Source organism: Hordeum vulgare, chromosome 1H (genome assembly GCF_904849725.1).
Source record: "Hordeum vulgare subsp. vulgare chromosome 1H, MorexV3_pseudomolecules_assembly, whole genome shotgun sequence".
Lineage (NCBI taxonomy): Eukaryota > Viridiplantae > Streptophyta > Magnoliopsida > Poales > Poaceae > Hordeum > Hordeum vulgare.
Window position 1 is genome coordinate 512,987,113 of NC_058518.1, and position 68,112 is coordinate 513,055,224.

A 68,112-nucleotide genomic window follows, 5' to 3' on the forward strand; every position below is an offset into this window, starting at 1 on the left:
TGGCACCCCGGGCTTGCCCAGCGGCTGCTTCAGGCGGCGGCGAGGAAGGGAGGGGGAGGGGGAGGCGGCTAGGGTTGGGAGGGAGGGAGGGAGCGAGCGAGCTAAATATATAACCCTAAATCTCAACCTCGAACAAGAATGACATGGATGGGCGTTTTAGTTTGTCAACTTATATACATTTTTGGCGGAGTGTATTGCCCTAGAAGTGTATTCATTATTGAACCTGTTGGTTTAAAGCATCGATGAAGCAACTTAATATGCCGTATTGAAGATGCCGTTTTCAAGAATGCAACTCAAGGGTGCCATGTTGAGCCTAACACCATGACACCGTGTGTATAACTGTACACTATTGATGGATACAAAATATAGAAAGATAATAAAGGCAACTCCAACGGGCCGACCCAAACGGACGACGATTTTGTCCACTTTTCGTCCGTTTGGGTCATCCGCCGGCATGTCCGTGTTCGCTTTTTAAAATGAGTCAACACATGCACCCAACGGGAAGCAAGTGAGCAGCAACACTGTGTCAATATAATAATGGAAGAAATGTGGGTGGGGTGGGCCAGCGAATTAAATAAACAGGCAGAGGTGAGTGGGTGGGTGTGTGACAAGTCGGCCAGGCCGGCCACATGCGGACACAGAGAGGACGTGCGCGGGTCCGCTTCGTGTTCGCGCCAACGCATTTCAGTTCTAAATTTAAGCCAGAAATGGGTCGACGCGGACGCAAAGCGAACGCGTTTTGGAAATGGGTCCGCGTGTTGAGCCATCACTTTTGTTTGCGCGGACCCAAACGGACAGCGACGAACGAAATGGATCGCCTCATTGAAGTTGCTCTAAAGACTTAATATAGAGTTGACTAGGCACATTTTCACGAAGCCAAACTTGTCGTCGAAGCGGACAGGGCAAATCATAACACGCTAAAGTTAGAATGTGACGCAAATAAGCACGACACATTAATAAAAAGGTAGGTCCACAATGTCATATTTGTGGTGAAAACCATTTTTTTCTTCCAAAAAGGAGGTTGAACCCCCGGCCTGCATCATCATGATTCACACAACCATCTTATTAAAGTTGATGCAATGCAGAAAAAAGCATCTACAAACAGAATAAGATGGTGTAAATGGTTGTGATTAAAATATAAATTATACAACATGTTTCTACAAGTGAGCGTTTTGGCTCTTGGCCTCCACGAAGGCCTTTTTTAAAAAAAAATCAATTTTTTTAGCTTCAAAAAAATCTGAAAAAAGTTGTACAAGTAAAAAAGAATGTTATGCGTATGTGTGTAAAATTTCAAGATGAATACCTTGAAATGTGATCTGTAAAAAAATACAAATTCATAGTCTGAGAGGATGAATAGTATCACGTGTTACAAAGTCTCAGATTTTTCATTTTTACACAACCCTCATTTCAACGTATCTTGTCCTGAAAATTTATAGACTTGTGCATTATGCCTTCAAATATATCTATAATATTTTTTAGGATTTTTGAAATGTAAAAATTCAATTTTTGATGAATTTTGAATTTTTCAAAAAACGGCCTCATTGAAGTTTGGCCTCCAAAAGGGAATTTTGATGTTGCTACCTCTTTATAGATATTAACTCCAAACTCTGTTGTCTCTATGGACGTCTATTTACTTATAAAGAAACACCGATTACAACATATAGATGCACATATACCATGCACACAGTGTCTATGAAACCTTTAGTCACAGGGCTTCAAAATTGACAAAGTAACTAGATGTGCCCCACTATAAGTGGGTGCCTTGTCGACCATACATAGGAGTAATTAATATTGGCGAGACAATCCCCGCGCGCGCGAGGGTTGGGGGGCTGCGACGACGCCGACAAGCATCGCCATGTTTTGCACCCCCCTCGGCACCGTCACACATCATGGCCCGCATCCCCCTCGGCACCGGTGTTGTCGAGCTCGTCACCACCAAGGCCATTATCCACACCACCGATAGCTTGGGGGGATCCACTCGCTCTTCAACCTCATCAGTGGAGGAGAGGGTATGGATCCTGGCCGTGAGTTTCACCGCCGCATGAGGCGGAGGGGCGGCCTGCTGCCACGTGCCGGTGAGATAGCTCAACGCCATGAATCCCTCGGTCTTGATCTTGATGGAGGCAACGCTCGCCCGGACAAGCCACCGACGCTGGAGCTCACCAACCGCCACTGCCGCACCTTCTCAACACAGGGAACCACCTCGTCGCCGTTCAATTCGTCCAGATGTGATGGGGATCGAGGCACCCCCTCCTGATCCATGCTACCCGCCTTTATTGCATCACCGAAGACCGCGTCGACAAACCTCGTGCGCCCCGCAACACCTGCATGCCCGCGGTGTACTGCACGTGCTCGTTCCACGCCGTTTAATGGTTGTCAGGGCTGCTGGGAGTGCCCCGTAGGCAAAAAATGGGTCCCACCTGTCATAAACGCATTTAACAGAGCCAGATCCACCGATCAATGGTTTTTGCAAAACGATTACACAAGGCGTGACATTTTGTGGTAAAGAAATGGATTGTAGTGTTTTCTGCTAACCTAAGCCTTAAGAATGATGGTTTCCTGCAATTTGCTTATGGTTCACTTGTCCAACTTTCATCTTTCCAATGGTTCTTTTCTTGAACTTTAGCTCCCCTTGTGGACATGACTCGTCACGGATCGGGAGGAATCACGACTCGTGATGTAGCACCGCCGTCGGATCCCTCCTATGTCACCACCTCACCATGATACCCATGCCTTCCTCGTCACACCTTCCTCCCCTCGCCATCGCCTGACACACCCTCTGGCAAAAATCCACATGGCTCTAAGAAGGCGGCGACAAAGCCCTTCTCCGATTGCTCAACGCTGGTACCACAGCTTCGATCCATGGATCTGGGACGGCGGTCTCCTATGTCAGTCTTCCCCATCCGGTGGCACGACGGGGTTGTCAGACTACTGGAGGTCGTCTTGGGCAACCGACGGATCACCGGCATGTTTGGGCCGTGGCAGCAATGCTTCGACGACTGACGGTGCCATTTTGTCCGCTGCCTACTGTCCTGTCAAGGCGCACTCCAATCTTGCCACACTTGGCTGTGCTGGCTAGCTAGCTAGTCACCTGTTCGTGTGGGGGGGGGGGGGGGGGAGTGGGAAGTGGGAATCCCGATATGGATAATTCCCTAGTCGGTTCCAGGTGGCCACGTCGCCGCCCGCCTCCGCTGCCTGCGGGTGCCAACATCTTTCTTGAAGACGTCGTTTGGATCCGCCCTACCTCTTCCCATCTCACCGATTCTTGACTGAAAATCCTAACAACGGCGGGTGACAACGACACCCAAGGCATCGTGTCCTTGCTGAAGGCGTCACCGTGGGAGCTTTGTGATGGTGGGTACCATTTGGGTTTATTGGTGGGTGAAGAGAACGTGTCCCTCTTCCTCCAGGAGGTATCTATTCGAAGGAAAATTCTAGATCTGGATCTCCTGGATCGAATGATGACAAAGATTATGGTGCCGTTTTCCCTTTCGAGGGCTTTGTTTTGGAGGGGAGGATTACTAGAGGGGCCAACAGGTGAAGCGGTGTTGCATATACCACGTTTAATACAGTGGGTCACGACGGCTGGAGAAGTGGAGTCTTAGTGTTGGACGAGGTTGGATGGATGTGCGCAGGCTGGTGGCGTTGTCTGTCGTCGTGGTGACATCGACGACAGATGTACCTGGCAGGGTCTATGCAATGAACCCTCCTGAAGATGGGATACGAAAAATTTCGGTGATGAATCCTAAAGTGCGCATGCGATGCGTGTAGTGAGACGCCTAGACTGGTTGGTGCTCTCATCTTGCCAAATGGACGGCCTCTTGAGTCCACTAGATTAGGTGGTGTCCCACGGCATACCTTACACTTGTAGGTGTAGCGACTTGTTTCGTCTCAAAGGTGGCTTTGTGTTAATCTTTGCATTTATTATGTTAGACTCGTTTGAATAACTTCATAAAGATGGCAATATGCATCATTTTGGTAGGCTAGGGGTAATCCTCCTTTTTGAAAAAAAGCTTCCCGTTGTCTCCACATCTTTCTAGAAAACACAAATTAATGGTTAAACACAGTATGTGTCTGAAAATATTAACAATTAGTGGCACATCAGCCCAAGCCACTCTGACTTCGGAAAAATAGCTAATGGTTGTGCTAGTGAGATATCATCATTGCTATAGTTTGCCAATGATGCATATAGATCAGATCAGCTCCCTTAGAATAAGCCAAACAAAACAGAAGTATCAAAGACTAGTTCAGCTGACAGGCTGTAGCGCCGCGGTTGGTTAAATTGTAACCTTTGCCCCCTTTGTAAGTAGGTCCAAGAGACGATGACCTATCTCCTCTTTCAGTGTAGATACACGGTCAAAGTCTGAGGTATGATCAAATATTGGCTTGTTCTTCATGATGTTCATCCTAATGGGTGGTTGACCGTGCTAAGGAGTGGTGGAAGCACAACGTGCTAAACCTATTAGCGAAGGCCACTTGCTTCCTTGATGTTACTTATCTCCTGGGAGCTGTGGAAAAAGAGAAATGCACCGAATTTTTTTTGGATACTGTTGTTTCGGTTGGAGTCATCGTTGCTAGAATCAAAGAGGAGGCCTCACTTAGGAGCCTTGCGGGAGCAAAACACTTGAGTAACATTATGATGCGAGAGTGCTTGTTGTAACATTGGCTTTGGCCTAAACCTCTTTACATTCTCTCTTAATTAATGAAATGGCAAGTCTTTTGCCTCGTTTAAAAAAAAAGACTCAACAGGAATGGGCCAAATAAATCATGCTAGCACGATGCATACAACTGTTCATTACCGATCCATCATATAAAATGGAAGCATCAAAGACTTGGCATTTGGCATAGAGTTGACATATGCAACTGCCCTGGTGAGAGACATTAAGGTTGATCCACTTGTCTTGACACTTGTAAATATTCAATTTTGTTATCTTAATAATGAAAGAGATCACTCGCACGGTTTCTGTGCCTGTGCCTACAAATGTATACGACCCAACAATATTACAAAGCTATTACAAAAAAGCAGCAAACTGAATAGACGGAGCATGCCACATATAACATAAATCAACTACGGCATAACTTACCATCGCTTAGAGCATCTCTAGCAGACCCCCTATAATCCCGACCCGTAAAACACATTTACAACTCGCAAAAAAACGGCTTTACGGTCCGGCGGGGGCAAGGGCGGAGTCAGACTCCGCAAAATGAACATGTAAAAAAGGACATTCGTAGAATATGCTCTTTTATGGGCCGGCTCGAGCTGCGGCGGAACAGGCCCCTTAAACTTAAACTGTAAATCGAATTTTCCCTTACAATTTTTCCCCACATCTTCTTCTTCCTCCCGCCCGTGTCCATGATCAACTAAATTTGTTCCTAAATACGGAATCACCGATCTCTAAATCTTTCCAGGAGCTAGTTAGCTAGCTCATCCGTCCACGAATCCATCCTGAAGCGAGCTAGCTCCTTCGTCCACGAATCCATCCAGGAGCTAGCTAGAGCTCCCCCGTCCATGAATCCATCCAGAAGCTATCCGTCCACGAATTCATCCAGGACCAGGAGCCCGGAGCTAGCTAGCTAGCTTCCGCCCTCGACGCCGAATCAGGCCAAGACGAGCAGGACGGCCGCCAGGACGGGCGGCACAGTGTTCGGGGACGGGTGACCGGCGTTCGGTCTGAGGTGACGTCTGGTGGACATGGACGGCGGACGCGGAAGTTTTTATGGCAGTTGGGCTCCCGCCAACTGCTTTCTCTCGATACAGGGCACTGTAGAAGTGGACGCGAAAACTGTGTTTTTTGCAGATCGGGAGGAGCTTTTTACCGCGCTCCGCAAAAATATTTACGGGTACGACGCGTTTGTAGGATCTGATGGAGCAACTTTTTTTCGCGTGGACCTGTATTTTGACGGTTATTTTACGGGCCGAAACATTATACGGGATCTGCTAGAGATGCTTTTACATGGGGAATCGATTTTAATTGCCGGACCACCTCGTGGGTTTACCTACACTCTCTTCTCATGTGCAGTTCAATTATTCAATTTGCCAATAATAACTGTTTTTCCTGATTTTCATCACTTTAAATGTTTCTGTTCTTTTGATTATATTTTTTCCTAGCTGTCCAAAAGTCCCCTAATTATTCCTGTTTTTCTCTATTGCCCTGTTTTTCATTTAATTTTCCCCCAAGATTCATATTGTAGACATTATGAGTTGGGGTCGTTTCTTTCCTTCCATGTGGACATTATGCCGAAACGACCCCAACTCTGGTAAAAATAAAGGTAATGTAAATGGCCGTGGTAGCTTTTTAAACAGTGTCAGCGTGGAGGGCTGACCAATAAACTTGACGAATTCAAACGGCTAAATTTTAATGGAAAAGACTTTGGGGTCCTCCAGGGCCAACCGAGTGATGAAGGAGAGGACATCCAAGCTGTTTCATTCAGCTCATTGCGGCGTGTCCCTAGCTAATTCATTCATTCAGGTTGACAGGGACAAGGCTATTTCGTGTCAGTTGGTGGAGATAATTACCATTTGAAGCTTTGTACGCCCATAATTATTAGGGATGTCTGAGGAGACAGGAGGGGCGGTGCCCAGGGCGATCGGGGAGGCGATCAGGGGGGCAGGCGACGACACCTGCAACTCCGAAGGCCGGATCCGATCTACCCGTTGTGCTGCAGGTCCACAGCTGGTTGTGGCTAATGACGGCTCGTCAGTGCACCGGACTTGGGCCGCGGCGTTCGAAGACACCTCTTCTGCATCTCGCCAGCAGCGTTTTGAATCGATAGTTCTTCATTTTCCTTCTCGTTGGATCACGGTCCGTGATGAAGATGACGACATTTTGACAGGCACTTACTTGCAGGGGAATTCAGGTCCCTAAGATGGGGGACAATTTGGAGATTGATGGAGTTCAAGTGGTGGTTGGGAACACTTGGGAGGCGAGGCGCGAGGACAAGGGCACGCCTCAGGTTTGTGATCTTACGATTACTCCGGTGCGATGTGGTGGCGTTTCTGGGTTCTAGTAGACCAGGGAGACGAGGATGATGTCGTTGACGATGAAGAAGCCAATGGCGAAATCCATGTTCGTTCAGAAGGTCAGGTCGATAGGCCGGCGATAGGAGCATCGGCGGATCAGTGCTGCTCGTCTGGTCATCGACGCCATGTTCTTGACTTGCGCCCGTCGAGGAAAGCATCCAAGCCGAAGGAGGGGATTCGTCCATGGATTGGTCCTATTCCCAAGGTAATATCTCATCCAATTAATTTAGCGGATTATTTTGCTCCGGATTGGTAGATGGCCAAGACGAAGAACAGGAGGAAAAGCGGGTGGTTACTGCACGGGATAGGCAAGTGCCGGTGAAAGCGTCGTCATCCTCGGGACGACGTGCTAGTGTTGTTTTGAAATCTAAACTTGCTGGTTGTGGGCCGGAAGGTTTTGCGGGCGATCTGGGCCTGCCAGTGTTTGGGTATGAGGCCCAAACGACAGTCGCTCACGGTCTTTCTTCGGTGCAAGGTATCGTCGAGGAGCCCCAGATCGAGACGCAGGTCTGTGTCACGCCGCCGCCGAGTTCCAGGGGCACGTCGAAGCCAGGGTTCCCTCGGCTAGGTCCAGGAAGGGCTGCGAGAGTTCCTCCTCCTGCTGAGTCCTCGCTCGACATCATGGTGGGTAGGGGCCAGCCCTCTAAGCCTCTGCAGCAGACAGGCAAGCCCTTGGGGCAAAGTTCTCACATGGCGCAGCAGGACAAGACCGCGCCATTGGTTGGGGCTGATGTGCAACCGGCGGGCAAGACGGATACGCACAGAGTACAACCTCGAGGTCGATGGGGAGATGACGGGGTGGACGCATATGGAGATGGCCATCACCGGGGCTCCACATCGGCGGGTGGAGGTCGTGGTCAGCCTTGGCAAGGTAATGGAGGTGGTGGACGTGGATTCTCGGGACCTCCTGGCAACTTCGTCCAAGGGGTGTTGGGACCTAATCCTAAGAGGGGTTCGTATCGTCCCAATTGGGCTGGTAGAGGAGGAGGGAGGCGGCCGAAGCCACCTCTACCACCGGTTGTTTCGGCTCTGGAGATCACTACCTTGGAAGTAACCAAGGAGCAGGGGGTTGCTCATGTGATGACGGCTGATAAACCGATGGCGGATAAAGTTGAGCTAGTCGGTAAGACCGATGGGGGAGAGCGTCCGACAAAGTGGGTGCGTAAAAAGGAGAAGATGATTTGCTATCATTGTAGTGAGACGGGGCACTTTGTATCTGAGTGCAAGGCTGATTTATGTGATCTTCTTCTTAAGCCAAAACACGGGACAACTATATGCCCCCTCACTGTTGGACCAATACCGGTGGTTAGTATATACGGAGTGTGCTGTCCAGTACTCATGTTTTTTGAGTCTTTGACTGAAGCGTCTACGGCGCACATGGCAGACACGGCGTATGTTGGGACTGTTACTGTTGTGAGAGGGAATATGACAAGTGAAAAGATTATGCAACAGCTTCGGGAGCTTGTTTCAGTAACTTTTAGGTGGGAACCTGTGTTGATTGCAGACAATGTATTCAAAGTAGTCTTTGCTATCAAGGAGGACCTTGCACGCTTGCTCAAATTTGGTATGTGTAGAATTCCAAGCACAAGTTGTGTACTGGAGTTTGATGCATGGAAGACCGAGGAGCCGAAAGGAGTTCCTCTTCCTCAGATTTGGGTACGTTTTGCGGGAGTTCCATCGAAGGCACTTAATGATTATCTGATTACTTGGAGCCTCGGCTCGCTCATCGGTAAGACGGAGAAGGTGGACATGATTTACACTAGAGCTAAAGGCGTGGCGAGAATGCTAGTAAACGTCATTGATATTCAACTGGTTCCGGATGAGGTTATGTGGACCTTTGAGGGGGCGAGATACACTTTGCTATTGGAGATAGAGAGTCCGGATCTCTTTAAGGACTCGGTCACAAATGGAGATGTCGACATGACGGATAAAGATGATGATGCGGGAGCTAGGGAATCCGAGGAAAAGGATGACCTTTTTAACTCCTCTAAGCAGAAAGCGCCCGATAGTAAGGCGAGCAAGGGAGTTGGAGGGACGCCACTGTCACTGCCTCCGACGTCCCAACTAAAGTTCGGCTCGTTTGAGCCGGTGTCGGCTCCAGCGAAGATTGACGTGTCAAGGTCGTCGCCGATGTACAGGGCTGCGTTTTATCCTGCAAAAGATTTAGGGAAATTGCCAACGTCGGGAGCAGGGGCTGCAACAATTAACGGCGTGCTGCCGGCCGTCTCGTTGTCTTCCTACTTGGCTAGTACTAAGCACCAGGATGAAAGAAAAAAGCTAGGTCAGTTGGGAGCTGAGCAAGGCGAGGCTGATATGCATGCGGTAGGTACACAGATGCAGGCTAATGGGGTAGTGCAGCAAGTGGAGGGTGATGGACAGCTTGCTGGGGTAATGCATGTGCATGCAGGGCTCACATCCGGGTCGGTCTGGCCGGAGTTGGGAGGTTCAGTGGGATTAGCTGCAGCACCAGACACACTTGGACGAGAGGCGAGCTCGACGCTAGTGAAGGTGCCCGCTGCTGCTGGAGTCAATGAGCCGTAGGGAGCCGTGGAGCTGCTGGGCGTTCAGGCGCAGGTTGCACCAGCTCAGCGCAACTGCTCATCAGTGTTGCAGGGATCGGTTACTGTCGGATCTCAGGTGCCGGAGGGCGATATGATTCCACATGATGTGCAGGAGGGACTTGTTCGGACTGCAAATACACAAGGCAACATTGAAATATTTTCTGTGGACCAGGTCATAGCGTATGGAGGTATAGCTAATCCGATGACGTAGGGCACGAGGTCTAGTCAGAGGATTCAGGACCAACCTGACGTGGTTGACCTGTAGATGGGACGGGCTAAGCGCGTGGCAAAGATGAGAGATGTTGAAGCATCCACAGGTATGTCTATTGACAAAGTCCATTCTATTTTACATTTTACGCCTCAAGAGATTATCAATAATTCTACTTCGGTTGGGGTTTCTCTAGGAGCACGGGTAAAGAGGTTGCCAAATCGATTAATGATCTACTTGACTTAGAAGTAGATAGGGCCTTGGACATAGTCAGGAATCTGGCAGCGACTAAACCTTTGAATAATACAAAAATTTCTGCTTTGGGGAGTTGGATTCTCTATGTGAGGATCTTGCTCCAGGTGAGGGTACAGAGGAGGGTGACGATCACCTCTTTGATGAGTATAGTCACGATTTGTTACCTAAGAAAGATGAATACGGCCAGCCGGGTTATATGGACCTGGGGCTTGGCAGTGAAAAACCTAAACGCACTTGGAAGCGGAAGGTGTATCCGGTTTCGGCCGTGCGTAGGAGTGCAAGGTTTAAGACTGCTAATTTTTTATATGATGAAAGATGAGAGGGATCTTTTGGAATAGCAGAGGTCTAAAAGACTTGGCTAAAATTAGATTTCTCACGGAGGCTACTTTAGAGTATAAGTTGGATTTTATCGCGCTCATGGAGACTGGACGTGATAATTTTACATCACAGTTCCTGAATACCTTATCCGCAGGAGTGGACTTTGACTGGCACTATCTCCCCCCAAGAGGAAGATCTGGTGGGATCTTACTTGGGGTGCGGTGTGAGTCACTTCAGGTATGCGAAGTGGTGTTGGGGGAGTTTGCAGTTAAGTTTAGGCTGCGCTCAAAAAATGACGGTTTTCAATGGGCTCTAGTAGCGGTGTATGGTGCTGCCCAGGCAGAGCTGAAACCGGATTTCCTGGCAGATTTGGTTCGAATTTGTGATGAAAAGTTACCTCTATTGGTTGGGGGTGATTTTAACATTATTCGACATTCAGACAAAAAAAACAATGATAAGTTTGATGGCAGATGGCCATTTATGTTTAACACTATTATTGAAAGTCTGGATCGCAGGGAGATTGAACTTTCAGGAAGAAAGTATACCTGGGCTAATTCCCTACAAGAACAAACGTTCAAAAAGCTAGATAGGGTCCTCACGAGTATGGAGTGGGAACATAAGTTCCCGTTAGTCTCTGTTTGTCCACTTAATCGGGCCCTTTCTGATCATACACCATTACTTCTGGATTCCGGGGATGCAATCCATTCGGGTAATAAAAACAATTTTTCATTCGAATCCAGTTGGTTCCTGAGAGAGGGATTCATGGAGATGATTGCTAGGGAATGGAATGTCGGGTGTGGAGGGATGTCCAATGTTGAAAGATGGCAAAACAAGATTAGACATCTTCGACAGTTCCTCCGGGGTTGGGCAAAAAATCAATTTGGGATATACAAAGAGGAGCAGGATAGACTCTTAAAGTATATTGATGATCTTGATCGAAAAGCGGAGACTGGTGTGTTGGATGCAAATGAAAAGGCATCCAAGGATGAAGCCGAACAGAGAGTTCGGTTACTCATTCGAGAAGAGGAAATGAAATGGGCCCTTCGAGCTAAAGTACGTACGATTGTCCATGGGGATAATAATACGAAGTTTTTCCATTTGATAGCGAATGGCAAACATAGGAAAAAGAGGATTGTGCAGCTTGAACAGGATGAGGGTACAATAGTGGGTCACGAGAACTTAAAATTGTACATCACAACTTATTATAGACAGCTCTTTGGAGCGTCGGCTAACTCTTCTATCACTATGGATGAGCAAATGGTAGTGGATATTCCTCAACTCGGAGATGCCGACAATGAGATACTATCCGCTCCTTTCACGGAGAAAGAGGTGCTTGAAGCAATTGGACAAATTAAAAATAGCAAAGCTCCTGGTCCGGATGGCTTTCCGGCTGAGTTCTATAAGAAATGCTGGTTTATCATCAAGGATGACCTAATGCCACTGTTTCATGACCTATTTTGCGAACGACTAAAACTCTTTCATTTGAATTTTGGTACCATTACGTTGTTACCGAAGAAAGAGGGGGCGACACATATTGAACAATTTAGCCCTATTTGTTTGCTCAATGTTAGCTTCAAGATGTTCACAAATGTGGGTACTAATCGGTTAGCTCAGGTCGCTCACTCGGTGGTCCAGTCGACGCAGACGACGTTCATGCCTGGACGGAACATCCTGAAAGGGGTAGTTGTTTTGCATGAAACATTACATGAAATTCACTCGAAGAAGCTAGATGGGGTTATCTTCAAGGTAGATTTTGAAAAGGCGTACGATAAAGTTAAATGGTCTTTCTTGCAACAAACCCTACGTATGAAGGGGTTTGACCAGCTATGGCGGAAGCATGTAGACTGTTTCATTAAAAAAGTCGGTGTCGGTATCAAAGTTAATGATGACGTGGGTCATTTTTTCCACACACTTAAGGGTCTGCGACAAGGGGATCCTATGTCGCCAATTCTTTTCAACATTGTTGCAGACATGTTGGCCTTGATGATTAGGAGGGCTAGTGACAAAGATCTAATAGGAGGACTTGTACCGTATCTCGTGGATGGGGGTGTCTCAATCTTACAGTATGCCGATGATACTATTATCTTTATGGAGCATGATTTAGAGAAGGCCCGAAATATGAAACTCATCTTATGCTTGTTTGAACAGTTGTCTGGGTTAAAGATTATCTTCAACAAAAGTGAAATATTTTGTTTTGGAAGGGCAAAAGCGAAACAGCTCACTTATAACCAATTGTTTGGGTGTGAGTGTGGGACCTTTCCGTTTACTTATTTGGGTGTGCCTATCCACCACCGGAAACTAACAAACAAGGAGTGGAAATGTATCGAAGATGTAACTGCATCTAGTGCCCCTTAGTGATTTTGGTGGTTTGAAGACTTATAGGTTAAGTATCTAATGTGTTTGTGAGTGTACACAGGATCTATAAGTCATTGAGGAGTTTGAGATATTTGAAGAATATCGACCCCTAAAAATATATGTCTTCAGTTGAAGAAATTGGTCTGAAGCTAAAGAAATGAATCGCGAGGAATCTGCGATGAAATTGATATTCCTCATGAAGATACTGATATTGAGAAGTCCGGTGGCTCCTGAAGAAAATCATTCTGAAGAATTTGAAGCATGAAGATTTACACTTTCTGTTTTACTTTCTTCGCATTTGAGTAATAGGAACACCGTACTGTTAAAGGGGGTCGAAGTTACACTATGGAATGAATTTCCTCATGATGCTCAACCCAAGCCTAATCCTATCAAAAGCCTCAAGTGAGGAATATGAGTGACATGAGGACTCTCACAGTTGAGGGTTCCGACCGTTTTGATAACCACGCCAAGTCACTGGTCTTATCCACTCCAACGGTCATATTATTTAAGGGCATTAGTGTCAAATCATGTCGGGATGCTCCCAGGCTATAAATAGCCACCCCCACAACCACTAGCTGGTTGGCTGCTCCGTTAGAAACTGACACTTGTCATAAGAGCAACCCAAATTCCTCAGACTCTTCAAGAGTAATTCATCAGTGAGGAAATACACCACCCACCGAAACCACAAACCAAACCTAGTGATTGAGCATCACTGAAGAAGTTGTTCCTGTGTGGGACTGAAGCCTTTTACCTTTGAGGGCTGTGCATCCTCTAGACGGTTAGGCGTCATGGTCTAGAGCTTTCCAGCAGTCAATTGTGGATCGCCGGGTGACCTAGTTTGTGAGGGTTTGGAAGTCTGCCCTGAAGACTTACCATGAGTGTTGGGCGAGGACTGTGTGTCCTTAGCTCAAGGAGAGTACGGTAGGGACTGTGTGTCCCGGGACTGGGTGTCCTTTGGTTTTAATACCAAGCCGCTCCAAACCAGATGTACGACTGTCACAACAGTTGGAACTGGGTCATCAACGACTGTCTTCACTAAGAAACGGGTTCTAATTCCTCAACTCTTTACTTTCCCGTATTATGTGTTGATGACTTTCACTGTGTCTGTTTGAAGAATTTGCTGAAGACTTTCTCCGAATTTCCTCAACCCCAAATTCTTCACGTTAGTCATTTCTCATCTGTATTCTGCGTGCCTGCTCACTGTGCAATCTGTTTTCACATTCTTCACTCTAAAAAATTGTTGTTGTGAAACTTTGCACTTCTGATCCTTTACTGTTTCCGCTGTAAGTTAGTCATCAGTGAGGAATTTCCTCAAAAGGAATTTCCTCAGTGATGAAATTCTAAAAATATCCTATTCACCCCCCCTCTAGTCGATATAACGCACTTTCAATTGGTATCAGAGCAAGGTACTCCCTTGTTCTGTGTGATTTTGGTTTAACCACCTGGAGTTTTAGTTATGTCGATTGCAGGCATGTTTAAGGTGACTGCAGCATGTCCTACCTACGAGGGAAAGAACTTTCCCTTATGGAAGAACAAAATGCAAATGCATTTACAAGCTATTGATAATGATCTCTGGTATATTGTGGAAAATGGTGTCCCCATTATCTCTGCCAGTGTCACTACGACTGATGTGAAGAAATTCAAGCAACTCGATTCTCAAGCGAAGAACATCATCTGTGGCCATCTGAGCCCAGGCCAGTTTGGAAGAGTAAGTGCTTTGGGCTCTGCAACACTGATCTGGGAGAGACTGTGCAAGGTAAATGAAGGAGTATCAACCCAGCGTGACTCTCGTGTTGATATTCTTCGCAATCTCTTCAGTCGCTTCAAGAGACATGACAATGAAAGCTGCCAAGACACCTTTGATCACCTCACTGACATATCAAATGAACTGCAAGCACTGGGAGCTCGAGACATCACTGATCACGAAGTTGTGAAGAAACTGCTGAGATCTTTGGATTCTTCATTTGACACTTTAGTTCTGATGATTCAAGAAAGACCAGACTAAAAGATGCTGGATCCAGCTGATATACTTGAAAGGCTAAATACTCATGAATTCCAGCTAGAAGAAAAGAGAGATCTATAGGGACAAAGCTATTCCAGACCACGTGCACTGAAGGCTAGAGCAATTTCCTCATCTGAAGAAGAAGACACAGATGACAACATTTGTGACCCTGAAGAATTTGGACAGGAGCTTGCTATGCTCGTGAGGAAATTCTAGAGATTTACACGACGTGGCCAGTTCGGTAAATCTTCAAGAAGAGACATGAGGAAATCAGAATCTTCATCTGAGGACTACAAGAAACGAACCTGTCACAAGTGCAAGAAATCAGGTCATTATATTGCTGATTGTCCCCGATGGGGAAAGGAATCAAAGAAGAAGAAATACAAGGATGACAGTTCTGATGACTCAAAGAAGAAGAAGAAATCTTCAAAATTCTCATCTTCAAAGCCCTCATCACACAAGAAGACTAGTTTCACAAAGGCTCGGGCACTTATTGGCAAGGAAATGGACTCCGAGGCAGAATCAGAGGAAGGTGATGAAGAAGATGGTTCTGAAGAAGACTCAGAATCTGGACAGGCTAGTCTTGCACTAGCAACCACTTTCGTCAGCAAGTCAATCTTCAATATTGAAGAAAATGATTGCACCATCCATATTGATGACTATGCTGATGACTTCGCTCCAACCTATTTATTCATGGCAAAGGGTTCAAAGGTACCAAATAATGCCTCCTCCTCTGATTCAAGTGACTGTGAACCTGATAATTATAAGAAACCCAGTTACAGTAAACTTGCAATCATTGCCACTAAACAACAAACTGCTCTGGAAAAGCTTCAGAAACTGCTAGATAAAAGTGATGATTTGTTGAATGACGAAATGAACCTTACCCAAATCCTCACTGATGACATGAAAAGTCTTCAGTCTAGATTTGATAATCTTCAGGATCGTTATGATACACTCCTCACTGATCATGAGAAGCTTTCCTATGAATTTCTTCAAAGGAAGCTTGATCTTGAGAAGCTGAGGGTGTCTCATGATGATCTTCGTATGGAAAATGATTCATTACTAGCTCAACAGATCAGCGCTAGTCAAGTTGAATTTATTCCTCCATGTCTTAAATGCATTGAACGCGAAATTGCTAATTCCTCACCAAAATCATCAAATGCTACAATTGCTACAAATTCTTCAACTGCACCTGTTGTGTCTATTTCCTCACTTGAGGAAAACACAAATGTTACTGATGAAAATGCAGGGTTGAAGGAATTGTACGTGACATGCATGTACAAAAGCCTCAAAGGACATCAAACCCTTTGTGATGTGCTCAAAAAGCAGATCTTGAACAGGAACCCGAGGAAAGAAGGAATTGCCTTTGAGAGGAAATTAAATGCTGCTGGATCTTATTGGAAACCTGAGCAATATCCCAAAACCTCATGGGTTGCTGCTACTGGAAACTACAAGGAATATGAATATGAGCGTTACTCCTCAAATCACTATGTTCATAAATCCTCAAATCAATTCTCTGCATATTCATATGAGTACTTTAATCCCCCTACTGTTAAGAGAAGTGCATTGGCTTCAATGCCACCTTTCTCATATGGTGCTCGCAGGATGATGAATGCTTTGCCACCCCTTCAGATGTGGGTGGTGAAGAAATCTAACTAATCACTTCTGCAGGTCAGGTCTCCAGATGAAAATCATCATCTGAAGAATTTACTGGAGACCTGAGGAAATGCTTGATAGGACGCAAGCTAATGATTGATGAAATAGAGATATTTCACTCGTCCTTACATTTCTGTTATGATGAAATTACTGATCTGATGAAATTAGTATCATATTCTTCAAATCTGAAGCATATGAGATGGTAAGCTGTACTAATTCATCTGCAGGATGACAAACCCAAGAATACTGAGTGGGTTCTTGATAGTGGCTGCACACATCACATGACTGGTGATAAAAACTTACTGATGAATATGCCACTAACTCCATAACCTCTGAAGCAAATCACATATGCTGACAAAGGTAAAAGCAAGGTATTGGGACTTGGCAAATTGGCTATTTCCAAGGATAGGCATATGGACAAAGTGATGCTTGTTGAATCCCTTGGTTTTAACCTTATGTCAGTCTCAATGCTTTGTGATCTTGATATGATTGTTATCTTTGGTAGATATAGATGTGTAGTCATCATGGAATCTGACAAATCCAAAGTCTTCGAAGGTGTAAGAAGAGGGGATTTGTACATTGTTGATTTCTCTACAGGTCCTCAACCAGCCACTTGCTTACTAGCAAAAACCTCAGAAGGATGGTTGTGGCACCGAAGACTAGGTCATGCAGGCATGAGGAATTTGCACACGCTCGCGAAGAAGAAGCATGTCATCGGCATCGAATCAGTCAAATTCCTCAAGGATCATCTCTGCGGTGCTTGTGAATCTGGGAAAATGACCAGATCCAAGCATCCCTCTAAGACTATCATGACTACTACACGTCCATTAGAATTGCTTCATATGGATCTATTTGGACCTACTCACTATGCCACACTAACCAATGCAGCATCTTTATATGGCTTCGTCATAGTTGATGATTATTCCAGATATACTTGGGTGCATATCATAGTGTATAAAACTGAAGTGCAGGAAATCTTCAAACGATTTTCTTCAAGGGCCTCGACGAACTTTGGCATCAAGATCAAACATATCAGGAGTGATAATGGAACCGAGTTCAAAAACATTGGTCTTGATGATTATCTTGATGAACTTGGTATTACTCACGAATTGTCTGCTCCTTATACTCCTCAGCAGAATGGTGTCGTCGAAAGGAAGAACAAGACTCTGGTTGAAATGGCTAGAACTATGCTTGAAGAATATCACACTCCTCGTCGCTTTTGGCCTGAAGCAATCAACACTGCATGTCATATCATCAATAGGGTATATCTTCACAAATTCCTCAAGAAAACCTCATATGAACTCCTCACTGACAAGAAACCCAATGTAAGTTATTTAAAAGTCTTCGGTGCAAAATGCTGGATTAGAGATCCTCACCATAGCTCAAAATTTGCACCTAAGGTACATGAAGGTTTTATGCTCGGTTATGGAAAGGACTCGCACACTTACAGAGTCTTCAACAACTATCACAACAAAGTTGTTGAGACTGTAGATGTGCGGTTCGATGAAACTAATGGCTCGCAAAGAGAGCAATTGCCTTCTGATCCAGATAAGCTGTCTCCTGAGGAAGCAATAAAGCTCAAGCCTACTGAAGACATTGTCCCCACTGAGGAAATTGGTGAAGAAACGATTCCCATCGCTGATAAAAATCAAGAAGATGCTCCTGAGGAATTGCACCAGCACCAATTCCTTAGCCTAGACAAAATCGTCAACCAGCTCATCCGAGGATTGCGAACGAAGTAGAACTTGACAAAATCCTCAACGACATCAACGCGCCAGGTCCTCTCACTCGCTCAAAAGCTTCACACTTAGTTAACTTTTGTGGGCATTTCTCCTTTGTATCCATCACAGAACCCTCAAAAGTTCCCGAGGATTTTCTGGAACCGGAGTGGATTCAAGCTATGCAAGACGAACTTCTTCAATTCAAGCTGAATGACGTATGTGAGCTCGTCAAACGACCAGATCCTCGCAAGCACAACATCATTGGCACCAAGTGGATTTTCCGAAACAAGCAAGATGAGGACGGTCAAGTGGTGAGGAAAAAGGCACGACTTGTAGCCCAAGGCTACACCCAGGTTGAAGGAATAGATTTCGATGAAACTTTTGCACCTCTTGCTAGACTTGAAGCTATTCGAATATTACTTGCTTATGCTAATCATCATAACATCACCTTATATCAAAAATGGATGTGAAAAGTGCATTCCTCAATGGTAAGCTTGAGGAAGAAGTATATGTTGCTCAGCCTCCAGGTTTTGAGGATCCAAAGAATCCAGACAAAGTCTTCAGACTCAAAAAGGCTCTGTATGGCCTCAAGCAAGCCCCTCGGGCATGGTATGATACATTGAAGGAATTCCTCATGAAGAAAGGCTTCAAACTTGGTTCACTCGATCCAACTCTTTTCACAAAATCCTATGATAATGAGTTGTTTGTATGTCAAATATATGTCGATGATATCATATTTGGCTGTACTGACAAAAGATACAATGATGAATTTGCCTACATGATGAGTGAAGAATATCAGATGTCCATGATGGGGGAGCTGAAATTCTTCTTAGGACTACAAATTCGTCAACAAAGCAATGGAATCTTCATATCACAGGAGAAATACCTCAAGGATGTTCTGAGGAAATTCGACATGCACGAATGCAAAGGTGTCAAGACTCCGATGCCTACCAACGGCCACCTCGGCACTGATGAAAATGGTAAAGATTTCGATCAACAGGTATACCGTTCTATGATTGGCTCCTTATTGTATCTATGTGCATCTAGGCCAGATATAATGCTTAGTGTTTGCATGTGTGCACGTTTTCAAGCAAAATCAAAGGAATCACACCATAAGGCTGTGAAACATATTCTTCGATACTTAGCTCACACACCAAACTAGGATTATGGTATCCCAAGGGCTCCAATCTTCATCTGGTAGGGTATTCTGATTCAGACTATGCTGGTGACCGTGTGGATCGCAAGTCGACTTCAGGCACATGCCATTTCCTCGGAAGATCACTAGTTTGCTGGTCCTCAAAGAAGCAGAACTGCGTATCACTCTGCACTGCTGAAGATGAGTACATTGCTGCTGGTTCTTGCTGTGCTCAATTGCTATGGATGAAGCAAACCCTCAAGGACTACGGCATCAACATGAAGAATGTACCTCTCTACTGTGACAATGAGAGTGCTATCAAGATTGCATACAACCCAGTACAGCACCCGAAGACCAAGCACATCCAGATTCGTCATCATTTTCTTCGGGACCATGTCCTCAAGGGCAATCCTCATCGACCATGTGAAGACTGATGATCAACTGGCAGATATCTTCACTAAGCCCTTGGATGAGAAAAGGTTTTGCAAGTTGCGGTGTGAGCTAAATATCTTAGAATCTTCAAATGTTCTGTAAAAACATGCACACATCCTAACACTTATGCAAAGTTGATGACTTAGATGTGCCACACATGATGAATCGATTTTCATCAACTGATGAAGAATGTCACTCTGAATGTGAAGAAATTAACGAAGAAATTGATTCTCAGGGCCCTACGGCAATTGTACGCGGCGTCTGTAATCAACATTCTTATATGGTGGGTAACGCCATCGCCCAATGTGAAATTCCTCAAGTTGATTTTCTTCAAATGATCAAGTTCCTCACAATGCGTTTTTCTTCAAAACAGCTGTTCTTCGTTGTGATGATTTATTACAAAATCTTCAAAAACACCTGATGACTTTCATTTGACTAGATAGACTGTGATTTCTAGTCCTCAACAGCATTCACTTATTGCTATTTCTTCAAGTTGATGTTTGTGCTAAGTGAATGTGATCGGACCCTACTTTCCCTCTATGCTATACTTATCCAGTCTATTCAATTCTTCATATGCGTTCTACTTGAAACATTGTTCAAAATCCTCACTGCATCCTTGTCAGCTGATGATTTTGGAACGAAAATCCTCAAATCTTCAAAAATTGTTTCTTTAAAGACACAGTAACTGAACCCCCACTTCCCACGATCGGATAACCACGATCTCCACTATCTCCACCGCATCGTATGGGAGCTACACGTGTCCTGCGGAGACGTAGAGGCAGGGGCTATTTGGCCCGACATTCTCGCGCCAACAGTAACTTTTGGCTATAAATATGTCCTTATCCCCCTCGGCATCCTCTTCTTCGCCTGATCGCTCTCCTGCCATAGCACACTCCACCGAACCCTAGCGCCACCGCTGGTAGTCTCGTCGCCGGTGAGGAAGAGCTTCACTGCCTCGACTTCTCTGTCGCCAGAACCACGCCGGAGTCGGACCATCTTCGTCCTCCGCCGCCGTAGACGTCCTCTGTCGCCGAGTTAGGGTGCATTGGACACTCGAACGAAGAGCCTCTCCACACACAACTTTCTGTGTTCTTCGTGCGCACCTTCCAGGGTAAATATATCCCATTTTTACAGCAAGTTAGATCTAAAATTTTACATCTTCTATGTGAAATCTGTTTTTCCTCAAGATATGATGCGCACTTGATTCCTCAAACACTACCTATCACCACAATCATTGATGAACTATGCTAAGCATCTAAGATTATCACGAGATTCCTCAATTGTGCGAATTTTCGGATCTGTACAACTCTGGAACCCAAGAACAGTATGGTTAGGCAAATTCCTCAACCAATGGTTATATTCCTCAAACTGTCAAACTTTTCCATTTTCTTCAAATCTGAGAACGCATATGACCTCTCCAAATTCCTCGCAACCATACTCTGTTCACAGGTACACACATGTCAGCTGATGAATCTCTCGGTTCTCATCACATTAACTCATTTGCAGCGTTTCTGGAAGAAACTCTTCAAGGCTCATCAGAATCCTCAAGAGTTCAAAATCATCAGCAAAATCCTCAACTGAAGAAAATGGAGGAAGACAGAAAACAGAAGGGAGGAAAGAAACTTGAGCAAAAAACAGCTGCTGATATCCCTGAGGACATTTACTTGGACTATTGCACGCCTGATGAAAATGAGACAATGGCCAAGAGAAAGATACGACTGCAGAAGATTGAACGCCGATGGGCGAAGGAATGGAAGAATTACAGGTTTGTGACTCCCAAATATGCGAAGAAATTCGCTTTGAAGCCTCCTGGCACAAGGGCCCCACTTGAGGATCATCAAGTAGCACATCCCTCAAGTCTCAAGACCATTGATGACTATCCAGATGAAAAGGAAAAGCATCTGGCTAAGCTCAAGAAGCAGGCAGAAGTTGCAGTGAGGAAATTTAATGAATCCTCAGGTGCTGCTAATTCCTCAGCTGCAGAAACCTCAGGCTCAGAAATTCCTCAAAAGCAGTCTGTGCCATCAAAGCCAAGGGCTCCAAAGCCTCAAGAGAAGTCTGCTCAGGCTTCTGTCACAAAACCCTCATTACCAAAACCTTCAACATCAAAACCATCAGCGTCAAAATCCTCAGCTCCTCTTCCAAAGCCTCAAGAAAGACCAGTACAGAAGCAAGTCGTGAAGCCTACGACCGCCAGCTCCAGCTCCTCACTCCCAGCTGCAACCAGCTCAGAGACAAATTCTTCAACACCTCCTGCGAAGACTTTGGCAATTGCTGAACGTGCACCTCTGCCCAGCCCCAGCAAAATCATCACAGTCCCGTCTGCATCAGAGGGAAGTGATGAATATGATGATGAAACCCTGCAAGCCATCATCAGAAACAAGCAAGAAAGAGTAGCTCAAGCATCAGGCAGTGCTATTCCTATGGCCATGGACCCCAAAGTCCTCCTTGACTACATCAATATCTGGTATGAGGACCCAAACACTCCTATTGATGACTTGAAGCTTCCGCCTGGCATCAGTCACATGGTAACCACTTTCATCAATGAAGCCAAGTGGAAAGAACAGCAGGCCAGGCAGGCCAAAGTTGCAAAGATCAAAAAGGAGAAATTCCTCAGGCAGAATCTCCTCAAACTGACTCCTGATGCACTGGTGACAACACAGGCAGAGCTGTAAAAATTGACTGACAAGTACGCCAAGCTGTCAGATCGCAAAAACCTCAAGAGCAATTTCATCAAGCTGGCCACTAGTGCTGTTGATGACTACAACAAGAGAACCGCACCCCCAGCACCAACTCCTCAGCTCTTGATCGAGGAGCCAGCAGATGAATCTCCTCATGAGGAGAAAACTCCTCAAGCTGAAGAAGTACACCTAGAGCGCCGTGTTGATGAATCGGCCATTGAAGAAATCATCATGGAAACTCCAACTGATGAACTTGCTGCCACTGATGAGACTGCTCCTGTTCCAGCTGCTTCATCAAAGCAGGCTGATGACTCTGTTCCAGCTGGTTCCTCAATACCAGCTGAAGAAACTGTAGAGAGAACACCTTCACCCAAAGCTTCAAAGGTGAAGAAGATAATTCCTTCTGTATCAGACGTGAAGAAAACAAAGGCTGCTGAAAAGGAAGCCAAGAAGAGAAAAGCCTCCTCAGCAGTAGAAGAAACAGAGGCAAAGCGCCTCAAAGAAATTGAAGAAACTGCTCCTCTGGACCCGGTGCCTCTCAATGTCGCCCCTTCCTATGAAATGGTCGTCATTGATGACCCAGCTACAAAGGCAGATGAGGAAAAACAAGCTGAAAATCCTCAAGCTGACGAAATTCAACACTCTGAGCAGACTCCTCAAGATGAGGAACAGGCTGATCCAACTCCTTCAATGAGAAAGAAGCAGAAATTTCTTCAGCCTGAAGCACAGCCAGAGCAAGCATCATCTCCTCAGCCTGAAGTACCAGCTGCTGAAATTCCTCACCCTAGGGAAAATGCCGAAGAAAATGCACCCGCCCAAGACAATGCATTCGTTGTGCTCAACCCAGTGACTGCTATTGTTGTCTCCCCCCTACTCCTCAGCAAAATCTTCAGCCAGTTCAACGTCAGCCTTTCTCCAAGCGTCCAAAGTTTCAGAAAGAAAATTTCTTTGAAGAACGCATGTACTTCATCAGAGAGAACCCTTATGAAAAGCCTCAAATGAGACATATGAAGTTTTGGACAAGGACTCAGATGAACTATTATGCCTCTGTGCTCTGTGGACGAAACAAGATATTCCAGCACATGCATATTCCTCATGTTGAACTTGAAGCAATACCATGCCTGGAGCCAGTCCTCAGTGTACTCCACGATGCAGGTTTGCTCCCAATGTGCTCAGACATATCAGACTGGAACATCGAGCTTATTCTTCAGTTCTATGCCACTCTTCACATATCTGGCAACCCTGAAGACATCAACACTTGGGTGTTTGACTGGATGTCACAAAACACTCACTACAAGGCTCCTGCTTCTGAACTCCTCAGAGAACTGCCCGTACCAATTCCCTCAGATGGGGCTGTGAAACTTTATGGTGAGCGTGAGCTGCCAAATGGGATGATGGAAGTCCTCATGAAGCCTTTGGCTGAAGGCAAATCTTCAAGAACAACCTTCCTCGTCCACGAGCTCAAGTACACACCCCGGTCTGTCTACAGAATCCTCTGCAGTGTGCTCGCACCAATCAAAGGCCATGACAATGAAGAAGATGTTGTAGGCCTCATGAAAAATATACTCTTCAACATCATTCACGGTATTCCTATCAATATCCATGATTTCTTCTTGAGGACTTTGACCGACAATGCCATGTGCCCCTTTGATCACAAGATATATGCCCCGTGGATCATGAGATTCATCAGGACAAGGACATGCATCAACTTTCACGCTGATTGTCAAAACCATGTTGGTTATATGCCTCCTATCCGGGTCAACAAGAAGACTTTCGAGCTCATTGAAGGAAAAGGAAAATCTATGATTGAAGAAGGCAGCATGCCCCTTGATGGCCAGTTCAGAGAGCCAGAAGCTTATTCTTCATGGGACGATACTGAGACTCGTCCAGCAAGCCCCGTTCCTCCTCGCGTGCTGAATACCAGAGAGCTCCTCCTCAGTCTTCACCAGAAGGTGGATCGTAACCACAAATGGGTCAAACGCCAGTTTGGTGCCATTGTGAAAACCCTCACTGAAACACAGAACTATGTGAAGATTAACCATCACTATCTGCATGAGGTTTTTGACCACACTTGGGCTACACTTGCACATCTGAGGACTCAGACTGAGCTTGAATAAATGGACTTTGAGCGAGACTTTGACTGGTCGTGACCTCCCAAGAAGAAGTTCAGGCCCATTCCAGTGCCAGACCTTGAAGACAGTTCCTTTTCTTCATTCCGCACTGCTGAATCTGATGAAGAACAGCTGGACACTGCAACCGGCCCAAGGAAGAAGACTACTCCCAAGAAGCATCACGACTCTTCCTCAACCGCCAAGAAATGAAGTCTTCACGGGCGTTAGTCCTCAGTTTGTCCCTTTTTGTCACTTGATGACAAAGGGAGAGAAACTCGAGAGTTAGTTTCAAGCGGGATATTTTTTTGGGGCTTATAAACTATATTTAAGTTACAAACTCTTGGCTCTTCTGAAGTTTTTATGTAATGAGTTGTAACTTAAGCCCGATGGTACTCTGACGCTTTTGAACGTTTTTCTTCGCATGCTTATTCTTCAAGTTTTAATGCACGCATGCTGGAATTCGTCAGATACCATTTGCCATCATGCATCTTCATTTTCTTCAAATGATATGTTATATGTTTGCATTATTTACAAGACTCAGGGGGAGATCTCCATGATATAAATCATCAATGTGCATTTGCTGTGAAAAGCAAAATCCTCAAGATATGCACATCTTCAGGGGGAGTCTCTCTGAATCTTGTTTTCAAATTCCTTAAATGAGTATTTACACTTCATATTTTTAAATCCCTGTTGAAGACTTAACCTAATTGTCATCAACCACCAAAAAGGGGGAGATTGTAAGTGCATCTAGTGCCCCTTAGTGATTTTGGTGGTTTGAAGACTTATAGGTTAAGTATCTAATGTGTTTGTGAGTGTACACAGGATCTATAAGTCATTGAGGAGTTTGAGATATTTGAAGAATATCGACCCCTAAAAATATATGTCTTCAGTTGAAGAAATTGGTTTGAAGCTAAAGAAATGAATCGCGAGGAATCTGCGATGAAATTGATATTCCTCATGAAGATACTGATATTGAGAAGTCCGGTGGCTCCTGAAGAAAATCATTCTGAAGAATTTGAAGCATGAAGATTTACACTTTCTGTTTTACTTTCTTCGCATTTGAGTAATAGGAACACCGTACTGTTAAAGGGGGTCGAAGTTACACTATGGAATGAATTTCCTCATGATGCTCAACCCAAGCCTAATCCTATCAAAAGCCTCAAGTGAGGAATATGAGTGACATGAGGACTCTCACAGTTGAGGGTTCCGACCGTTTCGATAACCACACCAAGTCACTGGTCTTATCCACTCCAACGGTCATATTATCTAAGGGCATTAGTGTCAAATCATGTCGGGATGCTCCCAGGCTATAAATAGCCACCCCCACAACCACTAGCTGGTTGGCTGCTCCGTTAGGAACTGACACTTGTCATAAGAGCAACCCAAATTCCTCAGACTCTTCGAGAGTAATTCATCAGTGAGGAAATACACCACCCACCGAAACCACAAACCAAACCTAGTGATTGAGCATCACTGAAGAAGTTGTTCCTGTGTGGGACTGAAGCCTTTTACCTTTGAGGGCTGTGCATCCTCCAGACGGTTAGGCGTCATGGTCTAGAGCTTTCCAGCAGTGAATTGTGGATCGTCGGGTGACCTAGTTTGTGAGGGTTTTGGAAGTCTGCCCTGAAGACTTACCATGAGTGTTGGGCGAGGACTGTGTGTCCTTAGCTCAAGGAGAGTACGGTAGGGACTGTGTGTCCCGGGACTGGGTGTCCTTTGGTTTTAATACCAAGCCGCTCCAAACCAGATGTACGACTGTCACAACAGTTGGAACTGGGTCATCAACGACTGTCTTCACTAAGAAACGGGTTCTAATTCCTCAACTCTTTACTTTCCCGTATTATGTGTTGATGACTTTCACTGTGTCTGTTTGAAGAATTTGCTGAAGACTTTCTCCGAATTTCCTCAACCCCAAATTCTTCACGTTAGTCATTTCTCATCTGTATTCTGCGTGCCTGCTCACTGTGCAATATGTTTTCACATTCTTCACTCTGAAAAATTGCTGTTGTGAAACTTTGCATTTCTGATCCTTTACTGTTTCCGCTGTAAGTTAGTCATCAGTGAGGAATTTCCTCAAAAGGAATTTCCTCAGTGATGAAATTCTAAAAATCTCCTATTCATCCCCCCTCTAGTCGATATAACGCACTTTCAGAAGACCGATTTGAAAAGAAGCTCAGTTGCTGGAAAGGCAAGCTTTTATCTTATAGAGGACGTTTAGTACTTGTTAATTCAGTATTAACCAGTATGCCGATGTTCCTCCTGTCCTTTTTCGAGTTACCTGTGGGGGTAAGGAAGAGGTTAAATTTCTACCGGTCACGTTTTTTTTGGCAGAGTGATGAAGTGAAAACAAAGTATAGGCTTATTAAATGGGACATCATTTGCAGACCCAGAGATCAAGGGGGTTTAGGGGTGGAGAATTTAGAGGTTAAAAACAGATGCCTGCTAAGTAAATGGTTGTTTAGAATTTCGGTAGAAACCGAAGGCATGTGGGTGCAAATTCTAAGGAATAAATACTTGCAACATAAGACCTTAGCTCAGGTGACCGTTAAACCGAATGATTCTCCATTCTGAAAAGGATTGATGAGGTGTAAAAACGCGTTTTTTAACCAGACTAGGTTTGTCATTGCTAATGGTGAATCAACTTGATTCTGGGAGGATAGATGGTTAGGGGATGTGCCCCTAGCACTGGAATATCCGTAGTTATACAATATTGTCCAACGCAGACAAGCGTCGGTTGCGGCAATTTTGAGCCACACGCCTCTAAATATTCAGTTCCGTAGATCTTTGATCGGGGAAAGATGGACCAGCTGGCTACACTTAGTTAGAAGGTTAATGCAAATCCAATTGTCGGATAGGCCGGACACTATTCATTGGAAGCTAACTAAGAATGGAGCCTTTTCGGTAAAGTCTATGTACCTTCATCTTACAGATTCGGGGTACATTCCAAGATCCAAACATATCTAGGAGGTCAAAGTTTCGTTGAGAATAAAGATCTTTATGTGGTTCATCCATAAAGGTGTTATCTTAACGAAAGACAACTTGGCAAAACGTAACTGGAAAGGCAACCAGCGATGCAATTTTTGTGACAATAAGGAAACTATCAAGCACCTCTTTTTCAATGCCCGATGGCTAAAATTCTATGGCGTTCTATACACATTGCTTTCAATATCAACCCCCCACTAGTGTCAACACGTTGTTTGGGACGTGGGTAGAAGGAGTTGGTGGTCATTTGGCAAAGAGTGTCCGTGTGGGAGCTTGTGCATTACCGTGGGCAGTTTGGAACTGCAGGAATGATTTAGTGTTTAACAGATGCACATCTATCAATTTTTTGCAGGTTATCTTCAGGGCTACCGCACTGATCCGCACGTGGTCATTACTCACTCCTGCGGAAACCAGGGAGCTTATGGTTACTGGGTGTGTCCGCTGGGAGATGGTAGCACAGGGTATCTTTAACCGGTTTGAATGGCGGCAGGCTAATAGGATAGGTGGCTAGTCATCTTCTTATTATACCATCGCTGGTTGGGCGCATTGGGCGCTTTGTATCTCTTTTTTTTTTGTTCTTTGTTCTCAGATTGCTGTACTCGTTTCGGACTGGTTTCTTTTTTAATAAAGGGCTGCATGCATCTCTCGATGCAGAGGCCAGGGCATTGTCTCCTTTTCTAAAAAAAAGGTATCATCGTCATTTCTATAGCTTTGTCAACATGTAGAGGTTCATTAGCGTATGTGCTCAATATGCAAAACAAAACAAAAGTAACAAAGACCGGATCAAGTCTCAGGCTCTCTGGAGGAAGGGGCCGCACAAATCGTGCGCACGATGCGTACAATTGTTAATATTTGTGTACAGCAGTTCATATATGTACAAAATGGTATAAAATGCGTACAAGATGAAGACTCGGCATAGAGTTGACTATAGCTTGATGCACTATGCAATAAGATTACCAATCACACACTTCACAAACGTCTTACCCTACCATTCTTGCTCCCACAACCTAGCTTGAACCCCCCCGACGTGAGACCAGGCGCAAGCAGCAGCCATGGCGGAGCTTGGTGGCATGCTTGCCGCTGCCATCCTCAAGGTGGTGGGTGAGCAGATTTGTTCGGTGATTGGTGGTCAGATTGCCCTGAAGATGAACTTCGATGAGGACCTGAACAAGATGAACATGGTGCTGGAGGGTATCGATGCCCTCCTTGAGGACGCCGAGAGGCGGTCGATCACGGATAAATCGACACGTCTGTGGTTGAAGCGGCTCAAGGACTTCATGTATGAGATTTCCGACATGATTGATGAATTCGAAGCCGACACGCAAGCAATCATCCAGCCGTCTGCGCGGAAGGTACGTATGTGGAGAAAACAAAAGTTCATTAACTTGTTACTCCCTCCATTTCTAAATATAAGACCTTTTAGAGATTTTATTATGAACTACATACGGATGTATATAGACACATTTTAGAGTATAGATTCACTTATTTTGCTCCGTATGTTGTCCATAGTGAAATGTTTAAAAGGTCTTATATTTAGGAATGGAGGAAGTATTAGTGTATTTTTGTATCGAATGCTACTCTTCTCTTTTTGAGAAATAAAAAACTTGTAGTAGTTTTCCTTAGATTAATCACCTTGCATAGATACAAACTTACAACTATGCTAAAAACACGTGTCTCGGTACCCTCACCTCACATTTGCTGCATCCAGACACACACTGGGTGCTGAGCGAGCGGTAGCTTATTTGGCTTTACAATGAGCCGCCACATTGGAAAGAATTAAAACACCCACTAAGCTACTAAGCTCTTGAGTCTGCTGGAGGATAGGCTCCTGAATCTGAAACATTTTCTTACGATCTTGTTTTGAATCGTGCTATATATGATGACAATATTCCTATGTTTCCTGTACGACGATTCAAATCCAGCTGCACACCGTAGTATTGAAAGGGCAACGGCCGCTGGATTTCTTGGTCGTACAAAGATTGGACACTATTTTTCTTATGTGAAGCAGTTTCATTTTGTTTTACCCTGCATGAAACTAGTAGGCTCCTCTTACCAAAATGAAACTATATTACCAAAATCAACTCACTTCACATAAATCAACTCACTTCACATATTACCAAAATTGAAGCAGTTTCATTTTGTTTTACCCTGCATGAAACTAGTCGGTATCCAGTACGTAGCTCCATTTTGAATTCCAAATACAGTCATAAGTATTTCCAAATAGAAATTTAATGACATAAATTTTATGCCACGTAAACCATATTATAATACCGCGACTGTTGGCAGAATCCTAGCTAATTTAACAAATGAAAATACACCTTAAATTTTGAGACGAACCAGTAGACATTTTTTGCTCTCCAATAGGAATATAATAATGAATATAACCTATGATTAAATTAAACAAAAATCCTCCGACGCTTGGCATAGATATTGATGTAGTTATATAGTATGTACAAAATATACGAATCTTACCCATCAATTTTGGAACTCAACTGGAAACCGAACCTGAATATCCATATTAATATGTGAAGTGAGTTGATTTATGCATGATCACATCAAACACGTTTTTGATGCTATTTTGTATTTATATTCGTAAATATTGTCAATTTTAATTTCTAGATTTATATTTCTTATATTTTGTGTGTCAATGGCATATGTAATTTATCATTCAAAATAAGAATGAAATTTGATCCAATTAACATAAGAGGACATGACTCATAATGCTTTAACCAAATTACCTATTGGGTTGAATTAATACATTTGTAATACCATATACTATAGTACTTGCCAAGTTTCCATTTCACATTGTATTAACAACTCACCCTCTTGCAGTCCTCTTTCAAAAAATATTTCGCAACTATGATCTCTTGTCTCACAATTGGCCCTGAGATTATAATGGCCAATAAGATGGATAAGATGATGCAGGGTCTAGAAGTAATAACAGATCAACACAAGAAATTCAAATTAATGGAAGGTACTAATGCGAGTGAGCCAAAGGTTATAGATATACGGGAAACATCGTCAACCTTGGAGACACATATCATTGGGAGAAACAGGGAGAAAGATAAAATATTGGTATCTTTATCAAAGAGCATGAAAAAGGAGATCACAATCCTTCCCATTTATGGCATTGGCGGCCTTGGAAAAACAACCTTGGCAAAAATGGTTTACAATAGTTTCCAATTCAGAGAATACTCCCAAGTGTGGGTTTATGTGTCCCAGACATTTGATTTGAAGAAAATTGGCAATTCTATAATATCACAACTATCACAGAAAGAGAATGAGAGTGGCTACACTGGAAAGCAGATGATCCATAATTCCCTTCAGAAGCTCATTGCCAATAAGAATATACTGATTGTTTTAGATGACCTATGGGAAGATAACAATTCTCATTTGGAAGAGTTGATGGGTTGGTTAAAGGTGGAAGAGAGTGGCAAGGTGGTTGTTATAGTTACCACACGCTATGAGGGCATTGCAAAGAAAATTTGCACAATTCAACCTCACAAATTAGCACCACTAACAGATGACCAGTGTTGGAATATCATAAAGCAAAAGAGTGACTTTGAATTGAGAGGTGACAAAGAAGAGTTGCATCACATAGGCCAGGACATTGCAAGTAAGTGTCGAGGTGTGGCTTTAGCAGCCCAATCGCTGGGACACATGCTGCATTCTCTCTCCTTTGATGAATGGGAGTCTGTGAAAAACAGTGATTTCTGGAATTTATCTGATTCGGAAGATACAAGCTTGACACATGCGCTTGCATCTTTGAAGTTAAGCTATAGTGTTATGCCTTCATATTTGAAGATATGTTTTGCCTATTGTGCGATTTTCCCAAAAGGTTACAAGATAGTTAAAGATGACCTGATTCATCAGTGGATTTCTCTGGGTTTCATTAAGGCAACAGGCAGTTATCCACTTGGCAGCTTGGTGAGAAATGTGTTAGGCAGCTTTTGGGTCTATCCTTCCTTGAACATTCAAAGTCAATACTGGTGAGTTAGTTCATACCTTATACCATTGACAATTTTAATGAATTCTCTGAATTATTTAAAGCAATTACATGATTTGTATATGTACATTAAACACAATAAATGATATTGAAATGACCATGTATCCATTACGATATTTTTTGTGTAATCTCTTACGATGTATCCTATCATAATGTTTGCATCTCATTACGATATTACGATGTATTACTTTTCAAATAACTTCTTAAAAGATAGTTATTGTTCATACATAGGAAAAACACGCCCATGGGATATCCTTAGATATAGAATATTGATGTTATTCTCTATGATATACTTCATAATAGAAAATAAAGTGTAATCTTATGGAAGTATGCTAGCGTTAATTAATACTAGCGTCGGCGTAAATCTATGAATTTATTCAATTTATTTTTCTTACTATAGGAATAAACATTTGAATTCAACATTATTCCATGAGTCCTATTTCAAAGCCTATATTTTATTGGGGAAAATAAAAATAAAAGTAACCCATCTTTTCCCATTCTCTCTCTATGCAAGGGTGGAAGAACCAAAATAAAGGATTTTGGAAGAAAACAAATGAACTTTCGAAATCTAATTATTATGCGTAAAGGGAAGGAGTTGAGATTTCTACTTATTCCTACATACCATCTAGTAACAAGAATATGAAATTGTAAATAGCAAAAAAATATTGTCTTGCATGGCTAAGTCTAAAGAAATACAAATATCCATCTATACAAATTCATCTGCATCAAATTTATATCAGAATAGAGGATGGATGCATCATTCAAGGAGTTGGATTAACTTCCCTTATGCTTCTTTATCATAAGTTTGATAAGCACCCTTTTTGCTTTCTTGATAATTAATGGACAAAAATTGTATTTTATAACATGCTTGTTTTTACTATATTTATAGTAAACACACTGCATGATACTGAAATGACCATGTATCTGTTATGATTTTTACATAGTACGATGTATACTATCATAAAATTACATCTTCTTACGATATACTATTTTCGAAATAACTTTACAAACTATGAAGATGCCCATTGTTCATACGCAGGGAAAATGCACCCTAGCACATCCTTAGATATTAGAATATGTATGTTATTTTCTAAGGTATGCTTCGTAACAGAAAATACAATTCTAATCTTATGGAAGTATGCTAGCATCAACATTAATGTTTAGGTGCAGCAAGAATTTCAAATTTTTATGTGTAAATTTTAGTTAAGTTGCTTCTGCATGTAACACTACACAACCGTAGCTTCCCAAGCCTCACTTGAGCAATCCGCATTTTATGCTTCACTTTGACCAACTACCAGGATTAATTAGCATTAGAAATAACACAATTTGTTCACTAGCTAGTGACTACTGACCGTGGATGGTTGACCTACATAATTAAGTGCGTTTATCTTGACTATTTGGATGTCACATGCCATCATATTTTAGTATGCAATAAATGTGTTAATACAAAAAATGATTTGTGTATTAAAAACTTACATTGCTAAGTGTTCATTACAGACTACAGGAATGGATTATGAAAATGATAGATTGTTCACCATGCACGATTTGGTGCACGATCTAGCAAGATTGGTCATGGTCGACGAAGTACATGTTGCTACCAAACAAGGCAACACAGGGGAAGGTTGCTGCCACTTTGCATTGCTAAATGATTGTTGTAAGCCATTGGAGTCATCCAAGATAAGGGCACTTCGTTTTATGGAGTGTGACAAAAGTGAACTTCATGATGCTGCCTTTTCATCTGCCAAGTCCATGCGTGTCTTGGACTTAAGCGAGTGCTCCATGCATAAATTTTCAGATTCTATTCAAGTGTTGAAGCAATTGAGATATCTAAGTGCTCCAAGAATCCAAGATGGAAATATTCCGGATAGTATCACCAAGCTTTCAAAATTAATTTACCTGAACCTTCATGGATCTCCTAAACTCTTAGCACTACCAGAGTCAATTGGAGAAATTGAGGGTCTAATGTATCTTGATTTGTCGGGTTGTTCAAGAATTGAAGAACTTCCTGAATCTTTAAGGAGGCTAAAAGAATTGGTGCATCTGGATTTATCAAATTGCTTTTGTGTTCGAGGTATATCGGTATTCTTGGGGAGCCTCACACAACTTCAGTATTTGAACTTATCATACTGCCCAAATATCGGAGAGTTGCCTGAAGATCTAAGTGGTCTATCCAAATTGCAGTATTTGAACTTATCATTCAGCTCATATCTTCAATATTGCCAAGAAGCAGAATTTTTGAGGGCCTTTACAAAGCTCGAGTACTTAAACTTGTCTTCAGACCATTCTGTACTTCAAAAGCTCCCTGAAGCTTTGGGCAGATTCCTTCAACTCAAGTACTTAAACTTATCTGGTTGTCGAGATATGACAATATTGCCAATGTGTATTGGGAGTCTAAAATGTCTGGCGCATCTTGATTTATCACACTGTTATAGTATTTATCGTCTTCAAGAGGCTTTGGTGGGTCTTACCAATCTGAGATATTTGAATTTAAAAGATACATGTTTGAAACCACAACTAGAAGATGATGATACCAAATCTTATTGGAAGAGATCATGTTTACTTGGTTCACCATTGGAAAACAATCATTATGGGAATTACTTTCAAAGTCTCATCAACCATTTAGGCAATAATCTTTCCAATCTAGAGCATTTAGACTTGTCTTATAATCGCTCTCTTGAAAGCATACCTGAAAGTATTTGTCGCATGAGAAATCTGCATACATTGGACCTCTCGGAATGCATACTTCTTGCAAAGATACCAGAAAGTATACATACACTTGGTAGTTTGAAGTTTCTCTATTTAAAGGGATGTGACCTTCTTTCCAGAATACCACACCTTGGTGGCAGTACAGTATCGTTACCATACTTTGTGGTGCGTGCTGGTGATGAAGATTGTAGAAGCAACCTTGTCCTACTTCAATCCACAGATCCTGTTGAGCTGCAGATATCTGAACTTGAAAAAGTGAAGTCCCCAAGAGAGGCACATCGTATAAAATTAGTGGAAAAACATAGGCTCAAGGACTTGAAATTGGAGTGGACCAGAGGTGTTGAGAGATTTGTCTATGACAAAATGTTGTTGAAAAATCTAGTGCCGCCAAGCACATTGAAGAATTTGGAGATATGTGGTTACAATGGTGTGAGCTTTCCTGCGTGGCTAGTGGGACAACTACCAAACCTAGTCTCATTGGTTCTCAGAGATATGGAAAATGTGGAAGAGTGGAACATGTCATACTCCATTGATGAGGACCATGTGATTCAAACATTGGAAATACATGGTTGTCCCATGTTAAGGATGAAACGACCTCTTCCTAAAGCTAAATCATGGGTGATATCACACAGTGATAATGTATTATCATCATTGGATGAGTGCACTGTGTCACACACCAGTGCTTTCCCCTGCACTTCTCCGATAACTACCGTGTTGTTGTCGATTAAATACTGCAAGGGGCCTTATCGGTGGAGGTTACTTCAACACTTCACTGGACTCTCTTCTTTGTCAATTCACAACTGCGGTGATCTAACTGGATCACCAGCGATCACCCATCATCTATGGTCTCTCGAGGCACTATGCCTAGAAGACGAACATATGGAAGAACTGCCAAAATGGATGGGTGAGCTCAGATCTCTACACAGTCTGGAAATAAGGTGGAGCAATGTTGTAACAGAGTTAAATGAGACAATGAGGAAACTCACAATGCTGCAGTCACTAAACTTGTCCTATTGCAACAATTTATCACTGCCACATTGGTTAGGCGAACTTACCTCTCTCAAGGAACTTGTTGTGTGTTCCAGTGATGTCTTGAGGTCTTTACCGGAAAGCATACAACAACTCACCGACCTTCAGAAAATAAAAATAAGCAATTGCCCTAAATTAGAGCATGTTGTTGCTGAATCATTGGAGGGAATGATGAAGCGCACTCATAACCAAGAAAGGGTATGCGTCCTGCCCAACTCTCTCGAGGAACTTACTATCCTTACATGTCATGGTGTCAAGTCTTTGCCCGAGGGCATACATCAACTCACCAACCTCAAAAACCTAGAGATTGATGACTGCTACTACCTTTATCAGTGGTGTAAATTAGAGGAGAGCAGGAAGCTTGCTCACATACAAAACAAGGTACATATCTATCCTGCCATGCTTTCATCATACTAATCTTAATTTGCAATGCTTAATGTTACTTCTTTTTTCTTGATGTTACAATGGGATATATCATGTCGCATTTCTCCATGCATAAATGTGTAGATATCCATGTACTTTGTTAAAACACACCTAGATGTGCCAAATAGTATAGCCATAGCAAAAGGATGAATTCTCTAATTTCGAGAGTAAGTGATGGTGCGCCACTACCAATGTAAGACATATTAACTGAGATAGATATTTGTTTGAAGCACGGGTCAGAGGATTACACTTTTATTTTTGAAAGGAGAAATATCCCTGACTGCTGCATTATGTGAGCTCATGCAGACAACCATCTTTATTACTCCCTCCGTACCTAAATATAAGTCTTTTAAGATATTTCACTACGTGTCTACATATGGAGCAAAATGAGTGAATCTATACCCTAAAATATGTCTATATACATTCGTATGTAGTCCATTAGTGAAACTCTTAGAAAGACTTATATTTAGGAACAGAGGAAGTAAAACACAGTAGCAGAGTAGTAGTGCCTTACAGTCGGAACCAAATTTGCTTCATCTGAATGATAGTGTTTAAATAATGCTTTTGTTTTGTCATTATTCCGAATGAATAAAGGAATTGTCATTATTCTTGCAGTGTTTTGTCTGGTAGGCAGTGCATCCACCGCAGACACGCAGGTTTGCCAAATCAAGGTCCTGAATCACCCTGAAAGATTTTTGTTTGGGTTGACACTAAATTAATGGAGTTGCAGGAGGACCATCAGGAGCAAATATAATTATGAGCTATGGTTATGGGTATCTGGTTTGCAAGATTCAACTATATTATTCGGGCGTTCTACATAAATCTACTAAGGTAACCTTTTGCTCCATGCTCTTAAACATCATTGTGAACCCCTGGTTTGATGTGCCGACATGTCTACATTATCTCAGTCACCCGTCGTTATGTGCAGCATGGAACTGTGCTCAAAATTTCCCAGAGAACCTGGAGGCTGCAGCATCTACACTGTTCTACAGGACTACATGGTTTCAGACTTTCAGAGCGCACCCTGTTGACCTTGGCCCCCATCTTCTATACTGCAGACGCCGACATCTTCGATTTGTCCTTAGTGGCAACCATGTTATTGTTTCCTTCTTAAGATGCTGCCCAAGTGCAGGGTTTTGTTGTAACTTCGGTGTGTCTGCTTATCTCTGCTTAGATGCAAAAGGTGGGCAGCCCCACAACGTTTTATAGAACAAAAAGAGTGACAACTCCGGTGAGAAGAAATTGTACTTGTAATATTTGCTGCGAGTTGCATTTATACCGTCTGGGTGATTTTGGTACTTGCTTGTGTTGAGCATGATGTAGTACAATTCAACGCGATACTTTAACACTTGTAAAGCATGATACTTTCTTGGGATGATCTGGCGGCACATAATGGTCTGCTAGATTGTCAGATTAATTATGTGACAATGTACAGTTATTTTCTGAATGAAAGATGAGCAGGTCCAAATCAAACTACAAGGAGGTATGTTGGCACCAACTCCAATCCCAGGTTGTTCTATGCGTGTGTGTGTGCACGCGCGTTGTGTGGCAGACATCAGATCAATTCTACCTCATGGGTGCAATCTCAGTATCCCTACACTGCAGATACATGATACCGATACATATAGCCTGCAATTCTATTCTTGATTCCTTGATGTATATATGTATTGCTCCATCGTGCATAATTTACTAGTCTCAGGTTGCTTTGGGGCTGGCTGCTGCGATGAAGCGCCGGTGAGTGGAGAAGGTCCTCGAGATGCAATGAAGGAGAGGGCGAGGGTGAGGAAAAACAACATCACCATGCGCTTCCTCTGATTCAATGACAGAAAGCCTTGGAGAGACGTCAAATTTCACTTGAAATAGATTTTTCAACCCAAGCAAATATTTTGATATTTTGAGGAATAATTAGGCAACTATTTCAAGTTGTGTATACTACTGAACTGAATGTTGACTGAAAGGCAACGATTTCGGTATTTATTGAAATAACCAAAACGTCCGAAATTAAAAAAAAAGTTAACTGAAAGTGGAAACCATATGGTAAACTAAGACTATCTGAACATTTGTTAGAGGCGCGATTTTACTGCTTACAATTGTTTGGAGAAAGATGGGAACTTTGACTACCAATCTAAGAACCTGCAAGCTGGGTAGCTTCGTGGTTGTTTAGAGTAGCCCACGTGGGCTACTCTGAACTTAACTGAAATAGCATGACAGTGGCTATCTGCAGAAAATTGCTCCTGCAACTGAATCTATTGTCGCTGTCCCTAGTTTGATTTTTTTAAAACTATTTCTTTCCATCCAATTTTAAAATTGTACTAAATCTGCGGCAATTAATATCAATCGGAGGAGTAGTGACTATTGAGTCCATGGGTCCCTGCGCAAAATGCAAAACGCCGTATGAACCAACTTAAACTATGATATACTCCCTTCATTTTTAAACATAAGTTTTTTAAAGATTCAACTACGGACTATCTATAAAGCAAAATGAATGAATTTACACTCTAAAATATGTGTATATATATATATGTAGTTCATAATGTAATATTTAAAAGAGTTATATTTAGGAACGGAGGAAGTACATATGAAAATGGAGACACTGCATGTCACCATGTGTAGATGGATATACGGTATCGCTGGATATACTTTTCTTTTTTTGCATTCCTTTTGCTGAGGGGGAGACTTGACTTCTTAGCTTAACAAGTTTATCTGAACCCGATCACGTCAATTGCATGCGTGATAGACACTATTCTCTTCGTCCCATAATATAAGGGTGTTTTATAAAAAACATCATTATATTATGGGAAGGAGGGAGTAGTATTTTCTTTTTAACGGCGGGATGCTAGTGTGACAAATAGCTTGAAGCAGAAAGACATTTTCAGAAGAGAAAACAGTAAGAGTAAAGATAAAACTACAGACGTTAGCTTGCACATAAAGTAACAACGAAATCACCTTTCTCGACATGATCAATTCATGACCAAACTTCTTACTACTTTCTAATGCCTTCCTCTAGACCCATATAATGGTGAAGTGTCATGTAGTCAACATTCACATGACACCACTAGAGGAGAGACAACAAAATATGGAACGAATACCAAATTCACATAATTACTTATAATCTACGCAAACAGCTTTTATGCCGGGACGTAATATCCTTGAAGGAGTCGTTGTCTTGCATGAAACTCTTCATGAAATTCACTCAAAGAAACTTGATGGGGTTATCTTCAAAGTGGATTTTGAAAAAGCTTACGATAAAGTTAAATGGTTGTTTCTGCAGCAAACCCTACGCATGAAGGGTTTCGATGAGCTGTGGCGTAGGCACGTCGATTGTTTTATAAAAAAAGGGAAGTGTTGGTGTCAAAGTGAATGATGATGTGGGTCATTTTTCCAGACACTGAAGGGTCTCCGGCAAGGGGATCCAATGTCTCCCATTTTATTTAACATTGTCGCTGATATGTTGGCACTGCTGATTAAGCGGGCTAATGAGAAGGACCTTGTGGGGGGCTTGATCCCGCATCTTGTTGATGGGGGTGTCTCCATTTTACAGTATGCAGAGGCCAGGGCATTGTCTCCTTTTCTAAAAAAAAGGTATCATCGTCATTTCTATAGCTTTGTCAACATGTAGAGGTTCATTAGCGTATGTGCTCAATATGCAAAACAAAACAAAAGTAACAAAGACCGGATCAAGTCTCAGGCTCTCTGGAGGAAGGGGCCGCACAAATCGTGCGCACGATGCGTACAATTGTTAATATTTGTGTACAGCAGTTCATATATGTACAAAATGGTATAAAATGCGTACAAGATGAAGACTCGGCATAGAGTTGACTATAGCTTGATGCACTATGCAATAAGATTACCAATCACACACTTCACAAACGTCTTACCCTACCATTCTTGCTCCCACAACCTAGCTTGAACCCCCCGACGTGAGACCAGGCGCAAGCAGCAGCCATGGCGGAGCTTGGTGGCATGCTTGCCGCTGCCATCCTCAAGGTGGTGGGTGAGCAGATTTGTTCGGTGATTGGTGGTCAGATTGCCCTGAAGATGAACTTCGATGAGAACCTGAACAAGATGAACATGGTGCTGGAGGGTATCGATGCCCTCCTTGAGGACGCCGAGAGGCGGTCGATCACGGATAAATCGACACGTCTGTGGTTGAAGCGGCTCAAGGACTTCATGTATGAGATTTCCGACATGATTGATGAATTCGAAGCCGACACGCAAGCAATCATCCAGCCGTCTGCGCGGAAGGTACGTATGTGGAGAAAACAAAAGTTCATTAACTTGTTACTCCCTCCATTTCTAAATATAAGACCTTTTAGAGATTTTATTATGAACTACATACGGATGTATATAGACACATTTTAGAGTATAGATTCACTTATTTTGCTCCGTATGTTGTCCATAGTGAAATGTTTAAAAGGTCTTATATTTAGGAATGGAGGAAGTATTAGTGTATTTTTGTATCGAATGCTACTCTTCTCTTTTTGAGAAATAAAAAACTTGTAGTAGTTTTCCTTAGATTAATCACCTTGCATAGATACAAACTTACAACTATGCTAAAAACACGTGTCTCGGTACCCTCACCTCACATTTGCTGCATCCAGACACACACTGGGTGCTGAGCGAGCGGTAGCTTATTTGGCTTTACAATGAGCCGCCACATTGGAAAGAATTAAAACACCCACTAAGCTACTAAGCTCTTGAGTCTGCTGGAGGATAGGCTCCTGAATCTGAAACATTTTCTTACGATCTTGTTTTGAATCGTGCTATATATGATGACAATATTCCTATGTTTCCTGTACGACGATTCAAATCCAGCTGCACACCGTAGTATTGAAAGGGCAACGGCCGCTGGATTTCTTGGTCGTACAAAGATTGGACACTATTTTTCTTATGTGAAGCAGTTTCATTTTGTTTTACCCTGCATGAAACTAGTAGGCTCCTCTTACCAAAATGAAACTATATTACCAAAATCAACTCACTTCACATAAATCAACTCACTTCACATATTACCAAAATTGAAGCAGTTTCATTTTGTTTTACCCTGCATGAAACTAGTCGGTATCCAGTACGTAGCTCTATTTTGAATTCCAAATACAGTCATAAGTATTTCCAAATAGAAATTTAATGACATAAATTTTATGCCACGTAAACCATATTATAATACCGCGACTGTTGGCAGAATCCTAGCTAATTTAACAAATGAAAATACACCTTAAATTTTGAGACGAACCAGTAGACATTTTTTGCTCTCCAATAGGAATATAATAATGAATATAACCTATGATTAAATTAAACAAAAATCCTCCGACGCTTGGCATAGATATTGATGTAGTTATATAGTATGTACAAAATATACGAATCTTACCCATCAATTTTGGAACTCAACTGGAAACCGAACCTGAATATCCATATTAATATGTGAAGTGAGTTGATTTATGCATGATCACATCAAACACGTTTTTGATGCTATTTTGTATTTATATTCGTAAATATTGTCAATTTTAATTTCTAGATTTATATTTCTTATATTTTGTGTGTCAATGGCATATGTAATTTATCATTCAAAATAAGAATGAAATTTGATCCAATTAACATAAGAGGACATGACTCATAATGCTTTAACCAAATTACCTATTGGGTTGAATTAATACATTTGTAATACCATATACTATAGTACTTGCCAAGTTTCCATTTCACATTGTATTAACAACTCACCCTCTTGCAGTCCTCTTTCAAAAAATATTTCGCAACTATGATCTCTTGTCTCACAATTGGCCCTGAGATTATAATGGCCAATAAGATGGATAAGATGATGCAGGGTCTAGAAGTAATAACAGATCAACACAAGAAATTCAAATTAATGGAAGGTACTAATGCGAGTGAGCCAAAGGTTATAGATATACGGGAAACATCGTCAACCTTGGAGACACATATCATTGGGAGAAACAGGGAGAAAGATAAAATATTGGTATCTTTATCAAAGAGCATGAAAAAGGAGATCACAATCCTTCCCATTTATGGCATTGGCGGCCTTGGAAAAACAACCTTGGCAAAAATGGTTTACAATAGTTTCCAATTCAGAGAATACTCCCAAGTGTGGGTTTATGTGTCCCAGACATTTGATTTGAAGAAAATTGGCAATTCTATAATATCACAACTATCACAGAAAGAGAATGAGAGTGGCTACACTGGAAAGCAGATGATCCATAATTCCCTTCAGAAGCTCATTGCCAATAAGAATATACTGATTGTTTTAGATGACCTATGGGAAGATAACAATTCTCATTTGGAAGAGTTGATGGGTTGGTTAAAGGTGGAAGAGAGTGGCAAGGTGGTTGTTATAGTTACCACACGCTATGAGGGCATTGCAAAGAAAATTTGCACAATTCAACCTCACAAATTAGCACCACTAACAGATGACCAGTGTTGGAATATCATAAAGCAAAAGAGTGACTTTGAATTGAGAGGTGACAAAGAAGAGTTGCATCACATAGGCCAGGACATTGCAAGTAAGTGTCGAGGTGTGGCTTTAGCAGCCCAATCGCTGGGACACATGCTGCATTCTCTCTCCTTTGATGAATGGGAGTCTGTGAAAAACAGTGATTTCTGGAATTTATCTGATTCGGAAGATACAAGCTTGACACATGCGCTTGCATCTTTGAAGTTAAGCTATAGTGTTATGCCTTCATATTTGAAGATATGTTTTGCCTATTGTGCGATTTTCCCAAAAGGTTACAAGATAGTTAAAGATGACCTGATTCATCAGTGGATTTCTCTGGGTTTCATTAAGGCAACAGGCAGTTATCCACTTGGCAGCTTGGTGAGAAATGTGTTAGGCAGCTTTTGGGTCTATCCTTCCTTGAACATTCAAAGTCAATACTGGTGAGTTAGTTCATACCTTATACCATTGACAATTTTAATGAATTCTCTGAATTATTTAAAGCAATTACATGATTTGTATATGTACATTAAACACAATAAATGATATTGAAATGACCATGTATCCATTACGATATTTTTTGTGTAATCTCTTACGATGTATCCTATCATAATGTTTGCATCTCATTACGATATTACGATGTATTACTTTTCAAATAACTTCTTAAAAGATAGTTATTGTTCATACATAGGAAAAACACGCCCATGGGATATCCTTAGATATAGAATATTGATGTTATTCTCTATGATATACTTCATAATAGAAAATAAAGTGTAATCTTATGGAAGTATGCTAGCGTTAATTAATACTAGCGTCGGCGTAAATCTATGAATTTATTCAATTTATTTTTCTTACTATAGGAATAAACATTTGAATTCAACATTATTCCATGAGTCCTATTTCAAAGCCTATATTTTATTGGGGAAAATAAAAATAAAAGTAACCCATCTTTTCCCATTCTCTCTCTATGCAAGGGTGGAAGAACCAAAATAAAGGATTTTGGAAGAAAACAAATGAACTTTCGAAATCTAATTATTATGCGTAAAGGGAAGGAGTTGAGATTTCTACTTATTCCTACATACCATCTAGTAACAAGAATATGAAATTGTAAATAGCAAAAAAATATTGTCTTGCATGGCTAAGTCTAAAGAAATACAAATATCCATCTATACAAATTCATCTGCATCAAATTTATATCAGAATAGAGGATGGATGCATCATTCAAGGAGTTGGATTAACTTCCCTTATGCTTCTTTATCATAAGTTTGATAAGCACCCTTTTTGCTTTCTTGATAATTAATGGACAAAAATTGTATTTTATAACATGCTTGTTTTTACTATATTTATAGTAAACACACTGCATGATACTGAAATGACCATGTATCTGTTATGATTTTTACATAGTACGATGTATACTATCATAAAATTACATCTTCTTACGATATACTATTTTCGAAATAACTTTACAAACTATGAAGATGCCCATTGTTCATACGCAGGGAAAATGCACCCTAGCACATCCTTAGATATTAGAATATGTATGTTATTTTCTAAGGTATGCTTCGTAACAGAAAATACAATTCTAATCTTATGGAAGTATGCTAGCATCAACATTAATGTTTAGGTGCAGCAAGAATTTCAAATTTTTATGTGTAAATTTTAGTTAAGTTGCTTCTGCATGTAACACTACACAACCGTAGCTTCCCAAGCCTCACTTGAGCAATCCGCATTTTATGCTTCACTTTGACCAACTACCAGGATTAATTAGCATTAGAAATAACACAATTTGTTCACTAGCTAGTGACTACTGACCGTGGATGGTTGACCTACATAATTAAGTGCGTTTATCTTGACTATTTGGATGTCACATGCCATCATATTTTAGTATGCAATAAATGTGTTAATACAAAAAATGATTTGTGTATTAAAAACTTACATTGCTAAGTGTTCATTACAGACTACAGGAATGGATTATGAAAATGATAGATTGTTCACCATGCACGATTTGGTGCACGATCTAGCAAGATTGGTCATGGTCGACGAAGTACATGTTGCTACCAAACAAGGCAACACAGGGGAAGGTTGCTGCCACTTTGCATTGCTAAATGATTGTTGTAAGCCATTGGAGTCATCCAAGATAAGGGCACTTCGTTTTATGGAGTGTGACAAAAGTGAACTTCATGATGCTGCCTTTTCATCTGCCAAGTCCATGCGTGTCTTGGACTTAAGCGAGTGCTCCATGCATAAATTTTCAGATTCTATTCAAGTGTTGAAGCAATTGAGATATCTAAGTGCTCCAAGAATCCAAGATGGAAATATTCCGGATAGTATCACCAAGCTTTCAAAATTAATTTACCTGAACCTTCATGGATCTCCTAAACTCTTAGCACTACCAGAGTCAATTGGAGAAATTGAGGGTCTAATGTATCTTGATTTGTCGGGTTGTTCAAGAATTGAAGAACTTCCTGAATCTTTAAGGAGGCTAAAAGAATTGGTGCATCTGGATTTATCAAATTGCTTTTGTGTTCGAGGTATATCGGTATTCTTGGGGAGCCTCACACAACTTCAGTATTTGAACTTATCATACTGCCCAAATATCGGAGAGTTGCCTGAAGATCTAAGTGGTCTATCCAAATTGCAGTATTTGAACTTATCATTCAGCTCATATCTTCAATATTGCCAAGAAGCAGAATTTTTGAGGGCCTTTACAAAGCTCGAGTACTTAAACTTGTCTTCAGACCATTCTGTACTTCAAAAGCTCCCTGAAGCTTTGGGCAGATTCCTTCAACTCAAGTACTTAAACTTATCTGGTTGTCGAGATATGACAATATTGCCAATGTGTATTGGGAGTCTAAAATGTCTGGCGCATCTTGATTTATCACACTGTTATAGTATTTATCGTCTTCAAGAGGCTTTGGTGGGTCTTACCAATCTGAGATATTTGAATTTAAAAGATACATGTTTGAAACCACAACTAGAAGATGATGATACCAAATCTTATTGGAAGAGATCATGTTTACTTGGTTCACCATTGGAAAACAATCATTATGGGAATTACTTTCAAAGTCTCATCAACCATTTAGGCAATAATCTTTCCAATCTAGAGCATTTAGACTTGTCTTATAATCGCTCTCTTGAAAGCATACCTGAAAGTATTTGTCGCATGAGAAATCTGCATACATTGGACCTCTCGGAATGCATACTTCTTGCAAAGATACCAGAAAGTATACATACACTTGGTAGTTTGAAGTTTCTCTATTTAAAGGGATGTGACCTTCTTTCCAGAATACCACACCTTGGTGGCAGTACAGTATCGTTACCATACTTTGTGGTGCGTGCTGGTGATGAAGATTGTAGAAGCAACCTTGTCCTACTTCAATCCACAGATCCTGTTGAGCTGCAGATATCTGAACTTGAAAAAGTGAAGTCCCCAAGAGAGGCACATCGTATAAAATTAGTGGAAAAACATAGGCTCAAGGACTTGAAATTGGAGTGGACCAGAGGTGTTGAGAGATTTGTCTATGACAAAATGTTGTTGAAAAATCTAGTGCCGCCAAGCACATTGAAGAATTTGGAGATATGTGGTTACAATGGTGTGAGCTTTCCTGCGTGGCTAGTGGGACAACTACCAAACCTAGTCTCATTGGTTCTCAGAGATATGGAAAATGTGGAAGAGTGGAACATGTCATACTCCATTGATGAGGACCATGTGATTCAAACATTGGAAATACATGGTTGTCCCATGTTAAGGATGAAACGACCTCTTCCTAAAGCTAAATCATGGGTGATATCACACAGTGATAATGTATTATCATCATTGGATGAGTGCACTGTGTCACACACCAGTGCTTTCCCCTGCACTTCTCCGATAACTACCGTGTTGTTGTCGATTAAATACTGCAAGGGGCCTTATCGGTGGAGGTTACTTCAACACTTCACTGGACTCTCTTCTTTGTCAATTCACAACTGCGGTGATCTAACTGGATCACCAGCGATCACCCATCATCTATGGTCTCTCGAGGCACTATGCCTAGAAGACGAACATATGGAAGAACTGCCAAAATGGATGGGTGAGCTCAGATCTCTACACAGTCTGGAAATAAGGTGGAGCAATGTTGTAACAGAGTTAAATGAGACAATGAGGAAACTCACAATGCTGCAGTCACTAAACTTGTCCTATTGCAACAATTTATCACTGCCACATTGGTTAGGCGAACTTACCTCTCTCAAGGAACTTGTTGTGTGTTCCAGTGATGTCTTGAGGTCTTTACCGGAAAGCATACAACAACTCACCGACCTTCAGAAAATAAAAATAAGCAATTGCCCTAAATTAGAGCATGTTGTTGCTGAATCATTGGAGGGAATGATGAAGCGCACTCATAACCAAGAAAGGGTATGCGTCCTGCCCAACTCTCTCGAGGAACTTACTATCCTTACATGTCATGGTGTCAAGTCTTTGCCCGAGGGCATACATCAACTCACCAACCTCAAAAACCTAGAGATTGATGACTGCTACTACCTTTATCAGTGGTGTAAATTAGAGGAGAGCAGGAAGCTTGCTCACATACAAAACAAGGTACATATCTATCCTGCCATGCTTTCATCATACTAATCTTAATTTGCAATGCTTAATGTTACTTCTTTTTTCTTGATGTTACAATGGGATATATCATGTCGCATTTCTCCATGCATAAATGTGTAGATATCCATGTACTTTGTTAAAACACACCTAGATGTGCCAAATAGTATAGCCATAGCAAAAGGATGAATTCTCTAATTTCGAGAGTAAGTGATGGTGCGCCACTACCAATGTAAGACATATTAACTGAGATAGATATTTGTTTGAAGCACGGGTCAGAGGATTACACTTTTATTTTTGAAAGGAGAAATATCCCTGACTGCTGCATTATGTGAGCTCATGCAGACAACCATCTTTATTACTCCCTCCGTACCTAAATATAAGTCTTTTAAGATATTTCACTACGTGTCTACATATGGAGCAAAATGAGTGAATCTATACCCTAAAATATGTCTATATACATTCGTATGTAGTCCATTAGTGAAACTCTTAGAAAGACTTATATTTAGGAACAGAGGAAGTAAAACACAGTAGCAGAGTAGTAGTGCCTTACAGTCGGAACCAAATTTGCTTCATCTGAATGATAGTGTTTAAATAATGCTTTTGTTTTGTCATTATTCCGAATGAATAAAGGAATTGTCATTATTCTTGCAGTGTTTTGTCTGGTAGGCAGTGCATCCACCGCAGACACGCAGGTTTGCCAAATCAAGGTCCTGAATCACCCTGAAAGATTTTTGTTTGGGTTGACACTAAATTAATGGAGTTGCAGGAGGACCATCAGGAGCAAATATAATTATGAGCTATGGTTATGGGTATCTGGTTTGCAAGATTCAACTATATTATTCGGGCGTTCTACATAAATCTACTAAGGTAACCTTTTGCTCCATGCTCTTAAACATCATTGTGAACCCCTGGTTTGATGTGCCGACATGTCTACATTATCTCAGTCACCCGTCGTTATGTGCAGCATGGAACTGTGCTCAAAATTTCCCAGAGAACCTGGAGGCTGCAGCATCTACACTGTTCTACAGGACTACATGGTTTCAGACTTTCAGAGCGCACCCTGTTGACCTTGGCCCCCATCTTCTATACTGCAGACGCCGACATCTTCGATTTGTCCTTAGTGGCAACCATGTTATTGTTTCCTTCTTAAGATGCTGCCCAAGTGCAGGGTTTTGTTGTAACTTCGGTGTGTCTGCTTATCTCTGCTTAGATGCAAAAGGTGGGCAGCCCCACAACGTTTTATAGAACAAAAAGAGTGACAACTCCGGTGAGAAGAAATTGTACTTGTAATATTTGCTGCGAGTTGCATTTATACCGTCTGGGTGATTTTGGTACTTGCTTGTGTTGAGCATGATGTAGTACAATTCAACGCGATACTTTAACACTTGTAAAGCATGATACTTTCTTGGGATGATCTGGCGGCACATAATGGTCTGCTAGATTGTCAGATTAATTATGTGACAATGTACAGTTATTTTCTGAATGAAAGATGAGCAGGTCCAAATCAAACTACAAGGAGGTATGTTGGCACCAACTCCAATCCCAGGTTGTTCTATGCGTGTGTGTGTGCACGCGCGTTGTGTGGCAGACATCAGATCAATTCTACCTCATGGGTGCAATCTCAGTATCCCTACACTGCAGATACATGATACCGATACATATAGCCTGCAATTCTATTCTTGATTCCTTGATGTATATATGTATTGCTCCATCGTGCATAATTTACTAGTCTCAGGTTGCTTTGGGGCTGGCTGCTGCGATGAAGCGCCGGTGAGTGGAGAAGGTCCTCGAGATGCAATGAAGGAGAGGGCGAGGGTGAGGAAAAACAACATCACCATGCGCTTCCTCTGATTCAATGACAGAAAGCCTTGGAGAGACGTCAAATTTCACTTGAAATAGATTTTTCAACCCAAGCAAATATTTTGATATTTTGAGGAATAATTAGGCAACTATTTCAAGTTGTGTATACTACTGAACTGAATGTTGACTGAAAGGCAACGATTTCGGTATTTATTGAAATAACCAAAACGTCCGAAATTAAAAAAAAAGTTAACTGAAAGTGGAAACCATATGGTAAACTAAGACTATCTGAACATTTGTTAGAGGCGCGATTTTACTGCTTACAATTGTTTGGAGAAAGATGGGAACTTTGACTACCAATCTAAGAACCTGCAAGCTGGGTAGCTTCGTGGTTGTTTAGAGTAGCCCACGTGGGCTACTCTGAACTTAACTGAAATAGCATGACAGTGGCTATCTGCAGAAAATTGCTCCTGCAACTGAATCTATTGTCGCTGTCCCTAGTTTGATTTTTTTAAAACTATTTCTTTCCATCCAATTTTAAAATTGTACTAAATCTGCGGCAATTAATATCAATCGGAGGAGTAGTGACTATTGAGTCCATGGGTCCCTGCGCAAAATGCAAAACGCCGTATGAACCAACTTAAACTATGATATACTCCCTTCATTTTTAAACATAAGTTTTTTAAAGATTCAACTACGGACTATCTATAAAGCAAAATGAATGAATTTACACTCTAAAATATGTGTATATATATATATGTAGTTCATAATGTAATATTTAAAAGAGTTATATTTAGGAACGGAGGAAGTACATATGAAAATGGAGACACTGCATGTCACCATGTGTAGATGGATATACGGTATCGCTGGATATACTTTTCTTTTTTTGCATTCCTTTTGCTGAGGGGGAGACTTGACTTCTTAGCTTAACAAGTTTATCTGAACCCGATCACGTCAATTGCATGCGTGATAGACACTATTCTCTTCGTCCCATAATATAAGGGTGTTTTATAAAAAACATCATTATATTATGGGAAGGAGGGAGTAGTATTTTCTTTTTAACGGCGGGATGCTAGTGTGACAAATAGCTTGAAGCAGAAAGACATTTTCAGAAGAGAAAACAGTAAGAGTAAAGATAAAACTACAGACGTTAGCTTGCACATAAAGTAACAACGAAATCACCTTTCTCGACATGATCAATTCATGACCAAACTTCTTACTACTTTCTAATGCCTTCCTCTAGACCCATATAATGGTGAAGTGTCATGTAGTCAACATTCACATGACACCACTAGAGGAGAGACAACAAAATATGGAACGAATACCAAATTCACATAATTACTTATAATCTACGCAAACAGCTTTTATGCCGGGACGTAATATCCTTGAAGGAGTCGTTGTCTTGCATGAAACTCTTCATGAAATTCACTCAAAGAAACTTGATGGGGTTATCTTCAAAGTGGATTTTGAAAAAGCTTACGATAAAGTTAAATGGTTGTTTCTGCAGCAAACCCTACGCATGAAGGGTTTCGATGAGCTGTGGCGTAGGCACGTCGATTGTTTTATAAAAAAAGGGAAGTGTTGGTGTCAAAGTGAATGATGATGTGGGTCATTTTTCCAGACACTGAAGGGTCTCCGGCAAGGGGATCCAATGTCTCCCATTTTATTTAACATTGTCGCTGATATGTTGGCACTGCTGATTAAGCGGGCTAATGAGAAGGACCTTGTGGGGGGCTTGATCCCGCATCTTGTTGATGGGGGTGTCTCCATTTTACAGTATGCAGAGGCCAGGGCATTGTCTCCTTTTCTAAAAAAAAGGTATCATCGTCATTTCTATAGCTTTGTCAACATGTAGAGGTTCATTAGCGTATGTGCTCAATATGCAAAACAAAACAAAAGTAACAAAGACCGGATCAAGTCTCAGGCTCTCTGGAGGAAGGGGCCGCACAAATCGTGCGCACGATGCGTACAATTGTTAATATTTGTGTACAGCAGTTCATATATGTACAAAATGGTATAAAATGCGTACAAGATGAAGACTCGGCATAGAGTTGACTATAGCTTGATGCACTATGCAATAAGATTACCAATCACACACTTCACAAACGTCTTACCCTACCATTCTTGCTCCCACAACCTAGCTTGAACCCCCCGACGTGAGACCAGGCGCAAGCAGCAGCCATGGCGGAGCTTGGTGGCATGCTTGCCGCTGCCATCCTCAAGGTGGTGGGTGAGCAGATTTGTTCGGTGATTGGTGGTCAGATTGCCCTGAAGATGAACTTCGATGAGAACCTGAACAAGATGAACATGGTGCTGGAGGGTATCGATGCCCTCCTTGAGGACGCCGAGAGGCGGTCGATCACGGATAAATCGACACGTCTGTGGTTGAAGCGGCTCAAGGACTTCATGTATGAGATTTCCGACATGATTGATGAATTCGAAGCCGACACGCAAGCAATCATCCAGCCGTCTGCGCGGAAGGTACGTATGTGGAGAAAACAAAAGTTCATTAACTTGTTACTCCCTCCATTTCTAAATATAAGACCTTTTAGAGATTTTATTATGAACTACATACGGATGTATATAGACACATTTTAGAGTATAGATTCACTTATTTTGCTCCGTATGTTGTCCATAGTGAAATGTTTAAAAGGTCTTATATTTAGGAATGGAGGAAGTATTAGTGTATTTTTGTATCGAATGCTACTCTTCTCTTTTTGAGAAATAAAAAACTTGTAGTAGTTTTCCTTAGATTAATCACCTTGCATAGATACAAACTTACAACTATGCTAAAAACACGTGTCTCGGTACCCTCACCTCACATTTGCTGCATCCAGACACACACTGGGTGCTGAGCGAGCGGTAGCTTATTTGGCTTTACAATGAGCCGCCACATTGGAAAGAATTAAAACACCCACTAAGCTACTAAGCTCTTGAGTCTGCTGGAGGATAGGCTCCTGAATCTGAAACATTTTCTTACGATCTTGTTTTGAATCGTGCTATATATGATGACAATATTCCTATGTTTCCTGTACGACGATTCAAATCCAGCTGCACACCGTAGTATTGAAAGGGCAACGGCCGCTGGATTTCTTGGTCGTACAAAGATTGGACACTATTTTTCTTATGTGAAGCAGTTTCATTTTGTTTTACCCTGCATGAAACTAGTAGGCTCCTCTTACCAAAATGAAACTATATTACCAAAATCAACTCACTTCACATAAATCAACTCACTTCACATATTACCAAAATTGAAGCAGTTTCATTTTGTTTTACCCTGCATGAAACTAGTCGGTATCCAGTACGTAGCTCTATTTTGAATTCCAAATACAGTCATAAGTATTTCCAAATAGAAATTTAATGACATAAATTTTATGCCACGTAAACCATATTATAATACCGCGACTGTTGGCAGAATCCTAGCTAATTTAACAAATGAAAATACACCTTAAATTTTGAGACGAACCAGTAGACATTTTTTGCTCTCCAATAGGAATATAATAATGAATATAACCTATGATTAAATTAAACAAAAATCCTCCGACGCTTGGCATAGATATTGATGTAGTTATATAGTATGTACAAAATATACGAATCTTACCCATCAATTTTGGAACTCAACTGGAAACCGAACCTGAATATCCATATTAATATGTGAAGTGAGTTGATTTATGCATGATCACATCAAACACGTTTTTGATGCTATTTTGTATTTATATTCGTAAATATTGTCAATTTTAATTTCTAGATTTATATTTCTTATATTTTGTGTGTCAATGGCATATGTAATTTATCATTCAAAATAAGAATGAAATTTGATCCAATTAACATAAGAGGACATGACTCATAATGCTTTAACCAAATTACCTATTGGGTTGAATTAATACATTTGTAATACCATATACTATAGTACTTGCCAAGTTTCCATTTCACATTGTATTAACAACTCACCCTCTTGCAGTCCTCTTTCAAAAAATATTTCACAACTATGATCTCTTGTCTCACAATTGGCCCTGAGATTATAATGGCCAATAAGATGGATAAGATGATGCAGGGTCTAGAAGTAATAACAGATCAACACAAGAAATTCAAATTAATGGAAGGTACTAATGCGAGTGAGCCAAAGGTTATAGATATACGGGAAACATCGTCAACCTTGGAGACACATATCATTGGGAGAAACAGGGAGAAAGATAAAATATTGGTATCTTTATCAAAGAGCATGAAAAAGGAGATCACAATCCTTCCCATTTATGGCATTGGCGGCCTTGGAAAAACAACCTTGGCAAAAATGGTTTACAATAGTTTCCAATTCAGAGAATACTCCCAAGTGTGGGTTTATGTGTCCCAGACATTTGATTTGAAGAAAATTGGCAATTCTATAATATCACAACTATCACAGAAAGAGAATGAGAGTGGCTACACTGGAAAGCAGATGATCCATAATTCCCTTCAGAAGCTCATTGCCAATAAGAATATACTGATTGTTTTAGATGACCTATGGGAAGATAACAATTCTCATTTGGAAGAGTTGATGGGTTGGTTAAAGGTGGAAGAGAGTGGCAAGGTGGTTGTTATAGTTACCACACGCTATGAGGGCATTGCAAAGAAAATTTGCACAATTCAACCTCACAAATTAGCACCACTAACAGATGACCAGTGTTGGAATATCATAAAGCAAAAGAGTGACTTTGAATTGAGAGGTGACAAAGAAGAGTTGCATCACATAGGCCAGGACATTGCAAGTAAGTGTCGAGGTGTGGCTTTAGCAGCCCAATCGCTGGGACACATGCTGCATTCTCTCTCCTTTGATGAATGGGAGTCTGTGAAAAACAGTGATTTCTGGAATTTATCTGATTCGGAAGATACAAGCTTGACACATGCGCTTGCATCTTTGAAGTTAAGCTATAGTGTTATGCCTTCATATTTGAAGATATGTTTTGCCTATTGTGCGATTTTCCCAAAAGGTTACAAGATAGTTAAAGATGACCTGATTCATCAGTGGATTTCTCTGGGTTTCATTAAGGCAACAGGCAGTTATCCACTTGGCAGCTTGGTGAGAAATGTGTTAGGCAGCTTTTGGGTCTATCCTTCCTTGAACATTCAAAGTCAATACTGGTGAGTTAGTTCATACCTTATACCATTGACAATTTTAATGAATTCTCTGAATTATTTAAAGCAATTACATGATTTGTATATGTACATTAAACACAATAAATGATATTGAAATGACCATGTATCCATTACGATATTTTTTGTGTAATCTCTTACGATGTATCCTATCATAATGTTTGCATCTCATTACGATATTACGATGTATTACTTTTCAAATAACTTCTTAAAAGATAGTTATTGTTCATACATAGGAAAAACACGCCCATGGGATATCCTTAGATATAGAATATTGATGTTATTCTCTATGATATACTTCATAATAGAAAATAAAGTGTAATCTTATGGAAGTATGCTAGCGTTAATTAATACTAGCGTCGGCGTAAATCTATGAATTTATTCAATTTATTTTTCTTACTATAGGAATAAACATTTGAATTCAACATTATTCCATGAGTCCTATTTCAAAGCCTATATTTTATTGGGGAAAATAAAAATAAAAGTAACCCATCTTTTCCCATTCTCTCTCTATGCAAGGGTGGAAGAACCAAAATAAAGGATTTTGGAAGAAAACAAATGAACTTTCGAAATCTAATTATTATGCGTAAAGGGAAGGAGTTGAGATTTCTACTTATTCCTACATACCATCTAGTAACAAGAATATGAAATTGTAAATAGCAAAAAAATATTGTCTTGCATGGCTAAGTCTAAAGAAATACAAATATCCATCTATACAAATTCATCTGCATCAAATTTATATCAGAATAGAGGATGGATGCATCATTCAAGGAGTTGGATTAACTTCCCTTATGCTTCTTTATCATAAGTTTGATAAACACCCTTTTTGCTTTCTTGATAATTAATGGACAAAAATTGTATTTTATAACATGCTTGTTTTTACTATATTTATAGTAAACACACTGCATGATACTGAAATGACCATGTATCTGTTATGATTTTTACATAGTACGATGTATACTATCATAAAATTACATCTTCTTACGATATACTATTTTCGAAATAACTTTACAAACTATGAAGATGACCATTGTTCATACGCAGGGAAAATGCACCCTAGCACATCCTTAGATATTAGAATATGTATGTTATTTTCTAAGGTATGCTTCGTAACAGAAAATACAATTCTAATCTTATGGAAGTATGCTAGCATCAACATTAATGTTTAGGTGCAGCAAGAATTTCAAATTTTTATGTGTAAATTTTAGTTAAGTTGCCTCTGCATGTAACACTACACAACCGTAGCTTCCCAAGCCTCACTTGAGCAATCCGCATTTTATGCTTCACTTTGACCAACTACCAGGATTAATTAGCATTAGAAATAACACAATTTGTTCACTAGCTAGTGACTACTGACCGTGGATGGTTGACCTACATAATTAAGTGCGTTTATCTTGACTATTTGGATGTCACATGCCATCATATTTTAGTATGCAATAAATGTGTTAATACAAAAAATGATTTGTGTATTAAAAACTTACATTGCTAAGTGTTCATTACAGACTACAGGAATGGATTATGAAAATGATAGATTGTTCACCATGCACGATTTGGTGCACGATCTAGCAAGATTGGTCATGGTCGACGAAGTACATGTTGCTACCAAACAAGGCAACACAGGGGAAGGTTGCTGCCACTTTGCATTGCTAAATGATTGTTGTAAGCCATTGGAGTCATCCAAGATAAGGGCACTTCGTTTTATGGAGTGTGACAAAAGTGAACTTCATGATGCTGCCTTTTCATCTGCCAAGTCCATGCGTGTCTTGGACTTAAGCGAGTGCTCCATGCATAAATTTTCAGATTCTATTCAAGTGTTGAAGCAATTGAGATATCTAAGTGCTCCAAGAATCCAAGATGGAAATATTCCGGATAGTATCACCAAGCTTTCAAAATTAATTTACCTGAACCTTCATGGATCTCCTAAACTCTTAGCACTACCAGAGTCAATTGGAGAAATTGAGGGTCTAATGTATCTTGATTTGTCGGGTTGTTCAAGAATTGAAGAACTTCCTGAATCTTTAAGGAGGCTAAAAGAATTGGTGCATCTGGATTTATCAAATTGCTTTTGTGTTCGAGGTATATCGGTATTCTTGGGGAGCCTCACACAACTTCAGTATTTGAACTTATCATACTGCCCAAATATCGGAGAGTTGCCTGAAGATCTAAGTGGTCTATCCAAATTGCAGTATTTGAACTTATCATTCAGCTCATATCTTCAATATTGCCAAGAAGCAGAATTTTTGAGGGCCTTTACAAAGCTCGAGTACTTAAACTTGTCTTCAGACCATTCTGTACTTCAAAAGCTCCCTGAAGCTTTGGGCAGATTCCTTCAACTCAAGTACTTAAACTTATCTGGTTGTCGAGATATGACAATATTGCCAATGTGTATTGGGAGTCTAAAATGTCTGGCGCATCTTGATTTATCACACTGTTATAGTATTTATCGTCTTCAAGAGGCTTTGGTGGGTCTTACCAATCTGAGATATTTGAATTTAAAAGATACATGTTTGAAACCACAACTAGAAGATGATGATACCAAATCTTATTGGAAGAGATCATGTTTACTTGGTTCACCATTGGAAAACAATCATTATGGGAATTACTTTCAAAGTCTCATCAACCATTTAGGCAATAATCTTTCCAATCTAGAGCATTTAGACTTGTCTTATAATCGCTCTCTTGAAAGCATACCTGAAAGTATTTGTCGCATGAGAAATCTGCATACATTGGACCTCTCGGAATGCATACTTCTTGCAAAGATACCAGAAAGTATACATACACTTGGTAGTTTGAAGTTTCTCTATTTAAAGGGATGTGACCTTCTTTCCAGAATACCACACCTTGGTGGCAGTACAGTATCGTTACCATACTTTGTGGTGCGTGCTGGTGATGAAGATTGTAGAAGCAACCTTGTCCTACTTCAATCCACAGATCCTGTTGAGCTGCAGATATCTGAACTTGAAAAAGTGAAGTCCCCAAGAGAGGCACATCGTATAAAATTAGTGGAAAAACATAGGCTCAAGGACTTGAAATTGGAGTGGACCAGAGGTGTTGAGAGATTTGTCTATGACAAAATGTTGTTGAAAAATCTAGTGCCGCCAAGCACATTGAAGAATTTGGAGATATGTGGTTACAATGGTGTGAGCTTTCCTGCGTGGCTAGTGGGACAACTACCAAACCTAGTCTCATTGGTTCTCAGAGATATGGAAAATGTGGAAGAGTGGAACATGTCATACTCCATTGATGAGGACCATGTGATTCAAACATTGGAAATACATGGTTGTCCCATGTTAAGGATGAAACGACCTCTTCCTAAAGCTAAATCATGGGTGATATCACACAGTGATAATGTATTATCATCATTGGATGAGTGCACTGTGTCACACACCAGTGCTTTCCCCTGCACTTCTCCGATAACTACCGTGTTGTTGTCGATTAAATACTGCAAGGGGCCTTATCGGTGGAGGTTACTTCAACACTTCACTGGACTCTCTTCTTTGTCAATTCACAACTGCGGTGATCTAACTGGATCACCAGCGATCACCCATCATCTATGGTCTCTCGAGGCACTATGCCTAGAAGACGAACATATGGAAGAACTGCCAAAATGGATGGGTGAGCTCAGATCTCTACACAGTCTGGAAATAAGGTGGAGCAATGTTGTAACAGAGTTAAATGAGACAATGAGGAAACTCACAATGCTGCAGTCACTAAACTTGTCCTATTGCAACAATTTATCACTGCCACATTGGTTAGGCGAACTTACCTCTCTCAAGGAACTTGTTGTGTGTTCCAGTGATGTCTTGAGGTCTTTACCGGAAAGCATACAACAACTCACCGACCTTCAGAAAATAAAAATAAGCAATTGCCCTAAATTAGAGCATGTTGTTGCTGAATCATTGGAGGGAATGATGAAGCGCACTCATAACCAAGAAAGGGTATGCGTCCTGCCCAACTCTCTCGAGGAACTTACTATCCTTACATGTCATGGTGTCAAGTCTTTGCCCGAGGGCATACATCAACTCACCAACCTCAAAAACCTAGAGATTGATGACTGCTACTACCTTTATCAGTGGTGTAAATTAGAGGAGAGCAGGAAGCTTGCTCACATACAAAACAAGGTACATATCTATCCTGCCATGCTTTCATCATACTAATCTTAATTTGCAATGCTTAATGTTACTTCTTTTTTCTTGATGTTACAATGGGATATATCATGTCGCATTTCTCCATGCATAAATGTGTAGATATCCATGTACTTTGTTAAAACACACCTAGATGTGCCAAATAGTATAGCCATAGCAAAAGGATGAATTCTCTAATTTCGAGAGTAAGTGATGGTGCGCCACTACCAATGTAAGACATATTAACTGAGATAGATATTTGTTTGAAGCACGGGTCAGAGGATTACACTTTTATTTTTGAAAGGAGAAATATCCCTGACTGCTGCATTATGTGAGCTCATGCAGACAACCATCTTTATTACTCCCTCCGTACCTAAATATAAGTCTTTTAAGATATTTCACTACGTGTCTACATATGGAGCAAAATGAGTGAATCTATACCCTAAAATATGTCTATATACATTCGTATGTAGTCCATTAGTGAAACTCTTAGAAAGACTTATATTTAGGAACAGAGGAAGTAAAACACAGTAGCAGAGTAGTAGTGCCTTACAGTCGGAACCAAATTTGCTTCATCTGAATGATAGTGTTTAAATAATGCTTTTGTTTTGTCATTATTCCGAATGAATAAAGGAATTGTCATTATTCTTGCAGTGTTTTGTCTGGTAGGCAGTGCATCCACCGCAGACACGCAGGTTTGCCAAATCAAGGTCCTGAATCACCCTGAAAGATTTTTGTTTGGGTTGACACTAAATTAATGGAGTTGCAGGAGGACCATCAGGAGCAAATATAATTATGAGCTATGGTTATGGGTATCTGGTTTGCAAGATTCAACTATATTATTCGGGCGTTCTACATAAATCTACTAAGGTAACCTTTTGCTCCATGCTCTTAAACATCATTGTGAACCCCTGGTTTGATGTGCCGACATGTCTACATTATCTCAGTCACCCGTCGTTATGTGCAGCATGGAACTGTGCTCAAAATTTCCCAGAGAACCTGGAGGCTGCAGCATCTACACTGTTCTACAGGACTACATGGTTTCAGACTTTCAGAGCGCACCCTGTTGACCTTGGCCCCCATCTTCTATACTGCAGACGCCGACATCTTCGATTTGTCCTTAGTGGCAACCATGTTATTGTTTCCTTCTTAAGATGCTGCCCAAGTGCAGGGTTTTGTTGTAACTTCGGTGTGTCTGCTTATCTCTGCTTAGATGCAAAAGGTGGGCAGCCCCACAACGTTTTATAGAACAAAAAGAGTGACAACTCCGGTGAGAAGAAATTGTACTTGTAATATTTGCTGCGAGTTGCATTTATACCGTCTGGGTGATTTTGGTACTTGCTTGTGTTGAGCATGATGTAGTACAATTCAACGCGATACTTTAACACTTGTAAAGCATGATACTTTCTTGGGATGATCTGGCGGCACATAATGGTCTGCTAGATTGTCAGATTAATTATGTGACAATGTACAGTTATTTTCTGAATGAAAGATGAGCAGGTCCAAATCAAACTACAAGGAGGTATGTTGGCACCAACTCCAATCCCAGGTTGTTCTATGCGTGTGTGTGTGCACGCGCGTTGTGTGGCAGACATCAGATCAATTCTACCTCATGGGTGCAATCTCAGTATCCCTACACTGCAGATACATGATACCGATACATATAGCCTGCAATTCTATTCTTGATTCCTTGATGTATATATGTATTGCTCCATCGTGCATAATTTACTAGTCTCAGGTTGCTTTGGGGCTGGCTGCTGCGATGAAGCGCCGGTGAGTGGAGAAGGTCCTCGAGATGCAATGAAGGAGAGGGCGAGGGTGAGGAAAAACAACATCACCATGCGCTTCCTCTGATTCAATGACAGAAAGCCTTGGAGAGACGTCAAATTTCACTTGAAATAGATTTTTCAACCCAAGCAAATATTTTGATATTTTGAGGAATAATTAGGCAACTATTTCAAGTTGTGTATACTACTGAACTGAATGTTGACTGAAAGGCAACGATTTCGGTATTTATTGAAATAACCAAAACGTCCGAAATTAAAAAAAAAGTTAACTGAAAGTGGAAACCATATGGTAAACTAAGACTATCTGAACATTTGTTAGAGGCGCGATTTTACTGCTTACAATTGTTTGGAGAAAGATGGGAACTTTGACTACCAATCTAAGAACCTGCAAGCTGGGTAGCTTCGTGGTTGTTTAGAGTAGCCCACGTGGGCTACTCTGAACTTAACTGAAATAGCATGACAGTGGCTATCTGCAGAAAATTGCTCCTGCAACTGAATCTATTGTCGCTGTCCCTAGTTTGATTTTTTTAAAACTATTTCTTTCCATCCAATTTTAAAATTGTACTAAATCTGCGGCAATTAATATCAATCGGAGGAGTAGTGACTATTGAGTCCATGGGTCCCTGCGCAAAATGCAAAACGCCGTATGAACCAACTTAAACTATGATATACTCCCTTCATTTTTAATAAGTTTTTTAAAGATTCAACTACGGACTATCTATAAAGCAAAATGAATGAATTTACACTCTAAAATATGTGTATATATATATGTAGTTCATAATGTAATATTTAAAAGAGTTATATTTAGGAACGGAGGAAGTACATATGAAAATGGAGACACTGCATGTCACCATGTGTAGATGGATATACGGTATCGCTGGATATACTTTTCTTTTTTTGCATTCCTTTTGCTGAGGGGGAGACTTGACTTCTTAGCTTAACAAGTTTATCTGAACCCGATCACGTCAATTGCATGCGTGATAGACACTATTCTCTTCGTCCCATAATATAAGGGTGTTTTATAAAAAACATCATTATATTATGGGAAGGAGGGAGTAGTATTTTCTTTTTAACGGCGGGATGCTAGTGTGACAAATAGCTTGAAGCAGAAAGACATTTTCAGAAGAGAAAACAGTAAGAGTAAAGATAAAACTACAGACGTTAGCTTGCACATAAAGTAACAATGAAATCACCTTTCTCGACATGATCAATTCATGACCAAACTTCTTACTACTTTCTAATGCCTTCCTCTAGACCCATATAATGGTGAAGTGTCATGTAGTCAACATTCACATGACACCACTAGAGGAGAGACAACAAAATATGGAACGAATACCAAATTCACATAATTACTTATAATCTACGCAAACAGCTTTTATGCCGGGACGTAATATCCTTGAAGGAGTCGTTGTCTTGCATGAAACTCTTCATGAAATTCACTCAAAGAAACTTGATGGGGTTATCTTCAAAGTGGATTTTGAAAAAGCTTACGATAAAGTTAAATGGTTGTTTCTGCAGCAAACCCTACGCATGAAGGGTTTCGATGAGCTGTGGCGTAGGCACGTCGATTGTTTTATAAAAAAAGGGAAGTGTTGGTGTCAAAGTGAATGATGATGTGGGTCATTTTTCCAGACACTGAAGGGTCTCCGGCAAGGGGATCCAATGTCTCCCATTTTATTTAACATTGTCGCTGATATGTTGGCACTGCTGATTAAGCGGGCTAATGAGAAGGACCTTGTGGGGGGCTTGATCCCGCATCTTGTTGATGGGGGTGTCTCTATTTTACAGTATGCAGACGACACGATTCTTTTTTTGGAGCATGATCTCAGTAAAGCCAAAAACCTCAAACGTATCCTATGCTTATTTGAACAGCTATCGGGGCTGGAGATTAATTTTCATAAAAGTGAATTATTTTGCTTTGGAAAGGCCAAGGATGAGCAACTCACGTATAATCAATTGTTCGATTGTGCTAGTGGGATTTTACCTTTTACGTATTTAGGGATCCCAATTCATCACAGAAAATTATCAAATAAGGATTGGAAATGTATCGAGGACCGGTTCGAAAAAAAGTTGAGCTGTTGGAAGGGCAAGCTCTTATCGTATGGAGGAAGGTTGGTACTTGTTAATTCGGTATTAACAAGTATGCCTATGTTTCTCCTATCCTTCTTTGAAGTACCTATTGGGGTGCGGAAAATGTTGGATTTCTATCGGTCACGTTTTTTTCTGGCAGAGTGATGAGATCAAGACTAAATACAGGCTCTCGAGATGGGACATCATTTGTAGACCTAAGGATCAAGGGGGTTTAGGGATTGAAAATTTAGAGATTAAAAATAAATGTCTACTCAGCAAATGGCTGTTTAGATTATCTATGGAGACAGAAGGGTTGTGGGTATAGATTCCGACGAATAAATACCTACACAACAAGACTTTGGCGCAGGTTACAGTGAGACCAGCTGATTCCCCGTTCTGGAAGGGGTTGATGCAGTCAAAGAATGCATTTTTCCTCAGGACAAAGTTTGTTATTGGCAATGGCCAATCTACGAGATTCTGGGAGGGTATTTGGATGGGGGAGACGCCTTTAGCCATTCAGTATCCGCAACTGTACCATATTACACAACGGCGACAGGCGACCATTGCGTCAATATTGCGCGAGGTTCCTCTTAATATTCAGTTCCGTAGAGCCTTACTTGGTAACACATGGTCTAGCTGGCTGCATCTAGTTAGAAGGTTGATGGTTATTAACCTTACTGAGAATCCCGATAGTGTTCGTTGGAAGTTGACCACTAACGGAGTATTCTCTGTAAAATCTATGTATTTAGATCTCATAGATTCAGTACCTATTCCGAAGTCCATACATATTTGGAAGGTCAAAGTTCCACTTAGAATTAAGATCTTCATGTGGTTTGTTCAAAGGGGGTTATTCTAACAAAGGATAATTTGGCAAAACGTAACTGGAAAGGTAATACTAGATGCAGCTTCTGTCAGCACAATGAAACGATTAAACACCTCTTTCTGGATTGTCCTCTGGCTAAACTTCTATGGCGAACGCTTCTTATTACTTTCAACATTAAGCCACCCAACAGTTTAAACACGTTATTTGGGACGTGGTTAAAGGAGGTTGATGTTAAAACTGCTAGCCTTATCCGAGTAGGAACATGTGCACTTTTGTGGGCTACATGGAACTGTAGAAATGACTTGGTATTTAACAAACATCAAGATATTCACTTTTTGCAGGTCATTTTCACGGCTACTGCCTTGATCCGCACATGGTCATCACTCACTCCTGTGAAAGCCAGGGAGCCTTTGGTTACTGGGTGTGTCCGATGGGAGATGGTAGCTCGGGTTATCTTCAACCGGTTTGGATGACGTCATATTAATAGGATAGGTGGTTAGTCATCTAGGCTTATTTTTATGCACCCCGGTTGTGGCGAGTTGGACGCCGTGTATCTTTCTCTCTTTTTATTTTATTTTATTGGAGACTATTTGTACTGTTCGATGACTTAGGATCGTTTTTAATATATGGCCGCATGCATCCCTCGATGCAGAGGCCGGGGCATCGCCTCCTTTTCTAAAAAAAAACTTATAACAAGACTTATCCCATATCCTTAGGAACCAAAGTAACTACTCACACAGCATATTCATGTTCATAATCAGAGGGGTATTTATAATAATTATGGATCTGAACATGTAATCTTCCATCAAGTAAACCAACTAGCATCAACTGCAATGAGTAATCAACACTACTAGCAACCCACATGTACCGATTTGAGGTTTGAGACAAAGATCGGATACAAGAGATGAACTAGGGTTTGGAGACGAGATGGTGCTGATGAAGATGTTGATGGAGATTGACCCCCTCTCGATGAGTGGATCGTTGGTGATGACGACGGCTTTGATTTCCCCCTCCGGGAGGGAAGTTTCCCCGACAGAATAGCTCCGTCCGAGCTCTAGATTGGTTATGTCCAAGTTCCGCCTCGAGACGACAAATGCTACTTCTTAAGCTTGTGTTGGTTTTTTCCTTGAAAAGAAAAGGGTGATGCAGCAAAGTAGAGATAAGTATTTCCCTCAGTTTGAGAACCAAGGTATCAATGCAGTAGGAGTATCAAGATGAGGCACCAAGACACCTGCGCAAGAACAAACAAACTTGCACCCAACACGATAAAGGGGTTGTCAATCCCTTTACGATTACTTGCAAGGTGAGATATGATAGTGATAATAGGTAAATATAAATAAATAAATAAAATTGCAACAAGGTATTTTTGGTATTTTTGTATGTTGATCTGAATATATAATGTGTAAAATAGACCCGGGGGCCATAGTGTTCACTAGAGGCTTCTCTCATGATAGCAAGTACTCCGTATTACGGTGGGTGAACGAATTACTGTCGAGCAATTGATAGAATCGCGCAAGGTCATCACGATATCTAAGGCAATGATCATACATATATGCATCACGTCCGAGACAAGTAGTCCGATACTTTCTGCATCTACTACTATTACTCCACACATCGACCGCTATCTAGCATGCATCTAGTGTATTAAGTTTATAACAAACAGAGTAACGCCTTAAGCAAGATGACATAATGTAGAGGGATAAATTCATGCAATATGATATAAACCCCATCTTTTTACCCTTGATGACAATAACATGATGCGTGCCTCGCTAGCCCTTCTGCCACTAGGTGAGGACACCACACGGTATGAACCCAAAACCAAGCACTTCTCCCATTGCAAGAATTATAGATCAAGTTGGCCAAACGAAACCCATAACTCGAAGAAAATTACAATGATACAAAATCATGCATATAAGAAATCAGAGGAGACTCAAATAATATTTATAGATTGTCACGCCCAAGATGCGACCCTATCCTCAATTTGGCACGAAGGCCTCGTCAGGGATAGAAGCGCATCTCGTCGTGTCGCAAGAATGGATATCGTCACAAGTACATGTACTGAAAAGAAGATATATATATATATATATATATATATATATATATATATATATATATATATATATATATATATAGAGTTGGCTTACACTCGCCACAAGCTACATCAGAGTCACATCAGTACATTACATATTCATCAAGAGTAATAGCAGGGTCCGACTACGGACGAAAACAAACGACAAAATAAGAACGACATCCATCCTTGCTATCCCAGGCTGCCGTCCTGGAACCCATCCTAGATCGATGAAGAAGAAGAAGAAGAAGCAACTCCAAATGAACAATCAACGCACTCGCGTCAAGGAACCATTACGTGTACCTGCAACTGGTGTTGTAATAATCTGTGAGCCACAGGGGGACTCAGCAATCTCATTTCCAAAGGTATCAAGACTAGCAAAGCTTAGTGGGTGAGGCATGGTTAAGTGGTGAGGTTGCAGCAGCGGTTAAGCATATATTTGGTGGCTAAACTTACGAGTACAAGAATAAAGAGGGGGATGATCTACGCATAACGGACGTCACTACAGATGATCAAATGAATGATCCTGAACACCTACCTACGTCAGACATAACCCCACCGTGTCCTCGATCGGAGAAAGAACTCACGAAAGAGACAGTCACGGTTACGCACACAGTTGCCAAGTTTTAATTAAGTTAACTTCAAGTTATCTAGAACCAGTGTTAAACAAACTTTCCACGTTATCACATAACCGCGGGCATGGCTTTCCGAAAGATTTAACCCTGCAGGGGTGCTCCAACTAGTCCATCACAAATTACCACAAGCCGCATAGAAATCCTCAATCACGAAGCTCGCGATCTCGTCGGATTCCCTAATGGAAAACCTCAACTCTGACATTACCCAAAGCATCACCGGAATCCCGATGCACAAGATATCTCGTCAAAGGTAAAACTTATCCAGCAAGGCCGCCCGACGTGTCGACGATCCCGATAGGAGTCGCGTACCTCGTTCTCAGGACACGGCGGATGAGCTAGACGTCGGGATCGCTAAACCTCCGGGTGACCAGAGGGGCGCCGGACATCGCTCAGGTGGGGCCAACACTCATGAGGAGCACTGGCCCGGGGTTGATTAAATTATCCTCGGGGTCCGGAAAGTCCCTATGCAATTTTATTAGGTGATTAGGCAAATGTAGTACCAAAGTTGGGCCTTGCCAGACCAGCTTTAATCTAAAACGAATTATCAAGGGGGTCCCCATAACAACCCCGATCGTGTTAGGAGCGCTCATTTATGGAACATAACACCGGTAGTCAGAAACTAAGAGGGGCAAAGGTGGAACAAAACACCAGGCTAGAAAGGCCGAGCCTTCCACCTTTTACCAAGTATATAGGTGCATTAGATTAAACAACATTTAAATATGGTGATATAACAAGGAACCCATGCTTTCACATGGAAGCAATGCACCTGCAACTAGCAACGCTATCAACATGATTAAGCAAGCGGTAACATAGCCAATCAGTGGTTTGCTAGGTCGAACAGGTTGAAGGTAATCATGGCATTGTTGAGAGGCTGATATTTAACAGGTGGTAGGCAACGAGACATAAACGATAGAAGCGATAAAACTAGCATGGCAATGATAGTAGTGGTATCTGGGGAAATGATCATCTTGCCTGAGATCCCGTTGGAAGAAGAATGATTCCGTGAAGAAGACGAACCGATGTAGTCGAACGGGTCCTCACAATCCGACACGCTTGCGGAACTCTATCGAGACGGGGAAAACCGGAGCACAAATGAACACACGGAATTCACCACAAGATGCACAACACATATGATGCATGAGCAGCTGAAAACATGCAAGTCACGGCATGACAAATCACACAATCAAACACTACACATTAAGTGAAGTTCAATATGCACGAGTTGCATATTGACGAAACTCCACGTTAATTATTTAGTTCTATCCCGATTAGATACACGGCAATATTAAATGTTGTTAACATGGCAAGGGGTGAAGCGGTGATTCTACCTGTCATCCTAGTCGGTTAACACGTGGAACATAGAACGGAGCTACATTTCAAGAGATATGCACAACAGGAAGCACTAACTAAAATGATGCATGGATGCTCAATCCCTAACTATGCTCTTACTCCAACCTACAAAGGTAATCAAGTGCCACCTCATCACAAAGTGACACTTCTGCGGAACTGTTCAGAACTGGAAACTAGTGTCTCCATTGGAATCCTTGGGTTCTCGTACCCCAAAACCATATATAACGCTGCTATAAATGCATGCAGAAAAACACCAGAAACAGTAAAGGAAAAACTACACAGGATCAAACTACGCCAATAGCAAGAACATGGGCTGTTCTTGATATGCCAGATTTGGCAACAATATGCACAGGAAAAAAAAAATAAAATGGAAGAAGGGGGACTCGAACCCACTTCCTACTTGCAACACAAGAGGACAATCACCATTGAGCTAGGCTCAATTCACTGCCCTAACAGGAGAAATAATCTACTTATGCCATCTATGCAGGCAACGCAACCACATGAGAACAAAATAGCAAAACAAACCGCGTTGCCTGGGGTTCGATCCCAGCACCTCTCAGTTGCAATTCTACGAGCTAACCAGCCGGGCTACTGTAGCGCTATGATAACAAAAGGATCCTTACTTTACTTAAATCTTACCACACGCTAACTGACGAAACTGAAAACAAAGACGGGATTCGATCCCAGGCCCTCTCGGTTTGGAGCACGCCGCGGTAACCAGTTCAGCTAACAGGCTAACTGAGTATCAACACAGCAGAACGGCTAGGTATTATGGAAGTACTAGAACGGATCTGAGCCAAATAAAAAGGCTTTCGCCATGGACCTGTGCTCCTCACCCGTGACGAACTCGAAGGCGGAGGGGATGCAGTCGGGTGGCGCGGCCGGGAAGAGGGGGATGCACCACATATGGAGGTAGGGGACCCTTTCCTAGAGGTGGGGAGCTCCGATTTGAGGCAGCGGAACGAGATCTGCTCGGACTCGAGGCAACCATGGCGGAGCATGGGACTTGGGGATGGCAGAGAGCGGCGGCTCTGGTCCATGGAAGCGCTGCAACGACGCCAGGGCGATCACCGCGTCAGGTCCGCACCTGAACGAGCATCGGGGCCATGGCTGGAGCACCATGGGTGGCAGGCTACTGAACTGAACCTGTCACAGAGAAACGAAAGAGAGAGGAAAAATTAGAGGAGGAAGGTGAGCAAGAAGGAGATGGGGAGGGGAGAGGATCTGGCCTGGGAGGACGGGCTCGGTCGGCTGCTGCGTTCGACCGGAGGTGGCCTGCGTTCCTGCTGGAACCAGGCGCTGATGTGGTCGGCATCGGGTCCCGCTTCTGTTGGAAACTCCATGTGTTGCTGCTGCTTCTAACTACAGAGAGCACATAGAGAGAGTTACGGGAGAGGAAGAGAGATACACAGGAGAGGGAGAAGAAGATGGCGCGGGGCTCGAGCACGGGAAGATCTTCTCTTGCTGCTTCTGACCCTCTGGATCGAGACATGGGAGGCCGGCGCGGGGACAAGGCTTGGGGATCGAAGGGAGATCTGACGCGGCTGTGGTTAGCCTGATGCGCGTGGAAGTTTGGGCAGGGTGGCGGCGCGGCACGGAAACAGAGGGAGGATCCCTAGGTTTTGGTCTGATTGGTCTGGATGGACCTATATATAGCAAGTGGATTAGCTTTAGGGGCATCTCGACCCTCTGATTTAGATCG

General features: G+C 41.6%; 3 pseudogenes; all 3 read left to right on the forward strand.

Annotated features, from left to right (window-relative positions):
• The first annotated feature begins 28,490 nt into the window (after positions 1-28,490).
• LOC123403048 lies at positions 28,491-37,750 on the forward strand (annotated as a pseudogene).
• Positions 37,751-39,547: 1,797 nt separating this feature from the next.
• Positions 39,548-48,807, forward strand: LOC123403057 (annotated as a pseudogene).
• Positions 48,808-50,604: 1,797 nt separating this feature from the next.
• On the forward strand, positions 50,605-59,864 carry LOC123403067 (annotated as a pseudogene).
• Positions 59,865-68,112: the final 8,248 nt, after the last annotated feature.